Below are 58,205 nucleotides of genomic sequence, written 5' to 3'. Positions count from 1 at the left end.
TATGAGCTTGGCTTTTCATAGGGAACTTCCAAACAATGCGCATCTTACGTGCACCCACGTCATCACTTCGGTCGACTTCCAGCCTCCTGAAGCATTCTATGTGTAAACCAGAACACAGAAGATTTGATGGAGAAGGTGGGTTGGAGGGTGGATGGTTTACACTGGCAGAACTGTTATCACTTGACTTCTATGTAGAGAGAGGGGGATGGAGACTGAATGGGGGAGAGGTTCAGGTAGCTGGATTCCTTGACCCCAAATCATATACAGCCCTCCTTAGTCTGTGTCCAGTTCCGCACAGATCTGAGATGAGTCAGGTGAGCTCAGGTGAAGTGATCTCCGCCCTGGAGGCACAGTGGGCAGGGCTCCCCCCGACCCCCTCCATAGGATCCCCAGTGTTTACTGTTCCCCTGCCTAAGAGAACATTATCCTTCCAGAACTTAAATCTATGAGTCCAGATATTTAATATTTTTTAAAAAATGTAAAAGTTGGAGAAATTTGTGTAGGTTTTGGGAAAACCAGAAGAGTTCTTCTTTGGGAATCATCTTTGAGAAATTTCTGCAGCAAGAGTAGTTGGGATTTAGTTTTGCCAAATTCCCTCTAGCATGAACTTCAGAATTTATGAAGGAGACAGAAAAGGAGATTTTCACTTACCTATTTCACAATTAATATTTAAGGGTATAAATGAGGCAACTGAAATCTGAAAATCCAGTTTTACTGTGCTTTTTACTGTTCTTGTCAGAGACCAGACATTTCAATCAGGTGTATATGGAAATAATGAAAAACTAATACTGTCCACACTTGACACAAAACATTTAGAGAGAGAAAAAACGCAGATTAAAACATCTGACTTTTCCAAAATTAAAAATGTTCTTTCGGGTAACTCCGGAGTAAAGATAAAAAATATGAAATGTAGTAACTCAGGCAATTTGCTGATGTCATGCACATTTGGCTCAAAGGTATTTGAATTTATACATACTCTCCAGATGTGCGCAATCACACCAAGGCCTCGGCCGTGCCCCCTCACTGCCCGATGCTGGGCCCGCGAAGTCCTTCCGCCGCCCCGCGAGCAGGGAGGGTAAACGGAAGCTACCGTCTGTGGTTTCGCACAGGTGAGTTCGGCGTTCACACTCGTCCCACCGAAAAAGAAACAGACATTTAACAGGTGGAGCTGCAGACGTCCCTGCCCCGCACACCGCCGGCATCTGCGCACAGACGTCTCCGCACCCGGGCCGCCCCTCCGAGCCCGCGGACCCACAGGCACGCACAAAGGGTTTTTTATTTAAGCCGTTCTCAAACTGCTGAGAAGGAAGTAGCTCCGCACTCCACATTGCTGGCGCCAACGCTAAGCTGTTACCTCAGAGTACCTGAACCATTAACTTGAAGCAGAGTAGGGCAGCCCGCCCACAGAACAACCTCGCACATCCCCCAGGCCCTGTGGGCGGAAGTACGCGCAGACTCGAAACGACCTGGAGGTGGGGCGGAGGCACGCGCCCGCCTCGCACAAGCCCCTCCCTCCAGGCCCCGCCCCACCCGCGCTCGCCGTTTCCGGCCCACCCGGAAGCAGATTTCCCGGATGGAAGGGCGTCCGCGCTGGCGTGAGTTTCAGCAGTTCCAGTTGTGCCTCGCACGTCGCTGCCCTCAGCGTTGCGTCTTTCACGCCCGGAGTCCCGGGCCTCGCGAACCTTACAGCCCCCACCTCCGCCAGCCGCGCCCGCGGGGAGCCCCGCCCGGTCGCTAGACGCTGTGCTGCTGGTCTGGATCCGCGTCTGTTTCCGGTAGGCTGGCTCCCAGGCAGTCTCCGCCCCAACTCTTCTACTTCTGTTCTTTGCACCGTCTCCCCTCCGCACCCCGCGCGTGCCAAGTCCCCACGCGCGAGGTGGGTTCTCGCCCTTCGCGGCACCGGGAGGGCGGCACCAGGACGCTTCGCTTGGCGCCGAATCCTGTAGACGCAGTCCTGAGTCCTCCTCCCCCCGTCGTTCGGGGTCGGCCTGGTTGCTCCTCGGGCCCCTCCACAGTCACCTCCCCGGGGAAGCCCCGTGCTGAGGCGCTCACCGCCCCGGTCCTCTGACACCCCTTGTTCTGTCCCATCCTTTCCCACTGGCTGTGCCACCAGAAAGTGTGCTTTCCCTGGGCAGGGGCATCTTCATTCTCTTCCTGGGAATGTGGAGTTGGGGCAGAAGGATCAGGGGAAAGAGGGAGACCAGGGGAGAACCAGGGAAACAGAGCCAAAGAGAGGGGCGAGAAAAAGCGGGGGTAGAATTGAGGATAGGGAAGTGGGTCCGATGGGCTTAACTTTTTGTATTAACAGCCAAAGTTTACCAGTTCGTCTAATACTCCACATCTTCTTTCTCCCCTCAGGTGACCTTTTACCGTAGTGGGCTGTGAACTGTTTCCCAGGTGAGTACGTTTATGTTCTCTTTGCCCTGTCTCTGGAAATGATCAAGGACATGCTGGATTGTTGTGGAACTTTGTTGAAAGAGCGCCCGTCTGTTCATAACGGAATAAATTACTCAGCTCTCTCCATCGCTGACCTTCTTTCAGTGTTTTCCAGTGCTACTAATTAGGTCTTCTCAATTTCATATTTTTTGATAGTTTAATAGGATGTTCTGGAAAAGAGGAATTAAATATTAGAGATTGTGAGTAAAACCATGACAGAGAAGCGGCTCGTGCTCAGGAATTGAGATATATGATCTGAAACCTCTGGGGTAGGGGTGTGAAGGGCAGAACCTGCCACACTATCCCATCCAGGCCGTGTCGTTCCTGTGAGGACAGTGCTGTTCCTCAGGGGGTCGCAAGATAGCTTGAAAAAAGTCCAGACTTTTTAAACCAAGCGTAGCCCAGAAGCATCTCTCCGAGGAGGAGGGAGGCAGAAGCGCGCTGACTGTGTGAAGGGAGTCTGGAGAGGCAGTAAGAGTGGTGTGGGGGGCTTCGGACCCAGGAATGGGAGAGAGACTGAGACGCTCCGGCGCAGGAGAAACGGGTGTCTGCTCTGACCCTGTGCTCAGCAGCTACTAGCAGAGACTGTGGGGTCTGTGTTTTCAAGGGAGCATAGGTCCAGCGCATGTACTCACTGCTGCCACACTGCGTGGGCTGCACTAGCATAGGAGTGTGTTCTGAAGAAACAGGCAGAAAAATCCATCTGTTGATCTTCATACAGGAGTTTAATGCTCCTGAATTCACCAGTGTTTCAGCGAACAGCGGGGACTGTCTTTGCCACATAGCGAATTCCTTCTTGTTTGTGGCTGCAGTACAGCCAAGTGTTCTGTGGGCTGGAAGCCCTAAAAGTCATCTCCACACTCAGAAGTGACTCTCAAGATTGGTCTTGCCTGAGAAAGAAGCTCTTCATGTGTCCTTTTGAATGTAGTGTTTCCTTGTTTCATTCTTTAATCTTTTATTTAATCTTTCTTTTAACTTTTACTAATTATCTTATTTGTAAAACGAAATGTCAGTTAAACTCTTGCTTCCTTTTACTTTCTCAATTTGTAAAGTTGAACAACTGGTTCATTCATTTTCAAAACTTCTTTAATAAGTATAAAATTTAAACATTTTTTCTTCTTTTAAAAAAAGATCTATTTATTTGAGAGAGCACATGCCCACTCCAGTTGGAGGGGGCAGCAGAGGGAGAGAGAGAATCTCAAGCAGACTTCACTCTGAGTGCAGTCTGATGTGGGGCTCAATCTCATGACCCTGAGATCATGACCTGAGCCGAAATCAGGAGTCAGATGTTTAACTGAGTTACCCCCGCAGGTGCCCCTATAGGTTACACATTTTTTTCAAGATAATAACTGCGGCCTTATACCATGGTTTTGACATTTTTTCTGGAGGGTCAGACAGTCCTAGGACATCCTCACTGAGTCTCACCTATCAGCATAGACCTGTCAGTACAGGACTTTCAACATTCAGGAGGCTCATCCATGAATTAATGTCAGCAAGAATGATGCCCATGAACTAATGGGGACCCCCCCCCCAAAAAAGACGAGTGGGATGAGATAGTGTGAGATGAAGACAAATGCTGATGAATGGGCCCCACCTTTCCCGTGGATTAAAGGAGACAAGAAGGCAACAGCTAGACATAACAGCAGCCCAGAAACACTTCCTTTTTTAATTCAAATTTCAGATTGGAAGGTATCCTAACATTTAAGTGCTAAGAGGATCGATCAAATAGAGAGGGAGTCAAGTTATTACTTTATAAGTAATAACGTAAAATTCATGATATGGCAGGAAATAACAGGACTCAAACATAGAGTTAGAGATAAACAACCTAACTGAGAGTAAAAGTAATTCCTCACCTGTTAACGGGAAGATGGCATAAACAGGATATGCGAGTGCAGGAATACGTCAGTGGTTGAAAGCATCTACCTCCAAAATTACCTACCTCATTTGTGAAATAAGTTACCAACTATCTGATGAATGAAAGAGGAAAGACAAGTCTAGGGAAATTCATCTGTCAAAGCAAAGGTTTGAAATAGCATTTATTTTCACATGGGAGTTGGAAATGACATGCAAGACCTAATAGGACTGCCAGGTTTTTTTTGAGAAATGACTAAAATGACAGGAGATACAGTGGACTATTTATTGTGCTCCTTACTGGAATTATTTCATTGTGGGAGCTAGAAGATTTTTTTTTTTAAAGCCAGAAGATTTTATCTCTGCAGCAGTAGAAATGCCACTTAAATGTATAATTCAGTTGTAAATGAGATACTGATGAAACTATTTACTACACTGTGTTGTGTGTTAACATTTTCTTTCCTATTAGCCAAAATATAAAGTATAAGGTTGGCTTCCGATTTTAATTAATTAGTAAGTTCTTTTCTAAATTTAAATTTTAGGTAGTTAACATACTATGCAATATTAGTTTCTGGAGTACAATTCAGTGATTCATCACTTAACTTACAACATCCAGTGCTCATCATAACAAGTGCCTTCCTTAATAGCCATCACCCATTTAGCCAGTCTCCCACCCACCTGACTCCAGAAGCCCTCAGTTTGTTCTCTGTTGTTGAGTCTCTTGGCTTGTTTCCCTCCGTCCTTTTTTCCTTTCCCCCTTCCCATATGTTCATCTCTTTTCGTTCTTAAATTCCACATATGAGTGAGATAATAGAGGATTTGTCTTTCTCTGACTTATTTCACTTAGCATAATACACTCTACTTCCATCCACCTTGTTGCAAGTGGCAAGATTTCATTTTTTTTTGATGGCTGAGTAGTATTCCATTGCATATATACACACCACATCTTTATCCACTCATCAGTTGATGGACATTTGGGCTCTCTCCATAGTTTGGCTATTGTTGATAAATATCGGGGTGCATGTCCCCCTTTGAATCCGTACATTAGTATCCTTGGGGGAAATACCTAGTACTGCAGTTGCTGGATGGTGGGGTAGTTCTATTTTAAACTTCTTGAGGAGCCTCCATACTGTTCTCCAGAGTGGCTGTACCAGTTGGCATTCCCACCAACAGTGTTAAGAGGGTTCCCCTTTGGCCACATCCTTGCCAACACCTGTTGTTTCTTGTGGTGCTAATTTTAGCTATTCTGAACAGGTATGAGGTGGTATCTCATTGTGGTTTTGATTTGTATTTCCCTGAGGATGAGTGATGTTGAGCATCTTCATGTGTCTGTTGGCCATCTGGATGTCTTCTTTGGAAAAGGTGTCTATTCATGTCTTCTGCCCATTTCTTAACTTGGTTATTTGTTTTTTGGGTGTTAAGTTTGATAAGGTCTTTGTAGATTTTGGTTATTAATCCTTTATTCGATATGTTTTTTGCAAATACGTTCTCCCATTCATAGGCTCCCTTTTAGTTTTGTTGGTTGTTTCCTTTGCTCTGCAGAAGCTTTTTATCTTGATGAAGTCCCAATAGTTCATTTTTGCTTTTGTTTCCCTTGCCTTTGGAGATGTGTCTAGCAAGAAGTTGCTGTGGCCAAGGTTGAGGAGGTTTCGGCCTGTGTTCTCCTCTAGGATTTTGATGATGCCTGTCTCACCATTAAGTCTTTCATCCACTTTGAGTTTATGTTTGTATATGGGGTAAGAAAATGGTCCAGTTTCATTCTTCTACATGTAGCTGTCCAATTTTCGCAACACCATTTCTTAAAGAGACTTGTCTTTTTTCCATTGGGTATTGTTTCCTGCTTTGTTGAAGATTAATTGACCATAGGGTTGAGTGTCCATCTCTGGGGTCTCTACTCTGTCCCATTGATCTCTTTGTCTGCTTTGTGCCAGTACCATGCTGTCTTGATGATTACAGCCTTGTAATATAGCTTGAAGTCAGGCATTTTGATGTCATCAACTTTGGTTTTCTTTTTCAACATTCCTCTGGCTATTCAGGGCCTTTTCTCGTTCCATACAAATTTTAGGATTGTTTGTTCCAGCTCTCTGAGAAATGTAGATGGTATTTTGATAGAGATTGTACTGAATGTGTAGATTGCTCTGGGTAGCAGAGATATTTTAACAGTATTTATTCTTCCAGTCCATGAGCCTGGAGTGTTTTTCCATTTCTTGGTGTCTTCCTCAATTTCTTTCATAAGTGTTCTGTAGTTTCTAGAATACAGATCCTTTACCTCTTTGGTTAAGTTTATTCCTAGTTATCTTATGGTTTTGATGCCATTGTAAATGGGATCAATTCTTAATTTTTGTTTTTTCTGTCTCATTGTTAGTATAGAGAAGTGCAACTGATTTCTCTGCATTAATTTTATATCCTGCCAAATTGCTGGATTCCTGTATGACTTTTAGCATTTTTGGGGTGGAGTCTTTTGGGTTTTCCACATAAAGTATCATGTCATCTGCGAAGAGAGAGTTTGACTTCTTCGCCAATTTGAGTGGCTTTTATTTCTTTTTGTTGTCTGATTGCTAAGGCTAGGACTTCTAGTACTATGTTAAACAACAGTGGGGAAAGTGGTGTTCCTGACCTTAGGAGAAAAGCTCTCAGTTTTTCCACATTGAGAATGATAGTCACTGTGGGCTTTTCATATATGGCTTTTATGATATTGAGGTATGTTCCTTCTATTCCTACACTGTGGAAAGTTTTAATCAAGAAAGGATGATGTACTTTGTCAGATGCTTTTTTTGCGTCCATTGAGAGGATCATATGGTTCTTGTCCTTTCTTTTATTAATATAGTATATCACATTGATTTGCAGATGTCGAACCACTCTTGCAGACTGGGAAAAAATCCCACTTGGTCGTGGTGAATAATCCTTTTAATGTACTGTTGGATCCTACTGGTTAATATCTTGATGAGAATTTTGGCATCCATGTTCATCAGAGATACTGGTCTGTAATTCTCCTTTTTGGTGGGGTCTTTGGTTTTGGGATCAAGGTAATGTTGGCCTTATAGAACGAGTTTTGAAGTTTTCCTTCCATTTCTTTTTGTTGAAACAGCTTCAGAAGACTAGGTATTAGTTCTTCTTAAATGTTTTGGTAGAATTCCCCTGGGAAGACCTCTGGCCCTGGACACTCTCTGGGAGATTTTTTTTTTAATTAACATATAATGTATTATTTGTTTCAGGGATACAGGTCTGTGATTCATCAGTCTTACACAATTCACAGCGCTCACCATAGTACATACCCTCCCCAGTGTCCATCACCCAGCTACCCCATCCCTCCCACCCTCCTCCCCTCCAGCAACCCTCAGATTGTTTCCTGAGATTGAGTCTCTTATGGTTTGTCTCCCTCTCTGGTTTTGTCTTGGTTCATTTTTCCCTACCTTCCCCTATGAGCCTCTGTCTTGTTTCTCAAATCCTGATATCAGTGAGATCATATGATAATTGTCTTTCTCTGATTGACTTATTTCGCTTAGCATAATGCCCTCTAGTTCCATCCACGTTATTTCAAATGGTAAGATTTCATTTTTTTGATCACTAATACTGTGTTGTATATATATAGCATATCTTCTTTATCCATTCATCTGTCTATGGACATCTAGGCTCTTTCCATAGTTTGGCTGTCGTGGACATTGCTGCTGTAAACATCGGGGTGTACGTGCCCCTTCGGATCACTACATTTGTATCTTTGGGGTAAATACCCAGTAGTGCAATTGCTGGGTTGTAGGGTAGCTCTATTTTCAACTTTTTCAGGAACTTCCATACTGTTTTCCAGAGGGCTGCACCAGCTTGCTTCCCACCAACAGTGTAGGAGGGTTCCCCTTTTTCTGCATACTCGCCAACATCTCTCATTTCTTGACTTGTTAATTTTAACCATTCTGACTGGTGTGAGGTGGTATCTTATTGACGTTTTGATTTGTATTTCCCTGATGCTGAGGGTGTTGAGCACTTTTTCATGTGTCTGTTGGCCATTTGGATGTCTTTGCAGAAATGTCTGTTCATGTCTTCTGCCCATTTCTTGATTAGATTAGTTGTTCTTTAGGTGTTGAGTTTGGTAAGTTCTTTACAGATTTTGGATACTAGCCCTTTATCTGATATGTCATTTGCAAGTATCTTCTCCCATTCTGTCAGTTGTCTTTTGGTTTTGTTGACTGTTTGCTGTGCAAAAGCTTTTTATCTTGATGAAGTCCCAATAGTTCATTTTTGCCCTTGCTTCCTTGCCTTTGGTGATGTGTCTAGGAAGAAATTGCTGTGGCTGAGGTCGAAGAGGTTGCTGCCTGTGTTCTCCTCAAGGAATTTGATAGATTCCTGTCTCACATTGAGGTCTTTTATCCATTTTGAGTCTGTTTTTGTGTGTGCTCTAAGGAAATGGTCCAGTTTCATTCTTCTGCAAGTGGCTGTCCAGTTTTCCCAACACCATTTGTTTAAGAGACTGTCTTTTTTCCATTGGACATTCTTCCCTGCTTTGTCGAAGATGAGTTGACCATAGAGGTGAGGGTCCATTTCTGGGCTCTCTATTCTGTTCCATTGATCTCTCTGTTTTTGTGCCAGTACCATACTGTCTTGATGATGACAGCTTTGTAATAGAGCTTGAAGTCCAGAATTGTGATGCCAACAGCTTTGCTTTTCCTTTTCAACATTCCTCTGTCTATTTGGGGTCTCTTCTGGTTCCATACAAATTTTAGGATTATTTGTTCCATTTCTTGAAAGAAGTTGATATTTTGATGAGAATTGCATTAAAATGTGTAGATTGCTCTCGGTAGCATAGACATTTTCACAATATTTGTTCTCCCAATCCATGAGCATGAAACGTTTTCCCATTTCTTTGTGTCTTCCTCAGTTTCTTTCATGAGTATTCTGTAGTTTTTTGAGTATAGATTCTTTGCCTCTTCGGTTAGGATTTATTCATTCCTAGGTATCTTATGGCTTTGGGTGCAGTTGTAAATGGGATCAACTCCTTAATTGCTCTTTCTTCTGTCTTGTTGGTATATAGAAATGCAACTGATTTCTGTGCATTGATTTTATATCCTGCCACTTTACTGAATTCCTATATGAGTTCTAGCAGTTTTGGGGTGGAGTCTTTTGGGTTTTCCACATAAAGTATCATATCATCTGCAAAGATTGAGAGTTTGACTTCTTTGCCGATTTGGATGCCTTTTAGTTCTTTTAGTTGTCTGATTGCTCAGGCTAGGCCTTCTAGTACTATGTTGAATAGCAGTGGTGATAGTGGACATCCCTGCCATGTTCCTGACCTTAGGGGAAAAGCTCTCAGTTTTTCCCCATTGAGTAGGATGTTTGCAGTGGGTTTTTCATAGATGGCTTTTATGATATTGAAGTATGTGCCCTCTATCCCTACACTGTGAAGAGCTTTAATCAAGAAAGGATGCTGTACTTTGTCAAATGCTTTTTCTGCATCTATTGAGAGGATCATATGGTTCTTGTTCTTTTATTAATGTATTGTATCACATTGATTCATTTGCAGATGTTGAACCAACCTTGCAGCCCAGGAATAAATCCCACTTGGTCGTGGTGAATAATTCTTTTAAAGTACTGTTGGAACCTATTGGCTAGTATTTTGGTGACAATTTTTGCATCCATGTTCATCAGGGATATTGGTCTGCAATTCTCCTTTGTGATGGGGTTTTGGCTGGTTTGGGGATCAAGGTAATGCTCACCTCATAAAATGAGTTTGGAAGTTTTCCTTCCATTTCTATTTTTTGGAACAGTTTCAGAAGAATAGGCATTAATTCTTCTTTAAATGTTCGGTAGAATTCCCCTGGGAAGCCATCTGGCCCTGGGCTCTTGTTTCTTGGGAGATTTTTGATTACTGCTTCAATTTCCTTAGTGGTTATGGGTCTGTTCAGGTTATCTATTTCTTCCTGGTTCACTTTTTGGTAGTTTATATTTCTCTAGGAATACATCCATTTCTTCCAGATTATCTAATTTGTTGGCATATAGTTGCTCGTAATATGTTCTTATAATTGTCTGTATTTCTTTGGTGTTGGTTGTGATCTCTCCTCTTTCATTAATGATTTTATTTAGGTCTTTTTTCTTTTTGATAAGTCTGGCCAGGGTTAATCAATCTTACTAATTCTTTCAAAGAACCAGCTCCTAGTTTTGTTGATCTGTTCTACTGTTCTTTTGATTTCTATTTCATTGATTTCTGCTCTGATCTTTGTTATGTCTCTTCTGCTGGGTGTAGGCTTTATTTCCTATTCTTTCTCCAGCTCCTTTAGGTGTAGGGTTAGGTTGTTGTATTTGAGATCTGCCTTGTTTCTTGAGAAAGGCTTTTATTGCTCTCTGCTTTCTTCTTAAGACCGCCTTTGCTGTATCCCATAGATTTTGAACAGTTGTGTTTTCATTTTCATTGGTTTCCATGAATTTTTTAAATTCTTCTTTAATTTCCTGGTTGACCCATTCATTCTTTAGTAGGATCCTCTTTAGCCTCCATGTATTTGAGTTCTTTCCAACTTTCCTCTTATGATTGAGTTCTAGTTTCAAACCACTGTGGTCTGAAAATATGCAGGGAATGATCCCAATCTTTTGGTACCTGTTGAGACCTGATTTGTGACCTAGGATGTGATCTATTTTGGCGAATGTTCCATGTACACTACAGAAGGATGTGTATTCTGTTGCTTTGGGCTGGAATGTTCTGAATATATCTGTGAAGTCCATCTGGTCCAATGTGTCATTTAAAGTCTTTATTTCCTTGTTGATCTTTTGCTTAGATGATCTGTCCATTTGAGTGAGGGGGGTATTAAAATCCCCTACTATTTTGTACTGTTGTTGATGTATTTCTTTGATTTTGTTATTAATTGGCTTATATAAGTGGCTGCTCCCATGTTAGGGGCATAGATATTTACATGATTGTTAAGATCTTCTTGTTGGATAGACCCTTTAAAGTAGGATATAGTGTACTTCTTCATCTCTTATTACAGTCTTTGGTTTAAAATCTAATTTGTCTGATACAAGGATTGCCACTCCAGCTTTCTTTTGACGTCCATTAGCATGGTAAATGTTTTTCTACCCCCTCACTTTCAATCTGGAGGTGTCTTTGCATCTAAAATGAGTCTCTTGCAGATAGCATATCAGTGGGTCTTGTTTTTTAATCCAGTCTGATACCCTGTGTCTTTTGATTGGGGCATTGAGCCCATTTACATTCAGGGTAACTATTGAAAGATATGAATTTAGTGCCATTGTATTGCCTGTAAGGTGACTGTACTGTATACTGTTTCTTTTCCTTTCTGGTCTATGTTACTTGTAGGCTCTTTCTTTGCTTAGAGGACCCCTTTCAATATTTCTTGTAGGGCTGGTTTTGTGTTTGCAAATTCTCTTAGTTTTTGTTTGTCCTGGAAGCTTTCTGTTTCTCCTATTTTCACTGACAGCCTACCTGGATACAGTATTCTTGGCTGCATATTTTTCTCGTTAGTACCCTGAATATATCATGACAGTCCTTCCCGGCCTGCCAGGTCTCTGTGGATAGGTCTGTTGCCAAACTAATGTTTCCACTGTTGTAGGTTACAGCCCTCTTGTCCGGAGCTGCTCTCAGGATTTTCTCTTTGCCTCTGAAACTTGTGAGTTTTATCTTAGATTTTGGGGTGTTGACCTATTTTTATTGATTTTGAGGGGGGTTCTCTGTGCCTCCTGGATTTTGATGCCTGTTTCCTTCCCCAAATTAGGGAAGTTCTCTGCTATAATTTGCTCCAGTATACCTTCTGCCCCTCTCCCTCTTTCTTCTTCTGGGATCCCAATTATTCTAATGTTGTTTCGCTTTATGGTATCACTTATCTCTCGAATTCTCCCCTCGCGATCCAGTAGTTGTTTATCTCTCTTTTTCTCAGCTTCTTTATTCTCCATCATTTGGTCTTCTGTATCACTAATTCTCTCTTCTGCCTCATTTATTCTAGCAGTTAGAGTCTCCATTTTTTATTGCACCTCGTAGTAGCCTTTTTGATTTCGACTTGGTTAGATTTTACTTCTTTTATTTCTCCAGAAAAGGATTCTTTAGTACCTTCTATGCTTTTTTCAAGCCCAGCTAGTGTCTTTATAATCGTCATTCTGAACTCTAGTTCCGACATCTTACTAATGTGTGTATTGATTAGGTCCCTGGCAGTTGGTACTAGCTCTTGTTCTTTTTTTGAGGTGGTTTTGTCCATTTTATCATTTTGTCCAGAGGAGGATAGATGAATGAGAGAATAAAATGCTAACAGGGTAACAATGACCCCAGAAAAATATAGACTAAACAAATCAGAAGAGATCGAAACCAGGGGGAAAAGAAAGGGAAATAAAATATATATATATAAAATATATATACACACACACATATGATCAGGCTGTTGATAGAACAGAGCCATACACTAGATTTTGGGTGTATTTTGGTCTGTTAGAGGAAATTGCCTCCCAAAATTTTAAAGAATGAAAAATGTGTGTATACACACACACACACACACACACACACACAAATAAGGTAAATACAATGAAGGGATGGAATATGGATGTAAAGATGAAAATTAAAAAAGATTTTTAAAAAGGAATTGATAAGAAGTTGGTTGAAAAAAGAATGAAAACAAAAAGAGAATGTGATCAGGCAGGAAACTAGGACATCATACACCAGATTTAGGGTATATTTTGTTCTGTTAGAAGAAACTATATCCCAAAGTTGTAAAGAAAAACTTAAAATATATATGAAAAATAAGTTTATATAAAGGATAAAATATGACTGAAAATGAAAACTGAAGAAGATTTTTAAAAAGGAATTGATAAGATGTTGGTTGAAAAAGGGAAGAAAAATTCAACTAAAAATACAGAAAAAAAAAGAAAATTAAAAAAAATTAACTTTGAAAGACTAAAGAATCATGGGGAAAAAGTCATGAATTCTATGTGCTGTATTCCCCTAGCTCTGGGGTTTTGCCATTCGCATTGATCGATAAACTTGGTCTTGGCTGGATATTCTTGCTGATCTTCTGGGGAGGGGCCTGTTGCAGAGATTCTCAAATATCTTTCCCCGAGGCGGAATTGCACTGCCCTTGCCAGGGGCAAGGCTAAGTAATCTGCTCGGGTTTGTTCCCAGTAGCTTTTGTTCCTTGCAAGCTTTCCGTACAGCTTTGGAGGACGAGAGTGAAAATGGCAGCCTCCCTATCTCTGGTCCTGGAGGAGCTGAGAACTCGGGGCCCCACTCCTCAGTGCGCCCTCAGAGAAAAGCAGTCAATCACTCCCGTCTCCCTGATCTTCAGCCACACTCCATGCTCACCTGGCTTGTGACCAAGCATTTCTGTCTCTGGCACATGACCCTGTTTGGAGTCTCCAGACCCAGCAGATTCCTGTACCGGGCTCCTGCGCCACTCCTCCCAGGGGAAGAAGGGGAGTTTCCCCGGATCTGCCGCTTGTTGGGTCCCTGCTCAAAGAGCAGTGGCCCAGCTGTGCCGTGGATCACAGTTTATGGCAACCCTGAGCTGAGAGCCCACTCCTCAGCTCTGTCTTTGCTGCTGGCTTACCCGCTCCGATACCTGGGAGGTCTGCTGCACTCAGGCACCCCTGGTCTTTCTGTGACTCCAAGGGTACTGAGACCACACTGTCCCAGCGAGTGTTCCACCCCCCACCCCCGACTGGAGCAATGTCCCTCAGTGGAGCAGACTTCTAAAAGTTCCGATTTTGTGCTCTGTTGCTGTATCACTTGCTGGTAGCGGCCGACGGAGGCCCCCTCCCCCTGTGGTCTTCCCATATGTCACCTTGGATTCACTTCTCCACACATACTACCTTCCAGAAAGTAGTCGCTCTTCTGTTCATAGAATTGCTATTCTTCTCTTCGATCTCCTGTTGAGTTTGTAGGTGTTCTGAATGGTTTGATCCCTATCCAGCTTTAGGTCTCCTACTCCTACCCCCTCTTGCTCCTCCCCCCCGGGAGATTTTTGATTACTGCTTCAATTTCCTTGCTGGTTATGGGTCTGTTCAGGTTTTCTGTGTCTTCCTGTTTCACTTTTTGGTAGTTTATACCTTTCTAGGAATGCATCCATTTCTTCCAGATTACCTAATCTGTTGGCATATAGTTGTTCATAATATGTTCTTATAATTGTATTTCGTTGGTGTTTGTTGTGATTTCTCCTCTTTCACTCATGATTTTATTAATTTGAGTCGTTTCTCTTTTCTTTTTGATAAGTCTGGCTACGGGTTTGTTGATCTTATTAATTCCTTGTGAGAACCAGCTCCTGGTTCTGTTGATCTGTTCTGCTGTTCTTTTGGTTTCTGTTTCATTGATTTCTGTTCTGTTTATTAATTCTCATCTCCGGTTTGGTTTAGGTTTTATTTGCTGTTCTTTCTCTAGCTCCTTTAGGTGTAAGGTTAGCTTGTGTATCTGAGACTTTTCTTCTTTCTTGTGAAATGTTTGTATTGCTATGTACCTTCCCTCTTTGCTGCATCGCAAAGGTTTTGAACAGTTGTGTTTTCATTGTTTCCATGAAATTTTTTTTAATTCTTCCTTAATTTCCTGGTTGACCCATTCATTCTTTAGTAGGATGTTATTTAACCTCCAAGTATTTGACTTCCTTCCAAATTTCCTCTTGTGATTGAGTTCAACTTTCAAAGCACTGTAGTCTGAAAATACGCAGGGAATAATCCCAGTCTTTTGGTACTGGTTGATACCTGATTTGTGACCCAGTATGTGATCTGTTCTGGAGAATGTTCCATGCGCACTCAAGAAGAATGTGTATTATGTTGCTTTAGGGTGGAATGCTCTGTATCTGTGAAGTCCATCTGGTCCAGTGTGTCATTCAAAGCCCTCGTTTCGTTGTTTCCTTGATCTTTTGCTTAGATCATCTGTCCATTGCTGTGAGTGGGCTGTAAAAGTCCCCTACGATTAACATGTTATTACAAATGTGTTTCTTTAATTTTATTATTAATTGGTTTATATAATTGCTCTCAAGTTAGAAGCATATGTATTTATAATTGTTAGATCTTGTTGGATAGACCCTTTAAGTATGATATAGCGTCCCTCTTCATCCCTTACTACAGTCTCTGGTTTAAAATCCAATTTGTGTTATAGAAGGATTGCTACACCAGCTTTCTTTTGATGGCCAGTAGCATGAGAAATGGTTCTCCACCCCCTCACAGTCTGCAGGTGTGGTGTCATTGGGTCTAAAATGAGTCTTTCATAGGCAGCATATAGATGAGTGGTTTTTTTTTTAATCCATTCTGATACCCTATGTCTTTTGATTAATGCATTTAGTCCATTTACATTAGAGTGATTATTGAGAGAGATGAATTTAGACCCATTGTGTGACCTGTAGAGTTGGTGTTTCTGTTGATAATCTGTGTTCCTTTCTAGTCTTTGTTGCTTTCGGTCTTTTTGTCTCCAGAGAATTTCTTGCAGGGCTGGGTTACTGGTCACGGACTCTTTTAGTTTTTGTCTGTCTGGAAAACTATCACTCCTCCTATTCTGAATGACAGCCTTGCTGAATAAGGAATTCTTGGATGAATATTTTTCCCGTTCAGCATGTTGAATATATCCTTCCAGTCCATTCTGGCCTGCCAGTTCTCTGGACAGATCTGCTGTGAACCTGATCTGTCTTCCCTTGTAGGCTAAGGACCTATTTTCTCTTGCTGATTTCAGGATTCTTTTCTTGTCTGCATATTTTGTGAATTTAACTATGATAGGCTTTGATGATGGACGGGTTTTGAATTTAATGGGAGTTCTCTGTGCTTCTTGGATTTTGATGTCTGTGTTCTTCCCCAGATTAGGGAAGTTTTCAGCTATAGTTTGTTCAGATAAGCCTTCTGCCCCTTTATCTTTCTCTTCATCTTCCAGGACTACTATGATACAAATGTTATTACGTTTTAATAGGTCACTGAGTTCCCTAAGTCTGCCTTCATGGTCCATTACCTTTCTTTCCCTCTTCTTTTCAGCTTCATTATTTTCCATAATGATATCTTCTATATCACTGATTGCTCCTCTGGTTTATCCATCCTCATTTTTATGGCCTGCATTTGTGTTTGCAACTCGGTTATAGCATTTTTAATTTTGGCCTGACCAGATTTTAGTTCTCTTGTCTCTGCAGTAAGGGATTCTCTGTTGTCTTCTATGCTTTCTTCAAGCCCAGCTAGTATCCTTATAATCATTGTTTTAAATTCTAGTTCAGACATCTTACTTATATCTATATTGATTAAATCCCTAGCTGTGAGTTCTACCTCGTGTTCTTCCTTTTGGGGTCATTGTCATTTTATCCAGAAAAAAATGAAGAAAGAGAAAAAAGAAGAAAAAAAACACAAAGCAAAAAACAAAGAAAAAGAAAAAATAGGAAAACAAAAACAAAAAAGCAAGGAAAAAAAAACTAGATCCTTGGGTGTGTTTTGTTCTGCTTGTTAAAAGAATCTAGAACCCAAAATAAAAAAATGAAATGAAAGTATGCAAAAAAATTATATGTATTTAAAATATATAAATAAGAATAATAAAAAATAAAAGGACTTGGAAAATATAAAAAAATAAAGAATGTAGAAAGGAAGCTCAATTCTATTTCCCTAGAGTTGAAGCTTTGCAGCACTCTATGTAATCAATAAATTTGGTGGGACCTAGTTGTCTGTGCCATCTTCTGGGGGAGGGGCCTGCTGCACTGATTCTCAGGCTGTCTTGTTTCAGTGGAAATGCCTCTCCAGGATGCAGTGTGGGCAGGGCTGCTGTACCAGCTTCCAGGCTCCAGCCTCCATTTTGTGTCCCTCCTTTGCTCCCTGAAGGCTTTCAGCACTGATGGGACAGATGAAGATGGCTGCTTCCTGCTCTCTAGCCTGGGAGCTAAAAGTTCAGCCCCCCAGCTCTTCAGCGAACCCTCCCAGAAGAGAAATCAATTGGCCTATTTGTGACCTTGGTTTCCATCTGATCGCTGCGTTCACACTGCCCATGGCCGAGCCTTTTTATCTGAGGCGTGTGACCGAGTTTTGAAAAGTCCAAATTTCAGGTACTCCCATGCCGTGGACCCACACTGTTCCTGGGGGAAGGGGTGTGTGAAAAATTATGAAAGGTTGGATTTGAAAGGTTTTCCTATTATAGTATTAATTTGAAAGATACATTTGCTTTGGTTTTATACTTCCTTCATATCTAATTGCCTGTGCTTTCCAATTAGTGTGTTGCTAGAAAGTAAGAGGCAAGAAAGCAAGATGATTTTGGTTATGTTAACTTGTAAACTTTTATCTCCTTAGTACCTGGAATAGCCTGGCCCATAACTGGTGTTGGGATTCAAGGCAGCTTACTTAATAACATCATTTTTCCAGATTGCAGTTCTGAAAGGGAAGGAAAGACGGGTGAATGGGTATAGATATCAGTCATTTTTATTGGCAGATTTGTTGGAGAACATGGTTTTGGTATGGAGAAAACAAATGTTGCACCCCAGAACTAAGCAGCTGTGTCCAAATAGCCTGGAGAGGGCTGGGAAATCTTAATGGTTAGCAGTGCTCTAAAAATATCAAGGTGATACTGCGGATGAGGAAGGGCTTCTTCCTAGTGACTCTTTAAGGGATTTGGAGGGAGGGGCTAAGCTGTGTAATCATCCATCCTGAAGTCACCAAAGTCACCATCCTAAAGTCACTCTTCCTGCTTGGATGGGAAGTTGTTCAATACAGTGTTGTGTGAATAAATAGCTTGGAACCATTCATTCTAAAGTTTGCTTGTATGGCTATGTTATTAAATATACATTTAATTTCTCTTTCAGGTGACAGTTTCTATTGACTACACACTAGAGCCCATTTTGAAATGTTTGCTTTGACTGCTTTCTTGTAGTGTGAGTCCTTTTTAGTCCTCAGCACAGTCTCTGTGCCACTAGTTAAATTATTGCTGATTCATCTGTGTGTTACACTTACACACAAATCTTCTCTAAATCCATCTCTTGTGATAGTTGAGGAAGAGTTCACTTGGTTCTAAGATTACCGGTCACAGTTGGTTCCCCTGAAGATTTTGTAGGCATTCTTCATGATCACATTTTATTCACCGAATATCATCTCATATCTCACTTGAGCATTTATAACGATCCTCCAATCATTCATCTTTGATTTACAGCCTCTTTGGGGGGCACTCTTATTTTGTATTGCTTTATATACGTTTATCCAAACTGTGTTTTCCACAAACTCACAAATTTATTTTTGTACGTTTTAGTACTTCTTTATTGAATTCATGAAATTATTTTTTGTCATATCATGTCCTTTGTAATCTTTAGCAGTAACATGAATTTTATAGGGCTTGTTTTTCACAGCTTTCAATGTTTTTTACTTAATCCTTTTCTCTTTTGCTCATTTTAAGCCTGTCAGCAACATTAATGAGTGACTTTTCAGCAGTGTCTCTTTTCCCTTCTTGTACCTCCCAATGTGGTCTCTTTTAAATGGCTTTTATTTTATTTTTGGAAGTTTTGGAGCTTTGCCAAGTCATTTTTCCTTCTTCCTTTGTAATTTCTTTCATCCTTATAATTCTGCTTTGACGTCCTCTCTTTAAGGTTTTTAATGATTTGTTATTTATCCATTACTAAAATTATTGGATGATTTTTAAATGCTTTGCTCCAAGGCAAAGGATTCTTTGAATATTAATACTCAGTTACTTTTGCACTCCTACCTCTTCCTTTTTATAATAGTTACTGTGCTATTTTTTTTCCCATGCATTTTCATTGAGTTGAATTCACCTTAAACCCCATGAATTCATGTTTGTAGTTTGCAGAGAAATACATGCAGGGTCATGCTATAGCAGCACCTCTTCCTGACTCAAAACCGGACATTTGGAAAGTTTGTGGAACCTAGGTGGCATTTTCCATAATCTAAGAAATACCAGCTACTGAGAAGCTGCTTTTTATTTATGGTTTTGATCCACTCATGACCTTCTTTGATGCCTACCACTTGGAAACATGGACAAAACACAGTGATACCTAGGTAAAGTCTTCCTTAACTCATAGGACTTTCCTGTTTTATATGTGTAGGGATTCCCTGGATATCCCTATATTTCCTTTGAAGAAAAATTCTAAAGGTAAAACATAACTTTACATTTCAATCTAAATTTGCCTCGAAGGCAAAACCTAACATAATCCCATGGCCGGTGCGATACTAGTTTCCCTAGATTTTCCTTCTGCTTGGATTCTCCCATATGTTCTGGATAACTCAGTTGGTAAACCATATTTACAGAATATGGTGTCCTGGATATTGGCTACCTTTCCCCAGTTATCAGATCCCTGTATTAATATATGGTTTCTCTTTCAGATCTGAATCAAAGCTCTGTCCTCTCCACTGAGAGGCTCATAGGGAAATAAGAGGATACAGTGCCCAGAATCCAGCTGTCACCTCTGCAGACATTTAAACAACTCTCCAGTTCCTCAGACCCCGCAGCTCACCCAAGAAGGCAAAAGATTTTGATTTCTTCATCACAGTACATGTATACAGTGGGCAGAGAGCAAAGCTTGGTAATCACCTTGGCACTGCCTGGCTCTGTGATGCTGAGGACATTCTCATTTCTGTGCATTACAGAAGAGATTCAGATTTCCAGGTATGGACCAATGTCCAGGGGAGGGGTGTTCTCACTATTCTGAAGGGCAAGTATCTCAAAGCTCAGGGAAGAGGCAGGTGTCAGAGGGGTATAGAGCCATACGGCCTAGTCCAAGTGCCCTAAAAGAAAAAATACTGGAATAAGGGCTGAGGGCACAGTTGGAGCAGGTATCCACCCACTTTCTGGCCTTGTAGCCATGGAGGAGGACAGCAAGGGGCCAGAGGTAAAACTGTGGGCTCTCATCAGCTTTGGAGATGAATGTCAGTTTTCTTCCTCTGCAGAGTTTGTAAGCTTTGGAAGATGCTAGTTGAGCATTCTGCACTATGGAGACATGTACCTGACACCTTACAGGGTATGTATGTATGGACTCTATTTGGGAAAGTGCTTGAGGGTATCTGCTTTATATGGATGGCAGTTCTTACACAGAACCCATCCTCGCCTTCTCAAAGGGTATATATATGGTGGCTCAGTGGAGCTTTGACATTGTTCAGGAGCCCTGAACATTAATCATTCCACTCTGATTCAACTTGAAGGCAGCTGATTTTAGTCCTTTGATCATCAGAATGTTTGGCTGTTGCAGGTAAGGCTTCTCTTCTGGCGACACATGGGATCAGGGTTCCTGTCATTGAGTGTGGGATGCTACTGAGCTGAGGCATAAATGGTTCTGAAATCATTCCAGCTTTAATTAAGGAAGTTGGGAAGAAGTGCCTCCATCTGACTAAACTGTAGTTGCATGTTACATACTTGAGGAAACTCCCAGTCACCAAAACTCCCCCAATTCCTGACAAATCTGGAACTACACAACTCTAAAATTTCAAAGTCCTGGATCTTTGAGGAAAGTGACTACTCTTCACTACTCTTAACAGAACGTTGGCTTGGACGCTGTTCCTGCCTTCAGTGACAGGTGGTGACCTTGTCCAGCTGAAGGCTCTGCATTTCTTGGAAATGGTAAACATTTCCTTAAGTGTCAGATAAGGGGCTCATGATGGCCCTCTCTGAAGTTGATGGATTCCAGAACCTAAAACTCCTTCTCAGATGAATTTCTACAGGCAGTAGTAGTAGCATCTTCAGAAGCTTTAGAAACTCAGAACGAGAGTGAATGGTCTCACAAACCAAGTATAGTCTCAACTAGAAAGGATGGATTTACTGCAGCCGTTGGAGCCAAATACTCCTCCCACAGCTGAAGACTTCCCCTCTACCCCTCACATCTTCTTTGTGTGCCTAAAATGCCCGGACCCCAAACCCCCAGGTTCCTGGAAGTCCATGCCCCATGTCAGGAGAGAGGGTACCAAGGCTCTTCTGCAGAAAGTTCTCCACTCTCTAGTTCCCTTCAGTCCCAGCCCGAACCCACCCATCGAAGGGTGGAAGTGAAGACACAATATGACTCAGTTCCGCTTCTCACCACCCTCGCTTACACACCCTGCATCCTTTTTTATCCTTTCCCTTCCTGCCCAATGGTTATCCCTCTGGGGTTCCTATTTTTCACAGGCATTTGAAACCATGAGAAGACCTAACTCATCATACACTGTGGTCAGGGAACAGGCTTTTGAGCCAGATAAATATGAGCCAGTAGTTCAACCAATTGCTTTCTGGGTTTTGTCAGGTCACGTGAATCCTGTATAAGTTGGTTTCCTAAAAGGAAAAGTGAGGATGATAATGGCAAACCTGTAGGGTCTTCTGAATAAATGGCAAGACTATAAGTGAATACCTGTCACCCAATATGTCATCAATATTGATCAGTGTCATCAATTTGGATCAATATTGGCAGATAGCTTCTTAGCCCATCTATGAGTTATCCGTAGACTTTGTACAGAGCAGGGCTGGAAGATGTAACTAAGTTCAAGAGAATCCTTAGGCTTACAGTCTTGGAATGGACACCTCTGCTGGATTGGGAGTTCTGGGTTAGGGAGGAAATTGCTAATGGAGGCGAGAAACCACATTCTGTGGATCTGTTGGAAAGGGAATCCTACAGGGTAGTGGCCTCTGGCACTTGGTGTAGTAGGTAACTGACTCTCTGAAACAAAGTCTTGATTTATAGCAATTGCTGATTTCCTTGTATACTGTGGCAGAATTCAAGCTAACAGGGGCTTACCATCCAGTTTACAAAACTCCTGAATATTTTATAAGCAACTCTTGGGAGCTAGTACGTGCCAAGTCAAACATAACTACCAGAGGCATTGAAGGGACTGTATTTAAAAAATTAGTAACTCTCCTTTGTTGCCCCAGGGTAGGAGTACAGTGGTGGAACTGTGAAAGGACAATCTCACTGGGATCCTCCGGCTTACCTTTTAAGGAAGCCAATTAGGGTAGCTCCTTCTGCCTCTGACTCAGTGACCTCTTGAGTGGACCCAGCTTTTTATAGTTGGGAGATCAACCCACTCCCTTATGAAAGCAGCCCCGTCACAGTGGTTCCATTTGCTTGAGAAGGGCTGAACTACAAAGCTCTTGTGTGCTGCTCAAGATCTCAGTGATGGTGAATGAAGTTCCATGATTCTACACAGTCAGGACCCAAGGGAAAACCCTGGTTGTGAATGACTTTCTTGCTGCAGTATTAGCATCATTCCTCTTTAGAGTTAGGTGGATCCAGCAGTGATTCAGTCTTGATGGCGTTCTGGGATACTGCCAAGGCAGAAGCCTCAAGGCAGATATCCAAAGTTGAAGTGGTCCAGCCTCTTCAACCCTTACGCATTTCTGTAAGAAGATATTTTATCCTCAGTCACTAGGTGTGGAGGATGTAGGCTTTTTTGGACATATTCTATGTTCCACAGCTTGATGACTGGAAATTTCCCTAATACATAATGAAGGTGCTTGGGGATGGGTGGATGGTAGTCCAAATCAGACCTCTATTTTAACCATAAGTGAACGCTGTGGTCAGTTTAAATTCAGAAAAGAGAGGTTCCTGGATGGCTGGTCAAAGGAAGAATGATCCAGCTATTTCTGTCCTTAGTTACAAGTTATTTCTCTCAACAGCAGGAGGAAAATATCCTAAACCCAGACAGTGCCATTACCTAATCTCAAACAAAGAAAAGATGGACTCCAGTCCCATGCCAGAGCAGAAAGGGAATTTTTATACACTCCAAACTCCAGGACCTTTGAAAAGGAGGAACTGTCAGAGGGAAATGTAACACAAGTCCCAAATATGAAAAGAGCTTACTGGGACACTTGACCACTTCAAAGCCTTTACAGTGCTGGCTTGGAAGCAGTTGCCTGGAAGTGAGGAGTTGAACGGACAGCTGACATTTCTTGGATAGTTGGCTTCTCTTTGCCTCCATTTACTGCATCTGTGAAGTAACAATTGTACGAGGACCTCACTCTCATTTAAGTCCAAAGCTGCTTATTCTGTGGGACTTCCCCAAGGATGACATTCAGCACCATTTTTTACTGTCACGTGTCTGACACATGCTCTATGGCACCTTTGACACAGTTCCCTCATAATAACATGAGTCATAACATGTTAGTTATTTTGAGGCTGATTTAGAACATTTAAATTTCACAGAATTTTGCCTGGTGTCCCTTAAAGCTCCAGTTAAGATTTATTTATTGATAAGCTTCCCAAGGCATCAAATAAAGGTCAGTTGCCTCAGAATTTTTATTTAGTAAAGTGTATGTAGGTTGATGAGAAATGTAATAAATAATTGATCTAGTAATCCAACAGATTGATCCAAGTGACTTGAATTATCTGGAATATGTGAGGGTGGTTGCTCTTGATCTTAATACAATAGATCTTTTTGAACTCTTAAGGTATTACTGTAGCAGTAATATTGCCACGGTGACTTTTATTTATTGAAAATAAGATAACTGCAAGAACAAAATTCACATCGGGCGCCTGGGTGGCTCAGATGGTTAAGCGTCTGCCTTCAGCTCAGGTCATGATCCCAGGGTCCTGGGATCGAGTCCTGCGTCGGGCTCCCTGTTCCTTGGGAGCCTGCTTCTCCCTCTGCCTCTCTCTCTCTCTGTCTTTCATGAATAAATAAATAAAATCTTTAAAAAAAAAAACAAAATTCACATCCACCTGATCTAACCAAGGAAATTTGCTTTTCATAGAAATAACAGCCACAAAGAACAGTATATCGATTTGTGTTTTTAAAACAATTTTACTAAAACCAGATTTAAAAGTTATAGTTTTATTGAGCTCTCTAGAGAATGTTCAAGCATTTATATTTACTTGTGTATAGAAAATGCTTTCTGGATGAAAAGTCATCACTGTGTAATAATAAATCCTTACTTAAATATTTCTGAATCTAAAAACAAAGCCCATAAACTTCCATGGTAAAACATTCAGGAGAATTTGCTCATGTTTATCCAGCCTTCCCTCTACAGCTATCCCAGACAGAACTGCACCATCATATGTACAGGGCAGCTCCACAGATTATGGGGATAGGAATCTCCAGTTATACTGTAGTAGGAAGGGGACTGTCTGCGCAAATGGACGGCAGAGAGTTCATCAGCCTGGCAGCAGCGCTAGGACAGCTCTGTAGATCCCAGGAAGACCTCTGACCTTAAGTCCATTCAGGTATTTCCTATAGAGGTTGACACTTAAATCAGTTTGCAAACCAAACCCAAGTCCACTGAATTGGAGGAGGGGAAAAGAAAACCTCACAGATTCTCAAAAGAGGGCCTGTCACTAGCTCAGAGGCAGGCTAGTCTACTAGGAGGCAAGAGCCCTGGATCCTGAGCCTGCACTCTGGAGGCCTTCATTGTTAAACTGCTGGGGTTGTAGCAGAGAAAGTAGTTCCATCCCTTTGGGTTTCAGTTAGAAGGGGAAAGTGTTGCTTCTGGTAGAAGGGTGAGCAAGAACAGTGCCACCAGAGCACTAAGGTCTGGCCCTGCATTGATCTATCTAAAACAAAGGGCTTTGTTAGATCGTAAATTACTGCTTTTTTTACATTCACTGAATCTCTCCGTATCCCCATACAATGTAAGGGGGCTCGAGTACAGTGATGAGCCAAGACAGGTGTTACCCTTGCTCCGCTAAGTTCACACAGCTCAGGGTAGCAGACAGTCAGGCTAGCCGTTGCAGGGAGGTGTCCTAAGTGCCCTCCTGGGAAAATGGGGAGGTTTGGCACCCACATTAGACTAAATGTTCAGGGAAGGTGATCATATCCTTCAAAGGGGATATGATATGTAAACAGATCTTAAAGAGTAAGGCAGTTCAAGAATGCCAAGTTGGGGGTGGGAGGGAGGTTCTAGTAAAAGGGCTAAAGCCAGCTGGCACGTGGCCCATGAACGAGGCAGACATAAGGCATATGATGATTTCAGTGCAACCAGGGATGAGTGAGTGAGTATGAGGTGGTGGATCTGGCCATGTCTGATGGGAACCTGAGCCCATATTAAGAATGTCTTTAGCTTATAAGCCACTCTATCACGTTTTTCAGGGTTCCACTCCACATCACAGTCCCTGGTGTGCTTGTCAAAAATGCGGACTCCTGGTGTCCATCCCAGACTGAAAGGAAGGACTGCTCGGGTGTCTTTCTCACTTCCACGTTCTCCAGGGGATTCTCAGCCTCTGAGGACTGTGATTGGTGTGAGTTAGGGTCCCCTAAGTTTGGTGCTGATGTTAGGCTACTGTCAAGTCTTCCTCACTATTGCACTATGGCTATTTTATGTTTTAAATGGTGCCCAAGATTGTATCATGGGATTATCAGCACTTTTAGTAGAGAATATAAGGTGACTTTTGTGTTTTTGTTATTTTTTATTTATTTTTAAAGATTTTATTTATTTATTTGACAGAGAGACAGCGAGAGAGGGAACACAAGCAGGGGGAGTGGGAGAGGGAGAAGCAGGCTTCCCGCAGAGCAGGGAGCCTGACGCGGGGCTCGATCCCAGGACCCTGGGACCAGGACCTGAGCTGAAGGCAGACGCTTAACGACTGAGCCACCCAGGCGCCCTGTTTTTGTTTTTTATACTGCTTCCTCTGTGTTAACAGTTCACTGTTCTTTACTGGATTATATTTCTACGGGAGATCCATCCATCCAAAAGACTATGAAAGACACACTTGTAAGACAACAGATGGGAAAACATGGGCTCAGGTGGCTGTGGAGAGCGGTTCACAGATATATCCCAAATCCTCTGAGCCGTTGTACTTCTGCCTACTTAGCTGCAGTTTGCCTTTACTGGCCCAGATATAAGTAATTAACAGCAGTGACTCAAGTGTGAAAACGACACTCATTAAAATACATTTTTGCCTCTCTACAGTCCTAGGAAGGAGTCAGGGCCATCAATCAGTTTGTGCATCACCCAGCATATAGGGGAGCCTGGCTGGGGCCCCAGCAGGCTGAGACCAGAGCCTTGGCCCTTGACCTCTGAACCATGTGGCTTCAGGAGCACCTGGTTCAACATTCTTTTGGCCTTAGTGCACAGCATTTGATGATGGTGATGGTGGCAGTGATGATAACAAGGATGCCAATGACAATTTTTTCTAAATCAAATGCTTGTATTTAAGATGTAGACTGAATGATTTCTCTTCAAAAATAATTTGTTCCTTTATATCTCTAGATCTCAGTGTACCTTAAGATATGTCCTAATTCTTTGAAACTTTTCAAAAACAAAGCACATCCTATTTATAGGAAAACCAATAATGAAGCTACATAATTTATTCTAGGAAGCCCCAATATTGTGGAAGCTTGTAGGGTTTTGCAGTCCTTAGGCATCAATCAGCTAAATCTGATGAAGAGACCTGAATTGTTTTTCTATTTCTTGGGAGCAAATGTACACACTCTAGATACCTGAGTATATATTTTAAGCATAAATGTTTCTATTTATTTGGAGTCACCATGATGCTCAGAGTCTGAGAGTTGTCAGATTACAAGTCCTCTTAAAAATAGCAGGAGGGGTGCCTGATGGCTCAGTTAAGCAACTGACTCCTGGTTTCAGCTCAGGTCATGAGATCAAGCCATGCCTTGGGCTCTGTGCTTAGCTTGGAGTCCACTTGGGACTCACTTTCCCCCTGCCCCTCCCCCCTGCTCACTCACTCTCAAATAAATAAATAAAATCTAATAGCAGGATAGAGCTCTTGCTTTAGCTTTTCTCCAGTGTTTCCCATAACAACCGAAGTCCACCAAATGGTGAGGCCTCTGGGAAAAAGAGATGAAGGTTGCTTTTGAGACCTTTAGAAGGATGAAGAATTAAAGGATATAATCTATTGGTGAAACAGACAACTAGATCAATGAAACACAATAGGGAGCGCAGAAGAACACACAAATACCGTCAACTGATACTTGACCAAGGGGCAAAAATAATACAATAAAAATATTTTCAACAATGAGGGGGCAGGTAACAACTGGAAATCCATATATAAAACAAAACTGAGTCTAGACACAGGCGTTATACTCCTAAAAAATTAACTCAAAAGCACACAACAGATCTAAACATATCAAACTCCTAAAACACAGGGGAAAAAAAATCTAGGTGACCTTGAGTTTGACAATGACTTTATAATATCAAAGGTAAGATCCATGAAAGAAGTAACTGATAAGCGAACTGGATTAAAATTAAAAATTTCTGCTTTGTGAAAAACACTGTCAAGAAAATGAGAAGACAAGCCACAAGCTGGAAGAAAATATTTGCAAAACACATGTGATAAAGGACTTATTCACAATATATAAAATATTTTAAAAATCAACAATAAGAAAATGACCAACTCCATTAAAAAATGGGCAAAAGATCTGAACAGCCACCTTACCAAAGAAGATACAGATAGAAAACAAGCATATGAAAATACGCTCAACATCATATGTCATCAGGGAAATGCATGATAAAAAAAAAAATGAGATACCCTATGTGCCATCAGATTGGGGAAAATCCAAAATACCGAGACCGCCAAATGCTGTTATGGATATAGAGCACCAGGAACTCTAATTCACTGCTGGTAGGAATGCAAACTGGTACAGCCACTTTGGAAGATAGTTGGGAAGTTTTTTACAAAATTAAACCCACTCTTACCATGTGATCCAGCAGTCATGCTTCTTGCTATTTATCCAAATGAGCTGGAATACATACGTCCACACAAAAACCTGCACGTGAACGTAGCAACTTTATTCATAATTGCCAAAACTTGGAACCAACCAAAATGTCCTTCCAGGGGTGATGAATAAATAAACCATGGTATATCCAAACACTAGAATATTATTCAGTGGTAAAAAGAAATGAGCTATCAAGCCCGTGAAAACACATGGAGGTGCCTTAAATGCCTAAGTAAAAGAAGCCAATCTGAAAAGTACATACTGTGTGATCCCAACTATACGACATTCTGGAAAAGGTGAAACTATGAAGGCAGTAAAACAATCGGGCAGGGATGAATAGGCAGAGCACAGCGGATTTTTAGAGCAGTGAAAATACTCTTAATGCTGGAACGGTGGATACCTGTCATTACACATTTCTGAAAACCAACAGAAGGTACAGCACCAAGAGTGAACAGTAATGTAAACTAAGGCTTGGGGTGATAATGTATCAGTGTAGGTTCATCCGTTGTAACAAATGTACCACTCTGGTGTGGGATACTGATAGTGGGGGAGGCCATTCTTTTGTGGGGACAGGAGGTATATAGGAACTGTATTTTCTGCTCAGTTTGTGATGAACCTAAAACAACTCTAAAAAGTATCATTAGAGAAAAAGAAGGGGCATCATGTGTTTTCCTTAATTGTATCTATATGATTTACCTAATTAGAAAAGATTTTGTTAGAAAGTCCTGCCTCAGTTAGGTTTATATTGACTGGCATCCAGATAGACCAGGGTGTGTCTTTTGATTTATGCCACTGATGAGGTTATCAACTGCTTAAAAAGATAAATCACCTTCACAAAAGGGTGATTGATCTAGAGTGAGAAAGAAACTCTGAGGTCCTTTGTGTGGTGGTTGCATCCTCAAAGAGTTGGCTTCATTAGCCTTTCCATCTATTTGGGTTTGGGTAAGTACTGGATAGAATTTTTACCAGGAAAGAAGACTCCTATATTTCAGGGAGGAAGTTATAATCAGAAAGTGATGGTTTATCTGACTGCAGGCACTTGGGGGCAGGTTTCCTTACCATGGACATAGAATTTCTCTCTGTTATCACTCAGATGTAATGGTCACAGGGAAACTTGCCTAACTCCACCATATATAGGTAGATTTTTGTGCATTTAGAACTTTGAGAGGACAGCATAAATAAATATAAAACAAATTCCATGAGTGACATAAAAGAATAGTGGTTCTATTTGAAAATGTCAAGGCAGAGGGCAAGGGAAACACTTTGGTTGTAGTTTAATGAAAGTATCTCTGTGTAATGGGGATTTAAACTGAAACTGGAGTAGAAGGAGTATGGGGTGGGAAGTTTGTGGATGGGGGTGGAAATGAAGAATTATAATAGTGTCCCGGTTAGAAATAATAGCGGTGTGTTTGTTCATTTGGTAAAGGTATTTAAAATGTCAATACCCAGGGCGCCTGGGTGGCTCAGTCGTTAAGCGTCTGCCTTCAGCTTGGGTCATGGCCCCAGGGTCCTGGGATCGAGTTCTGCGTTGGGCTTCCTGCTTCTCCCTTTCCCTCTGCCCCTGCTTGTGTTCCTGCTCTTGCTCTCTCTCTCGTCAAATAAATAAAATTTTAAAATAAATAAATAAAATAAAATGTCAATACTCAGATGTAGCCAGCCATTAACTAAGATTCAGACAAAGGAGTAATTTCTGTATTTGGAGGGATGGAGTTATTGTCTCAAGAAATACTTCATTTTAGGTGTAAGTTTGCAAGCAGAGATGATCACTCAGAAATGGGAATCCAGAAAAGAAATTGGTCACTTTCAATTTAGAGACAGCAATAGAAAAAACTGGAACAACTGAAGAAATGCGTGAGCCTGCCAGGACATGGTATAAAAGGAGACAGGCTCTCACATTGTCTTGAGACATTCCAAGAGGATTGAGGAATTCTTTACAGAGGACATGGGAGAAGGACTGAGTATAGAGGGGAAGAAGCTCTGCAAAGGAGGTCAAGGTTTAACTCCTCTTTGTTTCCATGTAAGAATTTATTTATGGAGAGACAATCAGTGATGTTAACAATGTATATTTATAAACTAATCAGTGGTGGCCTTTTTAAGTCAAAGGGAGAGGAGGATGTGAGCAAAGGACAACTGCATTTCCAGTTTGATTTTGAAGGGAGGTTAGAAGGGCAGGAACTGGAGAGAAAATAGGTTCAGAGGAAATTTTTGCTTCAAGTTACAAGAGATATAATGAACTTAAATGATGGGGGAATTGATTGTGGAGAGATGGACAGGTTTTTGGGAAAGGAGATTTAATTTATAAACAATAATATAGTTCTCAAAAAAACAGGAGAGAAAGGAATTCAGTTGGGAGACTTTGGACTTAGAGGTAGCACAACTTTTATTTGATGGGAGAAAAGGAATAGCCAATGGATGCGAATGTGGGAATATTTGTAGAGATTATGATGAGAAACTGAGTTAGTGTGTCACCTTATGTAATTCATCTCTGTTATAGACTGAATTTTGTGTTCCCAAAAGTCAAATGGTGAAGTCCCAACCCTCAGAGTGTATTTGGAGATTGGGCCTTAAAACTGGCAATTGAGGTAAGATGAGGCATTAGGGTGGGCCCTAATCCCGTTTGAGTGGTGTCTTTGCAAGAAGAGAGAATCAGGGCCCAGACAGGTGCAGAGGGATGGCCTTGTGGAGACAGGGAGAATGGCCGTCTACAAGCTAAGCGGGGGAGGCCTTAGAAGAAACCAACCGTAGCAACATCTTTCATATCCAGCGGCCAGAATTGTGAGAAAATACATTTCTGTTGTTTAAGCCCCTCAGTGAGTGGTACTCTGTTACAGCAACCTTGGCAAACTAACACAGTATGTATAGTGGGGAATAATCTTACCTCTTGAAAGGTGAGAATGTGTAGCATCAGAAGGCATGGTAAGATTTGAAATATTTATGGGAGCATGGAAGAATGATTCAGAGTTGCCAGACACATTCGAAAACCCCTAGGAGTAGTAGTTCTGTTTTTAGACCAGGTTCAACTTATTAGCCATGTGTGTCAGATGCAGTCACAGGAAAGGCAGGTACATGGAGTCACCTGCTGTTGAGGTCTTGATGGGGAAATGTGGTTAATAGTCCAGGGAACATAGAAAGCGCTGGTCCTGATAAGTGCCTGTTGAAATGAGTCAGTGTGGATTAAAGTGGGTAGGAAAAATGAAAAGGGAGAAAGCCAGATGTTTGAGAAGTGGTCAGTACACGGAGGTTCCCATGTACGGAGAACTGGATATGGGGTGTAATTTCTGTGAAGAAGTAAGGAGAAGTTGTAATAACAGTAGGGCTTCTGATTAAGTCAGAAGTGATGTGATATTCCAGGTAAAACCTAGGTGTGGTGGGTAATCCTTACGGAGTTTGAGCACAGGAGAGAGGCAGAGCAAAATTAAAATACAGACAGGTTATTTCCTAGCTGTGTAACTTTGTTACATTATTTAAGTTTTTTGAACCTCTCTGTTCATTTCACTTGTTAAACTGGTAAAATCACCAGGTTTCTTGTGAGGATGAAATAAACGAATACATGTAAATATCGAAGTAGAGTCACATTTGATACAAATTTTTTTTTTTTTCCTTTTTCTTGACCTCAGGTACAAATGGGTGAGTTAATCCTACTCTTGTTTATGACACATTAACATCATTTTCCCATGAAATACATTTAATTATTGGTATTTTAAGGGAGAATTTACAGTTTATACATGCTTTCTCACTGTGTGTGTCTCACACACATTTGTGTGTATGTATGTAAATGTCCATATACATATATATACGTGTGTGTGTGTGTAATAATGCAGGCATAGTGCAGCTCATGAAGATTAACATAGAACAGGATTTCAAGGACTTCAGTTTTACCACTTTACTAAAATAATCAGGTAGAGCAACTAGATTTCCTCCCAAACCACAGCCATTCTGTATTATCTGGACGTCCTTGGAAGAGAGGATTGGGACAGTAAATGACAGGAACAGTATGGCTCATAAATTCCTCCTTTCTGATGCAGGGGATTTTTCAGGAACAGACTTGCAGAATGAGTGCCACTGATCCCTCCAAATGGAATAAGTCCTTGAATTGATGAACCCTGTCATAAAATAGACTGTTTAGTTTTTTGGCGATCCAAATCCATGGGCAACAGATCTAAAAGTTAGAGTTGAGGGAGAGCAGGAAGAGAGTGTGGCTCCAGAAGGCCGCCATGGATGCTGGGGAACCCCTGCTTGAGTATGAGAATAACGAAATCTGAGCAATTCCAGTGTTTACCTACAGATGGAAACAAAAATCGATGTGAGGCCTGAATCCAGGATCTCTAGGCTTTGGAATCAGGGAGGGAATTAAATAACTCTGGATGCTGTGGGCTGATTAACCTATACAACTCAATACTTTCAATGTTGTTATTCATGAAATCTCTGTATGTTTTTTATTAGCAACTGTAGTCCTAGTCTTCTTTTGACCATGGGAGATGAAGCGAGTCCTCTGCTTTTCTTGTAGACTGCACTGCATGTTTGTTGGTTAGGCTGGGGGTCACACCCAGGTAAGGTTTGGGGCTTCGTGACAGGTGAGACTGGAAATTGTGCACAGGACGGGAGTCTCATGGCTTCTTTCTCCATCCTCAGCTTTGCCTGCTTAGTGCTTGGGCTGTCTGTGAGTGAAAACCCAGAGAAAGGAACCTGGCAACTGAGTTATTGACAATGCAGCCACTGGTGAGTAGGGAAGCCTCTTTGCTGAAATAACGGCCTCGTGCCATCAGATGGGCGAGTTTTTCCTTTTGGCCTGAATGTTCAAGTGCAGTCAGGAAGTCCTCAGGGATCTGGGCTCCGGTGAGATTTCCCCAGAACTCTGGGATGGTTATGATGAGTCAGAAACTCCTCAGTAACTAGTAACCTTCCTAATATCACACTAGTTTATCCCAGCCTCCATAGAAGAAAGAAGTTTGTTTTCTCTAACTCTGTCCATATCCTCATTGGGAAATAATTCACTCATTAATCATGGTATTGGCTCTAAGGATCCTTTCATAAAGGGTTGTGGTGAAGAGGTGAGCAAGGAGAAGAATACTGGGGTCCGACAGGGAGGCCTTCCCAGGAGCCCAGTGTTTCAGGTGCTGGGTGAGGGCTGTGGAGTGTTGAAGGGAGTGCACGAGAAGGTGAGGCCACAAAAGGCATGAGGGATCACTCATATTTTCCCAGTTTTAAAATTTTGAGAGGATATATTTGCACTTTTGGAAACTTCTTATCATTCTTGCCCCCAGTCACATATTTTACCTTTCTGTAATTAGTGTATAGGGAGTATTAAGTCCATAATTGTGGCTGTATATTCAGGAGAAGGGTATATAGTAGAGTAAAATTTAAGATCCTGCAGAAACTTTTTAAGAACTACATAAAGCAAAACGAGTCAAGAGGCTTCTGTTCTCCTTTAGTAGGGGGACAAGACAGGTGATAACTGGTGTCTAAGGCCCAGAGAAAATGAGGAGTCCTCGTAACACGGGAGCGGTCAGGCTAGGACCCTTCAGTAGAGCTGTCTCAGAGGTTCCGGGCTGAGTCTTCTCTTCGGACCTCACAGCTTATTATGAACACCTGAGCCTGCAGAGTTGACAAGACTACACTGTGTATACTGAGTTCTGTATGAAACGTGTTCCTTTCTGAAGAATGTTAGAGACGGTTTCAAGGTTCTTGAATATTTTAATGAGTAATAGATGGATGGCTTGTATTTAATACGTGTTTACTTAGGAAGAACTTCATGCATTAGTTCATTGGGTCTTTCAGTCTCCTAATAGGTTATTAAAGGTTCATCTTACGGGAAGAGCGTCATGGTTTAAAAGTGGCAAGTCATGGTTAGTGTTTGCCTTACAACGAGTCTGTAAAGTTACTTGAAGTTAATCAGAAAGTGAGGTGTAGTTATGAATTTTCAGGTGCCAGTTTTTTTCCTCTTTAAATTTTGTTACGTTAATCACCATACATTACATCATTAGGTTTTGATGTAGTGTTCCATGATTCATTGTTTGTGCGTAACACCCAGTGCTCCATGCAGAACGTGCCCTCTTTAGTACCCATCACCAGGCTAACCCATCCCCCCACCCCCCTCCCCTCTAGAACCCTCAGTTTGTTTTTCAGTTTTATAATCCTGTGTGTGAAATTATAATTACCAGTTTTTGGTTTAGACTTTATGTATTTATTTTTGTAAATAGGCTCCACACCCAACATGGGACCTGAACTGATGACTCAGAGATCAAGAGTTGCAAACTCTACTGACTGATCCAGCCAGGCGCCCCCATAATTATCAGTTAAGAAAAAAAAAAAAAAACCCAGGTTATATCACACTTCATGTGATATTCCCTTATAATAAAGTTTTATTAATTCAGACTGTATCTCTGTAACGTATCTGAAAGGCAGATGGCAGTTCAGCACCGAGAATGAACTGACAGGAACCCCAGACTCAGTTTGATCTTTCTACACACCCAGCTCCTCCATCCTCTTCCTCAGTGCTGTCATCTCAACTCCCACTCTGGATGTCAGTAGGGAATGCTCTGTCTAAAACAGAATATCCATGATGTTTTAGGAGTCAGTGACATTTGAAGATGTAGTTGTAGACTTCACCAAGGAAGAGTGGGCCCTGCTGGACATATCCCAGCGAAAACTGTTCAGGGATGTCATGCTGGAAAATATACGTCATCTGCTCTCCCTGGGTGAGTCTGCCAACGCATATACATACATAGATGGGTGGGTAGGAGGTTAGTCAATCAACAAGTATCTGGAACAGCTTCTGCGTACCTGCATACCCACTCCACTCTCTACCCTGAATCTTTCATAGACCTTACTTGAAAGTAGTTTCTTTATATTTTACTACATCTAGTTTGTCACCCCCCTAGAATATAATTTTGATCACCATTTAATGTCTTTGTTGCTAGTCAGTCTCTAACTCCCAGAGCAGAACTGGGGAAGTCAATATTTCTGAATGCATAAACAAACTGATTAAACATTTTCTAAATAGTTATTCTGCTGTAGTCACTACGTCAAGGGTGAAGCTAGACTGGTGACAAAAATAGAACTATTTTTGATTATTCTTGCCAAGTTCATTTGGTGTCTTTTGAAAGTAATATTCAGCCCACTGTGGAGACATTTAATTTCTCCATTTCTGAAAAGACTGAAGATTCTGCATTCTGTCTTTGAATTTGGGCATGGATCAGCATCCAGAGGTCTTCACTATTTTGGACACACATTTGGATTTCAGTGTTTTTTCCATTCAAGTTGTTGCTTGGACTGGACTTCAGTGTTCTCCTTATTCTTCCTCAGTAGCCTGTCCTGGACTTGATGATGATAATTAGCTTTTGAGAAGGAGAGGACTTTTATTAGTGCAGAATTCAAAATCCATGTACCTTTTTTCAATGAACAGGATATCAGCATTGCAAATCAGATGTGATTTTCCCGTTGGAGCAAGGAGAAGAGCTGTGGAGAGAAGGAACTGGATTTCTCCAAGGCCAGAGTCCAGGTGAGCAGCAGGGACCTGTGCTTCAGTATGAGGAGGTGCCTACTCAGTAGTATGTTCTTGGAAATACCAACTGAAGATTTTGTCAAGTGAGTTATATTTTCTAAAATGTAGAGGAAGGACATTGAAGCAAAATTCTTCAGATGTTGTCATTATTCCTTCCATGTGTCAATCACAATTTATGTTTCCTCTTGCCAGTGTCTTTTTTGGCTTTAGGGGAAGCATATTCATGTACTTAACAAATATTAGGGCAGTAACTCCTGCCCTAATATTGCCCTTTGAAGGTTTCCCTTCTCTTTCCCTATTACCTTCATTATAATTTTTTCATAATTCAGTCCTGAAAATCTTTGTGAATTAGTATTCCTAGAGTATTCCTTCATTTGACATATTTGCTCCATCGAAGTGCCAGTTTTTGAAACATACTCACATGGGCCTTGGTGCTTTTCAACATTTTCATTCCCCTGCTGCCATTCTAAATATTTGGTCTTGTTTTGTTTTCAGTTATTTTAGGCAGGGAAAGTGCCCTTAAAGAACAAGAATTGATAGCCACACAACATATCAGCAGGAAGGACACATCTACAGTCATGCCAGTGGTAAGTTTCATGGGTAGTAACCCTGGTCATCCAAACGAAAGACCTAGAAATAGGGTGTTAGTAATTGAGCACAATAGCTTAATTCATATTAAGTTGGGATTAAGCTTTGAGCATCAAGTTTTGGATAGTTTGAATTTAGTGAAGAAATTAATCTCAGCCCCAAAACCATAACCTGAGATCTTAAAAAAAAAAAAAAAAAAAAGACAACTGCATAAACACTGATTGTATGCCTAGTCTTTGAAACATATTGAAGTCTTCTAAATTAATCTATAAGTAATCTATAAGCTCTGTAGTTGGGATGCTACAAAAGAGAAAATCTTTATGCAGGGGAGTAACAAACACATCATCTGTATGCAAGTAATACTAGCAAGATTTTAACTGGAGACTATCACTGAATGATTAGTTTAGGATTCCTGTGTAGCAAAATGAATGTATGGATAGGTAGGCCAAGCTTTAACAACCTTTCATCTCTCTCCCAAAAGCAGAAATCTCATACTCCAGAGGATCCCTTTGAATATAATGGTTTGGAAGAAGATTTCACTCATACCTTCATGTTGACTCAGCATTTGTTAACTCACACAGAAAAGACACCTTATATCAGTCAACAGTGTCCAAAATCCCTTAGTGACCAGTCGTACCTTAATCAACATAAGCAAATTCACACTAGAGGTAAATCATGTGAGTGCCATCTGTGTGGAAAAGCCTTTAGTAATTGCTCGAGCCTTAGGAGACACGAGATGACTCACACTGGAGAGAAACCATATGAATGCCATATCTGTGGGAATGCCTTTATTCAAAGCTCTGACCTTAGAAAACACAATCTAACTCACACTGGAGAGAAACCATATGAATGTCATTTATGTGGGAAAGCCTTCAGTCAGTCCTCCAACCTCAGACAGCACGAGAGAACGCACACTGGAGAGCAGCCATATGAATGTCATCTATGTGGGAAAGCCTTCAGTAAATGCTCTGCCCTTCGACGACACGAGAGAACTCACACTGGAGAAAAACCATACGAATGTCATCTTTGTGGGAAATCCTTCAGTCAGTGTTCTGCTCTTAGACGACACGAGGGAACGCACAATGGAGAGAAAATTATGAATGCCTTCAGTAAATATTCTGACCTTAGATAACAGGATATTAAAAATGTAACGAATGTGGGCGAGACTTCAACCATAGCTTTAACATTTAAACACACCAGAGGACTTGAACACTGAAGAAACTGTAATCAATGTAGAAGATCCTTTAGTCATTCTTACTCATTTGACGTCCACAAACTTACATGGAAGAAGTCCCTACATGTGACATCTACGCAGCAAAACCATAGCAGACATGAGAGAACTCACTCTGTGAACATAAGGAATGGAGAGGCTTCAGCAACAGCTCTCAACTTTAAACACATTATCGGGCCTGCACAGGGGAAAGCCCCTAGGTCTGTAATCACTGTGAACAGTATGCACATGGTGCACACAAGAAGACTCAGTGAAGTCTAAAAGAACACTAACACAAGATGTAAGAGGATCAATGCTCTTGAGGAATAACAATTCATATTGCAGTGAAAAATCATGAGAAGCCCTTTGTTCATAGAGAAGCATTTAGGGCACATGTGAGGATTCGGACTGTACACATCACTCAGTGTCGGTGATCACGTATTTCTCAGCCAGCAGTAAAGTTCTTACATGAGATGGCAGTCGTGAAATCACAGTGGAGAGAACTTCAGGCAGATTTTGTATCAGGAAACTAAGTCTAGGGTAAAACCTCTAAAATTAGAGCCTTTAACACAGTGTAGCCAATAATTCAGGATTTTGAGAAAAATAACTACTCATGGGGAAAATGTGGCATATAAATGCAAAAAAAGTGATCCATGCATATTGAATAATTTTGTAAGAGATACTTTTTCAATACATTATTTCCTGTAAATATTTAAACAATAAACCCTGTTGCTGAAAAATCTCATGTTGTTGAGGTTCTAGTTTTCTCTATGCAGTCGTAAACACATGGGTTTGAGCCTGCACTCCTTAGTATGTGGGTTAGAGACTCAACAAGACTCCCCTTTCTCCAACAGCTACTTCCACACAGATCAGCTCCACTCGCTCCAACTTCCCACCATCAGCTGGTGGCATAACAGGGACCTTCACCCCAGTTGATAGGTTACTCATTGTGCTATGAGCCTGGCCTAGTAGGACCATAAGCACAGTATCCAGACCAAGAACATTCCTTGGAGTTTTTCCATGAAGCTTCCGTGGGGCAGGAGCTCATCCGATGACCACATCTTACATCTTACTCGAGTCCTGAATTATGTGCCTTCCGTTCCCCAACCAGAGCCACTGCTATGCACCCCCACAGCAGTCCTGCAAAGAAAACTCTAAAACAATAAAATCCCCTAACCTATCAGACAACACATAAGCCCTTAAAATTAATGTATTCTCCAAACAAAATGAAACTTCTCACAAAGGCAGTCTCCCTGGCTTTGGTCCCAGGGCTTGGAAATGGATTGCCCTTCAACAAACCCCAATACTGGACCCAAACCTCAAGGGGAGATGTTCTCTAGAGACAACCCAGCTGATTTGTTCTCTTTCCAAGCTGACACAATCCCAGAATCATAGCCTGAGACCGATTAAATGATCACATCTCTGGGTGGAACTGATACATCATTTTTAAAAATATCCACTAGTGATTCTGTGTAGCCAGGGTGAGTCAAGTCACATGTGAGGACAATGAGCAATCAATATCCAGCATCTTGGCACCCTGGCTGGAGAGGCAGGGTCTGTGATCAGGCGGGGACGCAGGGAGGTGTGACCAAGGGTTGAAGGGAGCAAATGAGTGATTAGAAGTTCAGACCCTGGGGACAAACATGGGTTCTAATTTCCACTATTACAGCCAATGAGATTTCATTACTGAACCTTTCTGTGACTCATTTTCCTCAATTCTAAAGTGGAAGTATGCTTAGTGCCTTCATCTTAAGAGTTGATGTGAAGACTTAAAAAAAAAAGGTGTGAAGACTGAAGACTAATGAGTTGGTACTGCATACACCCCAAGTTATTACACATAATAGGTATTTGGTGTTTGCAAATAATATTTTACAAATTAATTTGCAATGTGAATATACCACTCTGCCTTATATTTATATTGAAATATTTCATAATCATTCTTAAAAATATAATCAGGATGTATTATATTTGACCTGCTTACAACAATATGTAATTTACTTCCATGCTGTAGTTGGTTTTAGGTGTATTTCCAGGCCTCAACTAAATTTGAGACCTATCTGGTGGCTCAGCCCGGAATCACACATCCTCTGCTCCAGTGTGTCTCCAGGAAGGGAGGGGCTGGTCCTGGAGCCTGCTGGGGGTAGGGCCTGTGCTAGTTTTGGGACCCCTAAGATTGATGCACACACCCCCTTCTCAGAGGAGGCCATGTCCCAGTGGGCTTTATCTCCACTGACCTAGGGCTGTAAGTGCATTGGGCAGCTGTACTGAGATCAAGGGACTTCGTGGCAGATAAAGGAAAATTACAGAACTACATAAGGTGACAGAACCGCACAACTAGCTTTGGGTGACACACTGACAACTTGCTGTAAAGGGAAGTCCCACACAAGTCGACTTCTTCCAGAGGCAACAGTGTGGGGCCACCACCCAGAAGGGGAGGATAGAAAGGGAGCTCCTGGGGGAGAGGGGTCTTCACCGTCCAGATGGAAGTGTCAGTCACAGATGGGGAGTCTCTGGGTCACAACTACAGGGGGAGGGGGGAGTGGCTAGCAGCAGCTCAGAGACTGGTACAGTCCATAATTTACCTTTATGGCTAGCGGACAGTGGGTACAGTGTCACCGTATGCATGGCACACAGGCTCTGAATGGTTAAAAATCTAATTCTAGCCGTTTATAACAATTCAGTGTAAAAATGTGAATTTGGCACTGGTGAGTTTTTAAGCTCATGGGCCTGGTCTCCTGCAATGAAGTAAAAATACGGGGACCATCTTTGGCTCTTTTATAAACTACTTGATAATTTCAATAAATTTTTCTTCATATTCACCAGTTATTTCTTTTGCCTGCTCAAATCCAATGCTGCAACCTTTTTTCATTTCAGTTGTACTTTTCAGCTCCGGAATTTCTATTTGATTCCATTTTATAATTTCTATCTCTTTACTGAAACTCTCCATTTGGTGAAACAGTTGTTTCCTTCAGTTCTTTGAGCATCACTGAACTGTTGGTTTTAAAGCCTCTGTCTAGTAAGTCCAACATTGGTGCTTCCTCAGAGACTATGTCTGTTCAGTTTTCCCGAGAGTGGGGTGTACATTCTTGTTTCTTTATATGGCTCAATTTTTTGTTGAGTACTGGATATTTTAAATATAATGTGTCTCTGGAAATCAGATTCTCCTGCCTTCCCTGCGTTTGTTGTTGCTACGTTATGAGGGTTGTACTTGTTTAATGATTTTTCTCAACTGTTTGTAACAGCTCTTTGTTGAGTGTGGCCTGAAGTCTGCTCTGTTAGGTTAGTGGGCCCCTTGTGATTTGAGAGAGAGCTTCTGCAATGCCTGGAGCCAGACCACGACGAGGTGCTCTGCCAGTCATTGCAGACCACCTCCTGTGCTGGTGCTCACTTGCCCTTGCGCCAGTGCTGAAGGCCAACTCACATGGTGCTCTCAGCTGTTAGCCGTGGGCATTAGCATGGCCTTTAGACTGCCCAGCGCACAGCAGATTTTCAGTGCCCTTCGTCCCTCGATTATGTACCAGCATCTTCCTTCCCAGGCTTTTCAGTCTGCCTCCCTCTGTCCCCTCTGTCTGATCCCTTCCCAGACAGGTGCTGCTAGTATACTTCATTGAAATGCTCTTGACAGTGCCACCCAGGAGCTCCTAAAAGTTCTGAGGCAGTCGACACAAAGGGAAGCCCCTGAGTCTGCTCCTCATGGAGCCCCCAAAGAGGTCAGAACACACAACCACGGTTCTCTGAGAACAATCAGTCTTGCTGGCATGAGCACGCTGCAGCAGGAATGTGGGCCCCTGTCCTCATGGCTGCCGCAGAGCCAGGGAGTGTGGCATGGGAGGTGGGTAAGCCAAAACACCACCAACCTGTTTACTGAAATTAAGTAGTTTTTCTTCATTAAGCCTTCGCCCAATTATCTAAACTATCAAGAGCTAATTCTCCAACTTTTGCAATTTTTGTTTTCCTAGTTCAGTTCTGCTTTTCCTGTCATTTCAAGATTTTGACTTACTTATACTCTCTAAAAAAAGTCTTTCTAAAAATCGGTAAATATGTTGCTGTATCCAAACAAATTCTGAACCATTTTTCCTGAAAGATTCATTTTAATTTTATTACTACCTGAAGCACCCAACTAACTGCCTTGTATTTAGAGATAATACCCATTATCATGTATAACGTATTTAAATACCCCTACCTTTATTTTCTAGACAAACTACAATATAAAAAGTATTAGCATGCATTTCTCTGGGATAAGTTTTAATCTATGGCCTGTAAGAATTATGGGAAATATTCTGCTGCTGGGGTTTGGGGTTTTGGGTTTTGGTTGTTTAACCAGGACAAAAATTTAGTATAACCCTACATCTAGTCTATATTTTAATTACCTTCATTTCTAAAACTAGAATACAAACTCCCAGAGGAACCCTCCAGTTTTCTCCTCTCCGTCATATTTTACTAACACCCAGCAACAGAACTCAATTCAAGACTTGGAGCTTTGGCAAAGCTGTTTTCCAGGCCACAAATATTCTTGTGGTTAATGCATTTCAAACACTGCTCACATGTCACTCCTTCATAAAACCTGTCTTAATTCTATCAGCCCAAGGTCCTGTACCCTGAGACCTTTCACAATACTTGGTTTTCATGTCTCTATTACAGGTTTTATTTCACCACATCACTCTAGAGAATTCTGGTTGAGGTTTTATTAAACAAAAACTCTGTACGTGAAATGTACCAGGCATTGGTCTGAGAGCTCAGGATGCAGTGATGAACACAACAGAATGACCCCTGACCTCAAGTCTGCTGGCTGTTGTTTCCAGATCTTGTCTTGAGAAGCAGCAGTGCAAGGCAGTGGTTACAGAGGCACACTCTGCAACCACACACTGCATGGTCTGAAGACCGTCTCCACCACTTAGGAGCTTTGGGACTTTGAGCAACTCATTTTCACCATTTATTAATGTGGATAATATTTCATAGGTTTTTTTGTGAGAATGAGTTAAATCATGTAACGCATTTACAAACATGGATGGTATATAAGAATTCAATTAATATTTGATATTTTAAAAAATCAAGATGTTTCCTTGGAAAGCTTTATTAAATATTTCCACATTGTTCAAAATACCATACAGTGATCAGTTGCATAGACATTTATAATCATAATGTGTTGCTTTATTACATATGTAACTTATGATACATGTTTTATAGGTGTATTAAAACATATGCATTTGATATATGCCACTAATTTGATTGATGTCATTAATTCATGTAGGAAGTGCTGTAACTACATTTGAACTGATGCCCAATGGGTAGTCTTACGTGTTTATAAGTAGTCTTTAGAAAAGACACGAGTTTATCCATCTGCTCACTGATGTGACACACAAGAAATGTGTACGTATCATCTGTACAATATTTAAGACTATCCAACTTAAATGGAATAGAACAGTTTTACACACAAATTATGACTTAAGCAAAGCAGAGATCTCCCGTAATCATGGGGACAGGGGGTAGACATGGTGGGTAATAGCTTCTTCCCTTTTATACACCTGACATAACTTCCACGGTCATGGTTCAGGCCAGATACACTTTTATATCAAAATCATCTTTCAACAATTTATTAATATCTTAAGCTAGATCATGTCCAGTTTTTTCTTTCATATCAGTAAAGTCAATAATTCTTCTATTTTATGACAGTTCATATTTTATGATTTTTTATATGAACATGCCTCATAATCCAATATATTTGTTCATAATGAGTGACTTCTGTACAATGGAAAAGCACAAAATGTATTTTGCTTCATATATTCTTAATAGTATTTTAGCTCTAACATGATTTCCGCTTCAGAAATCCCATTTGAGTTTTGTTACAGATAACATGCAAGTCTTTTGTGATCACTAGCTACATTAGCGATATTGACATTATAATAACTTGTAAAGCCAACTATATTTATAAGCATTCTAGGGTTGGGCCTCCAATGATACTATGAGGTTTACTTTTTCCCCAGAAAAAGAGCAGCATCTGATATCTCTTACAAAATAGTCTGCCATTTTTATGGCTTTATGAAAAGCCATCAAATCTTAATGGTGCTAAATTCTGTTTACATTCTTACAAACTTAGGCAATTTTCTATTAGTTTGATATATTTGATTGTGCTAAAGCTGTGTATGGAAACAAATAAGAACAAAGATTCTTTGAAGGAAGCCAATTATAGTGATTCAACTCACCACTACAGGTGCTACAAAACCAGTCTTTGAAAATGTTGAGCCAAGATGTGACAGAGAAGTTTCAAGTCTGAATAGTGACCCTCCCCAGAAAAGCTATTTTTAGAGGGTAGACATATAAACTCCACCATACCAGAACCAAATGTATATATCATCTGTAATACACATTATGTATCAGTCTGTATTATTTACTCATCTGTGTCAAAATGCTTCTAAATTAAAAAAATAGAGGATATGACTAGTACACACTGTCAATTATGAGTAATAGCAGGAATAATCAAACATGTATGTGTTAGAAAATTATAATGGTGTGTGTAATAAACTTTTAATTTTGGAACAGATTTTACTCAAATTTAAAAGAAAATTTGGGAAAATATACAGATATTTCCCATACATCTGAGACCCAGTTTCCCCTCTTATCATCTTGCACCACTCTGCCAGATTTGACGCAACTTATGAATATGTCATTAACTAATTCCATACTTTATTCAGATTGCCGTGGGTTTATCTTCACTGTTCAGACTCCCATCCAGTATACCACATCACATTTACTCATCCTGTCTCCTTAGGCTCCTCTTGTCTATGACCTTTTCTCAGACTTTTCTTGTTTTTGATGATTATGACAGTCTTCAGAATTACCATAAAGGTTTATCTGATTTTTTTCCCATGATTAGAATGAATGCGGTCTTTTGGTTTTGAGAAGAAGATAACAGATAAATGGCCATTTTCATGACTTTATATCAAGGCTACATGCTCTCAAGATGACTTAGTAGTGTTAGTAACATTTCCCCACTGACTTTACTGGTTTCCCCCTCTCTCTATTGCTCATCCTCTTTGGAAGATCCTCACTGTGTACAGGCCACATTTAAGGAGTGCAAAGTTATGTTCCACCTCCTTGAGGACGGGTATCTAAATCAATTATTTGGGGTGTCTTCTATATGAATAATATCTATTCTTTCCCAGTCATGCATTCATATCAATTTGTATGTTTATTTTATACTTTGAATTAGAATTCAATTCTACTTTATTTTGTCATCCAAAGTGTTCCAACTGTGGCATTAGGAGATCTTTTATTTGGCTTGTGTTTTCCTTTAGTTTAATCCCAACTTTATGTTTTGTTTTGTTTTGTAACTTCCTTTTTGGAAACTCAAGATTCTCCAGGGTTGTCAAATATTTCCTGCCCAGTCCTAGTATCAGCCATTTCTCCAAGGAGCCCTGGTTCATCTTATTGGAGAATAGTACTAAAAATCCAGGTTCTAGAACTACATGTGCTCTTGCTACAAGGGTGTCATTGCTTCTTGACCATCAGCTGATGGTGCAAGGAAGTGTGTGTGTGTATGTGTGTATGTGTGTGCATGTGTGTATGAATGTGTGTGTATGTGTGCGTATGTGTATGTATGTATATGTGTGTGAGAGTGTATGTGTGTATGTGTATGTGTGTATGTGTGTATATGTGTATGTGTGCGCACGCGCGTGTATGTGTATGTATGTGTGTGTATATGTGTGTGTACGTGCGTGTACATGTGTGTATGTTAGTGTATGTGTGCGTGTGTGTACGTGTATGTGTCCGTGTGCACGTGTGTGTGCATGTGTGTATGTGTGTATGTGTATCTGTGCGTGTGTAGTGTGTATATGTGTGCATGTATGTTAGTGTATGTATGTGTGTGTATCTGTTTATGTGTGTATGTGTGTGTATGTGTATGCGTGTGTATATGTATGTGTGTGTGCGTGTATGTGTATTTGTGTATGTGTGTGTGTAGTTTAGTGTGTGTGTGTAGTTTAGTGTATGTGTGTATGTGTGTATGTGTATGTATATGTATGTGTGTATGTATGTGTGTGGGCATGTGTATGTGTATTTGTGTGTGTGTGCATGTGCGTGTATGTGCATTTTGTGTATGTGTATATATGTGTGTTTATATATGTGTGTATGTGTGTGTACGTGTGTGTACCTGTGTGTATGTGTGCATGTGTATGCGCGCGTGTATGTGTGTGTATAGGTATGTGTGTATATGTGTGTTTATGTGTGTGTGTATGTATGTGTCTGTATCTGTATCTGTGTATGTGTGTATGTGTGTATGTGTATCTGTGTGTATGTGTGTATCCGTGTATGTGTATGTATGTATGTGTACATGTGTGTGCATGTGTGTATGTGTGTAGTTTAGTGTATGTGTGTATGGGTTTATGTGTGTATGTGTATATGTGTATGTTAGTGTATGTATGTGTGTATCTGTATGTGTGTGTGTATGTGTGTATATATGTGTGTGCATGTGTGTGCGTGTGTATGTGTATGTGTGTATGTGTATGTATCTGTGTATGTGTGTGTATCTGTGTATGTGTCTGTGTATCTGTGTATGTGTATGTGTGTGCGTGTATGTGTGTGTATGTGTATGTGTGTGTATATGTGTATCTGTATACGCGTGTATGTGTGTGTATATGTGTATCTGTGTGTATGTGTATGTGTGTATGTGTGTGTATATGTGTCCGTGTGCACGTGTGTGTGCATGTGTGTATTGGTGTATATGTGTATCTCTGTGTGCGTAGTGTGTATATGTGTGCGTGTATATGTGTGTATGTTAGTGTATGTATGTATCTGTGTATGTGTGTGTATTTATGTTTGTGCGTGTGTATGTGTGTGTATGTGTGTGCATGTGTGTATGTGTATTTGTGTGTGTGTGTAGTTTAGTGTATGTGTGTGTAGTTTAGTGTATGTATATGTGTATGTATGTGTGCATATGTGTGTGTATGTGTGTGCGTGTATGTGTATATATATGTTTATATGTATGTATGTGTGTGTAGTATGTATGTGTCTGTATCTGTATGTGTGTATGTGTCTGTATGTGTGTATATGTGTATGTGTGTACATGTGTATGTGTGTGTGCATATGTGTATCTGTGTATGTGTGTGTACATGTGTTCCCTAAACACACACAATTAATTCCCCTAAAAAGGGGAATTAATTGTTCAATTCCAGTTCACATGTATACTGGTTTCAGAGTTGCTAACCAGTACCTCCCTGGGGAAGAACCTTATCAAATAGAATACACTGTTTATGTAACAATTCCTTTTGGTTTTGGTCTTACAGATTCCAGTTATTCCAAGTTACTTAGGTCAGCCCCTTCTTTCCTTCACCTATAGTTTCATGTCTTTAATGGAAATTATTCTATAACATTATTTCATCTTGGGATTCATCTACCTCCCAAGTGATTATTTTCAAATTTAATTAAGATTTACTATTTTTGCTGTAAAACTGTATGGCATTTGACAAATGCATAGTGGCTGGTATCCACCATTAAGGTATCATACAGAATGTTCCACTTATTCAATGTCCTCTTTTCACAGACCCTTGGTAACTACTGATCTATTTAGCATTTCTATAGTTTTGCATCTTCTAGATCATACATAAAGAGATGATACATTATGTATCATTTTCAGACTGGCTTCTTCTACTTAGAAATATGCATGTACATTCATCCATGGCTTCATGTGGCTTCATGGTTCAGTGTTTTCCACTGTTGGATAGTATTCCATTTCATGGTTATAAATTTTGGTTTTGGTTATACATTCACCTACTGAAGAACATCTTGGTTCCTTCCAGTTTGGGGCCATCATGATAAAGCTTCTATAAATATTTGCGTGCTGCTTTTGCTGTGGGAGGAAGTTTTTGGTTCAGATGGGTAAACATCTAGAAGTACAATGATTATGGGCACAGACTATGTTTGCCTTGTAAGAACTGCCAGACTGTCTTCTAAAGTGTCTGTGCCATATTCATTCCCATTACAGGTCCTTGTGGTTCTCTATGTAGTCTGCAAAATGTTTCGTTAATTTTTCTAAATGTTAGCCCCATCCTAATGTGCAGTAGTAAGTGGCATCTCATTTAATGTGCTTTTCCCTAATAGCAAGTGATGCTGAGGATCTTTCTGTATGTTAATCTGCTATGTATCTTCTGTGTCTCTCCAGATCTCTACTCATTTTTACATATTTTAAACTTTCTTCTTGTTAGGTTTTACGAGTCCTTACCGTATTTTTCACACAAATCCTTTTTCTGACATCTCTTATGCAAAGAGTCTCCTATCCGCAGAAGTCTTTTTATTCTCTTAGCAGGATCTTCCACAGAGTCACATTTTAAATGTGATGGAATTCACCGTAACAATTTTTCTCTTTCATGGATCATGCTCTTGGTGGTGTATACAAAACTTACCTCTACACCCAAATTCAAGAAGAGATTTTACTTTTTTTTTTCCCTAGAATTTTTTAAGTTTTGCATTTTACTTTTAAGTTTATGGAAGTTTTGGCATGTGGTGAAATTTGTGTGTGTTCATTTTTCCACATGGTCAAAGTCACTGCGCTTCTTACTGAACAGACGATCCTCCACCGCACTGCCTTTGCTCGGGTGGCAAAGTTCAGCTGACTATTTGAATGGGTCTATTTGTCAGGCCCTTAATTCTGCTCCATTTATTGCTGTGTCTATTCTATTGCCAATGTCCTGCTCTAATCATGATATAGCTTTAGGTTAATTTCTGGAATTAGGAAGGGGGTGGGTGATCTTCAACCTGTTCTTCCTAATTTTGTAGGTTATTCTAACTTTAGAAACAGTTTTAAAAATCTACAAAATACCTTGCTGGGATTTTGATTCAGATGGCATTGAATCTACTGATAAATTTGGGAAGACGTGTCATCTTAACAATAGTATAATATACTTAACGAGTTGCCTATCATGAACGAGGAATAACTCTCCAATTAGTAAGACTCTCTTTGATAACCTTCCACAATGTTTCAGTTTTCTGCATGCAAATTTGTACCTATTTTGTTATATTTAACATCTAAGGTTTTCACCATTTTTGCCTGTAGTCAGAATAAATAATTATCAGATTTAAAATTACTTGGCAAAATAAAAGAAGTTGCATCTGCCTATAGAAAATTTCCTCCACTATTCACAAGAACCCAAAGAGACTGCAAAACAACTGTGAAACCTCATCATTACTGAGTATGCTGTCACCACGCTCATCAACTCAGTTCATTCTGTCTCCAAAGGGCAGCAGACTTGTTTACAGACCCCGTTTTTACGAAGCGGAGAACCTCCTGTACTTTAGAATCCAAAGACAGATCTTGTTTAACGTGGATGCCAATCAAGATAAATCTCGGCAAGCCGTTTCCCTCTAATTAAGCAAATCATTTAGTCTTTCTCTCCAATGGACTGAAGCTATCAACATTCTCTCAGATTATTTACACTGAATTTTATGAGTTTTAATGCACCTACTGTGCAACTTCGCAGGATGCTTCCCCTCTGCTTTAACGTGGTAGGACACACGAGCGGTTCAGACGTTCAGAAACACGCGCGCACTGGCACCGTCTCCCTCGCGCCCGGTCCCCCGCCTTTCCCCACCGTGCCTGTGTCCCTCCCTCTGCCCGTATCAGAGTTCCCCCAGAAACGATCCCGAAGCCATAGAAATGACCACGGCATGCTGCGATCTCGCCCCCGAAGGCCCTCAGCGAACGGGCCCTCCGGTGCAGTAAGTCCTGGTGAAACACTACACGGGAAAGAGGAAGGCACGCGGCGCAGGGCGGAAGACGAGTTTCTTTCCCACTATTTACGAAAACCACCCTGCAGCAGCGGGGGGAGGTCCCCTCCCAGCAGGCCGGGCAGCACAGGGGGGGGTCACTCACCGCACACGCCGGCCCTCGTCGTCCGCAGCGGCACCTCCTGGGTCTGTCCGGAGAGAACGAGGCTCGAGCTCTCGCGCAGACGCTGCCTCGACGGCAAAGGGCGCGACGCGCACGCGTTCCACGCGGGCCTGCGCGGCGCGACGGAGAAGGCGGGTCCGCGCGCCCCCTGCCGGCCGCTACGGTGCAGCGCAGGAAGCTTTGTGCTCGTCTAACGGACCGCGGCATCCCTCCTCTAAGTCCTCCGGGATCACCGAAATTCAGTATCCAGGTTAATCAGTGCGACAATTTTGGAAATTCTAGGGGTAGGACTTAAATTTTTTTTGTGGAAATTCTAACTGAAATAGAGCCGAGTCTTCCATATATTGATGCAAAAGCATGGAGATTATATGAAGCAAAGTATATGGTAATTATACAAAATCAACTGTTTATATATATAAAAGCAGTGAATGATTGGAATTTAAAATCTTAAAAATTTCATTTACAATAGCACCAAAGAAGTGGAATCCTTAGATATTCAATCTAACAAAACATGTAGAAATCTGCATGCAGAAAAATATGAAACCCTGGAAAGATACCAAACAGAATCTTAATAAATGTAGAGACAGTCCATGTTCATAATAGGCAAATTCAAGTTTATATTGATATGTGCATGGAGGTTGGGGTGGAAATGAACGATGATTTACATGTTCCGTGTAGAGATAAAAACAATGCTTGGTTGGGTTTGTGGGGTTCTGAGAGATTGTGTCCAATACTACTCCCTGGGTATCTAGTGGAGCCATAATCTAAGATTGGAGACTAGAGGAAGAGGAAATTTTATTTGAGGGAGAAGTCAGTGGTTTCAGTAGGGGACATATTTCATGTTAGGTGCCTGTACCACATGCAAGTAGAAATTACACTGCACAAAGGAAATCTTGAGCTTTTGGACATTGCTATCAGAGAGGTAACAATAGAAGAAATCAAAGAAATGCATGAGATTGCTAAAATAATGTATAGTGAAGAGGGAGAACAAAGGCTAGCCTCTCGATTATTTGAGGAGGACCTAGTGAAAGACACTGGGAAGGAGTGACCATGGTAGTATGAGGACAGTCAGGAGCCTGAGGTGTCAGAGAAGCCTAGGAAAATCAACTAGTCCATAAAGAGGTCATGCTCCAATTTTCTTTGATGCCAAGTAAGACGAGACCTAGAAATGATAGGTTTAATTATGGGTAACCGTGATCTTATTAAGATTTATTAATAGGGAGATCATTATTAATACAGAGAACTCTCTTATTAAGGAGAAAACCACTGGTGATCCTAATTAGGATGAGGGTGATGTCAGGAAACTGTTCTTTCCGTTTTGTTATGAAGGCAGAGATGGAGATGAGGCTGGAATGGCAGAAAAGATGGGCAGAAACGATTGCCTTTCAAGGTGAAAGATCCTTAATGCATTTAAATGAGAAGATGATGGCGCGGTGGCAGGGAGATTAATAACGGAGATTTAATTTATTATCAGTAACATAAAGCCTGAGAGAGTTAAAGAGGAAAGGAAACACTTTGTAAAAAAAACTGGACTTAGCTAAGGTAAATATGACGATTCTGTTTTAATGAAAGGCATAAACCATAAGATTAAATGGGGGCATATTTGTAGATTTTATGGCAGTTAGCAAGTGTATTTTTCAGATTACCCATTTCATCTGTGTGACAAAACATGAGGAGACCTCTGAGAACTATGAAATTCAAAATGCCCAGAAGTTTGAAATATTCATGGAGCATAGAAAAATGATTCTTCTTGTTGATACATTCGGAGTGCCAGATGGATTTTCAAGCGAGTTAGAGATTTGTGAGTCTAAAATCAGGCGAGGACTGATATCATAGTCCCCGACCGCGTCAGATGGAGCCATTGGGTAGGCAGTAGAGGCTCGGGGATGTGGGAATCCATCAGTGAAAGGTCAGAGGCACACGATCACACCGGTCTTGGTAATATAGGTCAAATGAGTAACTGTGGGGGCGCCTGGGTGGCTCGGTCGGTTGAGCATCTGCTTCAGCTCAGGTCATGATCTCAGCGTCCTGGGGTCAAGCCCCGAGTTGGGCTCCTTGCTCAGCGGGGAGTCTGCTTCTCCCTCTCCCTCTGCCCCTCGTCCCTGCTTGTGTTCTTTCTCTCTTGAATAAATAAAATCTTTAAAAAAAACGAGTAACTGTGGATTAAACTGGGCAATGAACATGAGGAGAGGTAGGGCCTGATAGCCAGCAGGCGGAGTCCATGCATTGGGATTTCCCCCCTGGAGGTGAGAGAGTGGACATGTGGAGGACCTGTGTTGAATGAGCTGAAGGGCGCTTGCCTTAGGGGCAGGTTCTCCAAAAACTGATCCGAGAAGTTGTATCCCAGGTAGAACTTAGATCTGTTAGGTGCCCCTGAAGACACACCTTTTATTGTTTTCTTTGCCTAACACGTAATAAAACATTGTTTTGCAAATCTTCTACTGAAAATTAGAAGTCTTGTGTTTTGAATGAACCTTCCTTTTGAAAGAAAATGTCAACTGGTTTTAGAAACGTTTGTCTAATCATGTTCTGTATTTAATTTTCATTGGAAAAATAATCCCAGTGTGCTATGACCCCAGCCACCTGCCTCTCTCAGACACCTGTGCTTCCATCTCTGAATACGTAATATGTATTCCCAAAGACATGGTTGATAGACATTATTTTAATATTTTTTTAAAGATTTTATTCATTTATTTGAGAGAGAGCATGAGAGAGAGCACGAGAGGGAAGAGGGTCAGAGGGAGAAGCAGACTCCCTGCTGAGCAGGGAGCCCGATGCGGGACTTGATCCCGGGACTCCGGGATCATGACCTGAGCCGAAGGCAGTTGCTTAACCAACTGAGCCACCCAGGCGCCCTGTTGATAGACATTATTATTGTTGTAGTAATGACGTATGTAGTAATGTAGTAATGAAGTATGGAAAGAGATATGGGAATCATAATCATATTTTAGGGTTACAACGAACATTAAACAAAATACATATAAATTTAATTTTATCAATAAAGGACTGTAATTTACCATGAACATGTAAAACAAATAAACAAGAATAAATACCCATGAGTATACGAGCATATAGATTCTCCATATCTAAAAGCAAATTTTGCATTAGAATATCCACCAAAACACATCAAGAAATTAATTAAATTCCGCTTCAGAGATGGGGGAGGAATGGGCCAAGGCCTCTCGGAGGGTGCCCTGCAGCTTTGGGTCCACCCCCACCGCGGGGTCTGCAGGGTGGCTCCCGCTGAGGGGCCCCCCCGGAGCCGCCGGCGCTGCAGGGAGAGCTCCGGGGGAGTGGGCGCCAGGAGGCAGGACCCCTGGAAATCGGGGCGGGGTGGCTTCTGCTGGGACCTGGAGCCCACATTTGAGTGCTCAGGTTGGGTGGCACCTGGGGCTCTGCATTGCGGGGGGGGCGGGGGGCTCTGTGACTTTCTAACGTCTTCCCCCATGAGCCCCTCCCCCCCCCGGGGCCTCTGCCAAACTGAGGGAGGGGGCCCGAAGACAGTGGGCGGGGGCCAGTGCGCCAGCGGAGGGGACAGGGACTCCAGACGGGGTGCACAGGGCGCCGCAGGCCTGCACCGCTAGGGCGCCTTTGCCCTCACCTCTACCTGGAAGGCACCTGAGCCACCTGGGGAACACCTGGTCAGCCCTGCCCCGCTCCACGTCGCTAGGAGCCCAGGTGTGCCAGGAACAAACAATCTCTGGATCCTCTTTGATGACAGTTAATCCTAGTTCCTAATAATGATGATGTAGCTCATTACATTCAAAATTAACTCTTGGCAAACATTTAGTTTCATATGTAGTTTTTTTTTTTTTTTAGGTTTTATTTATTTGACGGAGAGAGTGAGCACAAGCAGGGGGAGGGGCAGAGAGAGAGGGAGAAGCAGGCTCCCCGCTGAGCAGGGAACCCGAAGCTTCAGCACCCTGGGACCATGACCTGAGCAGAGGGCAGATGCGTAACGACTGAGCCACCCAGGCGCCCCAAGTTCCATATGTAGTTCATGTAAGGCATAATCAGTTAAGCTATTCAATGATGAATATTTAAATCAGTGAATACTTAAACTCATAACCATGAATTTAATTATTATAACAGTAATACCTAAAAACCTCAAAATTATTTCATTTTTCATATGTATTCTCTTGCAAAATATTTCTATGGAAAGGATAGCATTGAGAGTTTTCATATTATTATCTCTGAATTGGTTCATAAACAGTAGCAACCACAGTAAAGCTAAATCCCCCCATGAATTCATTGCTCACTGTCTTCATTTTCCAAGGAGACTTCCAAGGTATGAGGGGATCATTCCTGCTCCAAGATCCTCCAAGGGACTCAGCCACACACGTTGGCACAACCACCACCGGACGGTCTTTAGAATTAAACACAACCTCTTACAAGCCCTTTTATTCCTCACGAGGTGTTTGTTTATTTGTGGACGTTTCTGTGACAAATACTGCCATTTGCAAAGATGTTTTTCTTCTAAACAAAAAAGTGCTTTACAAAAATAACATGCCTAGGCCTTCTAAACTTGCATGGTGCCTTCCTTCTGAGAAAAGACCTACAGGTACCTCTCTGACACTGTCTCTCTCCACCTCTGTACATCCTCACGGAACTGATGAGGGCACAGGAGACACTGAGAGGCAATTAAATCTTAAAGAGTCCCACTGATAAAGACCAGTACATATATCTCTTGCCTTCATATATTGATATTATATATTTATATATTAGTTTAATATATACGCTATATAAATACATGACACACCTTTTTTTCAATCTCTCTACTTTGTCACTGACAACGTGTTGGTGTAGGCTTTATCTTTGGGTCTTTATAATTTATTAGAAGTCCTTCCCCCGCTCGTACTCCTCCTGGTATATATTCCTATGCCCCTAGCCCAAGAGAGCACAGAAATGCCATTCCACTAGAAAGAATCATGCTCCTTCCCTGCCTCTCCTCACTCAACTCGCCTCACGGGAATGAGAAGCCGAGATCACTGGGTCCCTGCAAGGGACAAGCACCACCCTTTTCCTCTCTGGGGTCCTCGTTCATCCCAGACACAGGTACCATGTCAAGGAGCAAATCAGATGAGCTTTCATGACACAGACCACAGACCCTAAGCCTCACCTGTCCATGGCGGATGAATAAGGTGTGAATGCTTCAATGTCCTCCTAAGGATGATGGTGGCGGTAAACTGCCTTAACGAAAAAAAAAAGACCAGAGTAAAAGACTCACCAAGAGGACAATACCACTAGAGTCAAACTTCCAAAGCATACTTCAGCTAATATGGAAGGTGAATATGACCTGGTACATTCATTCTTGTGACTCAAGAAATCATAAGCCAAACATGAACTTTTCCCCCAGGTTGATGGAAGCCAGAGACCAATTCCCTAACATTTATAAATAAGCAGATATTATAAACAATCACTGAGAGAAATGAGCTGCCTCCTTCACTGAGCCCCAGGGAGGGACCAGCGGCTCACTTGGGCTCTGCGGGTCCTGGTTCCTCCCAGGACCCCAGGTTCTAGTCTCTGACGGCACAGGCTCAGCTCCCCAGCGAGCGACAAATCGCCGGTTTTGGCGCCGCCTGCTGGCCACGGGGTATGCAACCGGCAGGAACGCTTCGGAGTTCCTCATAATGATAATAAAGGTGGTATTAGTAAAGCCTGTTAAAATCCACAGCAAATGGAGAACAGTGTTGAAAACCACGAGCAGACAAATCTACTTAGTCAAGAATGAATAACTTAATTTAGCTAACTTGATAGTTAACTTGATTGTGACACTGTTACATCTTGTTTCTCCCTATGGAATTCATAGGGAAAACAAACTTTTCTCCAAGTTGGCATGTGGTAATGAGTAACCAGTTCCTATTATTTATAAAAATGTAGTATTATACTCTATCACTATGAATAATAAACAGCCAATGTCTTCCCACTATATACTATGCTTTATAGCAACATACCCCTGTGCCTCATCCTTTGTTTGATGGAGTGCTCCAGGTTCTCAAAGTAAATTTTTAATTTGTGTGCAATAAACTCTTACTCATTACTACTCAGTGATTCATTGGGTTTTGTTCTATTATTACTTCATTGTTCACATATTTATGTATTTTGTATATATTATTATATTAAATGCATATAACATAAAACATTTTTATTACTCTCTCCTTTGTCTCCTGTTAAGATGAATTGATATTGGCAATAATTTTTACAGAGTCTCTGTATTTTATTCTAGGTCTGTCCCCCTTTTTGTCTCTGTGCTTATATTTATTCCTCTAACCATTAACCCATGAACTCATGAGATGCTATTTTACTCCAAAGCATGCTAATTCTGTCACTTTTTTCACTCAACTTCAGCCCCCCTCTCCCCCCCAATGTGATGACTCCTTCAGTGAGTCCCTGGGAGGGGCCAGCACGTCCCCCACGCTCTGGAGAGTCCTGGTTCCTCCCAGACCCTCAGGATCCTGACTCTGATCAGCTCCCTGGAGCCAGAACCAAGGGGTCTTTCTGCCACCTGCTGGTCATGGGGTGTGCATCAGGTGTAAATGCTTTTGTTTCTCCTAATAATAATAATAATCATGGTAGGAGTAAAGTCTGTTCAAGTCAAAAGCAAATGAAGACCAGCATTGAAAATTCCTGAGCAATTCTTATTCAGTAAATAAGCAAATCTTATTTGCCAAATTTTCTAATACCAACTGACTCTGGGTCATATCTTTTTCTACTTCTGAAAATCGTAAGGAAATCTTTAAGCGTTTCTCAAGGTTCATTTAAGGGAACCAGTCACCAACCCCATATCATTGAAGAAAGTTCTTCAGAACTTTCAGAACAGAGTCAGATCCCGACTCTGATCAGTTACTGTGAAGAATAAACTGTCATTCTTCTCCCAATATATAAGCTCGTTCATAACAATATATACCTGAACTCATCCCATGTTTGGAGTACCTCAGGCTCAGAAAAATTTTCACGTGTGTACGGTAACTTTTTACTAATTCTTAATGGTTCATCAGCTGTACTTCTGTTATAGCTTAATTTTTCACATATATTTATTATTTTTACTGTGTACTCTATTAAAGCTACATGACAAGCATTCTTTTTATTACTCACTCCTTTGTTACCTGCTCAGCTGCATTGGTATGTGCCATTATTTTTATAATCTTTGCAATTTATGATCAATCCTTTCCCACATCCTCCTTGTCTGGATTTTTAATCCTTCACCACTAGGCTGTGAGCCCATGGGAAATGCTATTCGATTCCAAAGAATCATGCTTCAATCAAGTCTGTTAAAATCCAAAAGAAATGGAAGCCAGCTTTGAAACTTCTCTGAGAAGGAGAAAACAATTTAGTGAAAGAAGCAAATCTTAATTTTGGTTATTTCTGAGACTCACTGATCCTGTGTCATATTTTGTGTATGCCTCTGTAAATCATAAGCAAAACTTGAACTGTTTCCCAAGATTGACACCAGGCAACCCGAAACCAATTCTTTATCATTAGAGAATTCTAACATTATTACCAATCACTGTGAAGAATAAACTGTCACAGCTTTCCCAATATATAAGCTGCTTTATAACAATACAGTCCTGAACCTCATCCCATATTTGACTTGAGTCTTCCTGGGTCATGCACTGTTTTTAGAGGGTGCACAATAAAGTTCTACTGAGCACTATTCAGTTATTCATTGGCTTTACTTCTGTTAGTGCTGAATTTTTGACATATTTACCTATTATTTTATATGCTATTACATTAAAGGTACATAGCATGATTTTTAAAAATCATTTTCTGTCATTTGTCACCTGCTATGATGCATTTTATAGGTTATTTTTATAGAATCTTTGCAATTTATGATAGATACCCCCTCCTGTCCTGATTTTTATTCTCCACAGCCCATAAGCCTATGCAAAATGTTATTCCACTCCAAAGAATCCAGAGTGCCTTTCCTCACTCAATCTCCCCTCCTCAGAATGTGGTGACTCCTTCACTGAGTCCTTGTGAGGGGCCAGCAGCCCCTGTTAAATTGTGGGGTCCTGGTTCTTTCCAGACCCTCAAGTCCCAGTGTCTGACAGCGTTCAGATCTCTCCGCTCCTTGGAGCCTAAACCACGGGGTTATAGCGCCGCCTGCTGGCCACGGCGGGGGGTGCATCGGATGTGAATTCTGTGTTCACTTATTCAATGTTCAATGTTCATTTCGTTTATCCATAATAATGATGGTAGTACCAAAGCCTTTCAAAGTCTAAACAAATTAGACCAGCCTTAAAAATTCCCTGAGCAGATAAATATAATTTAGTGAAATAAGTTAAAGATCATTTAGCTTAGGTTGTAAAACAAATTCGAACTGAGTCATTTCTTTTTTTATGCCTCTGGAAATCAAAAACAAAACTAAAACTGTTTCCCAAAGTTGATATGAGCTGACCAATAAGAAATTCCCTACCATTTAAGGAAATTCTAATAGTATAACCAATCACTGCGAAGAATAAGCAGTCACTGCCGTCCCACTATATAACCTGGTTTATAACAATATACTCCCAAGCCTCAATCCCTATGTGGTTTCTGTGCTCCTGGGTCACATAGGAGCTTTTTGGTGTGCGTACAATGAATTTTTTCTAATTACTACTTCGCTGATCCGTTGACCTTCCTTTTCCTTCTCTTTTTTTAAAATTTTTTATTGTTATGTTAATCACCATATATTGCATCATTTGTTTTGGTGTAGTGTTCCATGATTCATTGTTTGTTCATAACACCCAGTGCTCCATGCAGAATGTGCCCTCTTTAATACCCATCACCAGGCTAACCCATCCCCCTACCCTCCTCCCCTCTAGAAACCTCAGTTTGTTTTTCAGAGTCCATCATCTCTCCTGGTTCGTCTCCCCCTCTGACTTACTCCCCTTCATTCTTCCTCTCCTGCTATCTTCTTCTTTTTCTTTTTTCTTAAAATATGTTGCATTCTTTGTTTCAGAAGTACAGATCTGTGATTCAACAGTCTTACACAATTCACAGCGCTCGCCGTAGCACATACCCTCCCCAATGTCTATCACCCAGCCACCCCATCTCTCCCACCCCCGACCACTCCAGCAACCCTCAGTTTGTTCCTGAGATTAAGAATTCCTCATATCAGTGAGGTCATGTGATACATGTCTTTCTCTGATTGACTTATTTCACTCAGCATAACACCCTCCAGTTCCATCCACGTCGTTGCAAATGGCAAGATCTCATTCCTTTTGATGGCTGCATAATATTCCATTGTGTATATATACCAC

At 41.2% G+C, this 58,205-nt stretch overlaps 1 protein-coding gene across 9 annotated transcripts; it reads left to right on the top strand.

Annotated features, from left to right (window-relative positions):
* Positions 1–1,559: 1,559 nt before the first annotated feature.
* Positions 1,560–37,799, top strand: LOC112834616 (uncharacterized). Of its 9 annotated transcripts, XM_073902265.1 has the most exons (9): positions 1,560–1,775; positions 2,359–2,397; positions 19,537–19,675; positions 20,101–20,171; positions 32,413–32,499; positions 34,352–34,478; positions 35,186–35,281; positions 35,780–35,871; positions 36,354–37,797. In XM_073902265.1, the coding sequence occupies exons 5-9, from the start codon at positions 32,488–32,490 to the stop codon at positions 37,002–37,004; spliced, it is 978 nt and encodes a 325-aa protein (XP_073758366.1). In that variant the 5' UTR covers positions 1,560–1,775; positions 2,359–2,397; positions 19,537–19,675; positions 20,101–20,171; positions 32,413–32,487; the 3' UTR covers positions 37,005–37,797. The 9 variants fall into 9 exon arrangements, with proteins under 9 accessions (XP_073758366.1, XP_073758364.1, XP_025741857.1 ...); XM_073902263.1 differs by lacking the exons at positions 32,413–32,499; positions 34,352–34,478 and adding an exon at positions 17,041–17,261 and having other exon boundaries at positions 19,537–19,819; positions 36,354–37,799; XM_025886072.2 differs by lacking the exons at positions 32,413–32,499; positions 34,352–34,478 and having other exon boundaries at positions 19,537–19,819; positions 36,357–37,799.
* The last annotated feature ends 20,406 nt before the right edge of the window (positions 37,800–58,205 follow it).

Source organism: Callorhinus ursinus, unplaced genomic scaffold (genome assembly GCF_003265705.2).
Source record: "Callorhinus ursinus isolate GAN/ISIS: 27379988/994484 unplaced genomic scaffold, GSC_fseal_2.0 scaffold17, whole genome shotgun sequence".
NCBI lineage: Eukaryota > Metazoa > Chordata > Mammalia > Carnivora > Otariidae > Callorhinus > Callorhinus ursinus.
Note: the sequence above shows the minus strand (reverse complement) of the source record. Positions and strands in the feature narration are given on the sequence as shown.

Excerpts from the sequence above, each read along its gene's own strand:
- LOC112834616 (XM_025886068.2), top strand. The coding sequence starts at position 19,707 with ATGTATACAGTGGGCAGAGAGCAAAGCTTGGTAATCACCTTGGCACTG. Across the intron at positions 19,820-20,100 it reads GAAGAGATTCAGATTTCCAG|AGTTTGTAAGCTTTGGAAGA; the intron begins GTATGGACCAAT and ends CTTCCTCTGCAG. Across the intron at positions 35,872-36,353 it reads CATCTACAGTCATGCCAGTG|CAGAAATCTCATACTCCAGA; the intron begins GTAAGTTTCATG and ends CTCTCCCAAAAG.